This window comes from Lupinus angustifolius, chromosome LG07, assembly GCF_001865875.1.
Source record: "Lupinus angustifolius cultivar Tanjil chromosome LG07, LupAngTanjil_v1.0, whole genome shotgun sequence".
Classification (NCBI taxonomy): Eukaryota; Viridiplantae; Streptophyta; class Magnoliopsida; order Fabales; family Fabaceae; genus Lupinus; species Lupinus angustifolius.
In genome coordinates this window covers 4,588,355-4,660,443 of record NC_032015.1, presented here as the reverse complement: position 1 = coordinate 4,660,443, position 72,089 = coordinate 4,588,355, and the positions used below count along the sequence as shown (strand labels likewise).

Sequence of the window (72,089 nt, the reverse complement as noted above, 5' to 3'; positions counted from 1 at the left end):
TCCATTTCTGCTAGGAGAGCAATGTGCACCAGCTCACCTTCATCATTGATTTCTGAGTCTGGAAATACCTCATAGTCACTCAATCTTGGTGGAGGTTGCCTGACTCTGCTTGGTCTTCTTTCTGGTTGAACTTCTGTAACAATTGATGGCTGCTCAGAGACATCATTTAAATGAATCTGAGGTGATTTGTGTTGATCAGTTGTTGACTCTTCCCAGTTCCATCCTTGTGATTCATCCACCCTTACATCTCTGCTAATCATAATCTTCTGAGTTAGGGGATTGAAAAGTCTATATCCACCAGTTGAGTGATAGCCTAGTAGCACCAATCTCAAGCTTCTGTCATCTAGCTTCTGTCTTTGCACTTTAGGGATGTGCATATAAGCAATGGAGCCAAACACCCTAAGATGACCAACACTTGGCTTTAGACCAGACCAGGCTTCTTCAGGAGTGATCTCACCTAGCCTCTTAGCAGGACATCTGTTTAGAATATATGTTGCTGTTGTAATGGCTTCTCCCCAAAATCTCTTTGGCATCTGCTTTGTTTTTAACATGCTTCTAGCCATGTTCAAAATTGTTCTGTTCTTCCTTTCTGCAGTGCCATTGTGCTGTGGAGTATAGGCTGCAATTACCTCATGAATCAAGCCTTCTTTGCTGCAGAAGTTTCTCCATTCAGCTGACACATACTCACCCCCTCCATCAGTCCTTATGCACTTCACCTTCTGCTCACTTTGCTTTTCAACTTGTGCCTTGAACTCAATAAAAGTGGCAAGCACATCACTCTTATTCTTCAATGGATAGACCCAAGTTTTTCTTGTGAGATCATCTATGAAGGTAACAAAGTACCTATTCCCCCCTGATGAGTGTTCTTCAAAAGGTCCACATACATCTGAGTAAACCAAATCAAGTGGTTTAGATGATTTAGTTGGAATGTAACTCACAAAGGACTTCCTTGCTTGCTTACTTGCTAGACACACATCACATAGTTCACTTGGAATTCTGATTTGAGGTAGACCAGTCACACTATCAGCCTTGCATAGAAGATTAAGACCTTGGAAACTCAAATGTCCAAATCTTTGATGCCAAACCCAACTTTCATGTTCTGTTCTGGATAGCATACAGTCTTGAGCATCAACTTGAATCCCAATCTTGAAAGTTCTGTTTGTTGAGAGTGGAACTTTCAGGATTAGATTCTTATCTCCATCAAACACCTTCAATTTTCTATCTTCCATGAGCATAGTGTATCCTTTTTCAAGAAGTTGTCCAAGACTCAACAAGTTGCTTCTCATCTTGGGAACATATAGAACATTCTGAATGCAGGAGTGATTTCCATCCCTTCTCTGAATTGAGATATCACCTATCCCTTCAGCTTCAATGCAGCTGTGATCTGCAAACTTAACTTTGCTTTTTGATGTTTCATCCAGAGATACAAACCACTCCTTGTGGCCTGTCATGTGGTTGGAACACCCTGTGTCTAGATACCAACAATCATCCTTGATGATATCCTTTTCTGTTGTTACCATGAGGAGGACTTGATCTTCATCAGACTCATTTTCTTGGGCTAGTTTAGCCTCAACATCACCTCCTCCACTCACAAATTTGTTTCTGCACTCAGAAGCATAGTGGCCAAAAATCTTGCATCTGAAGCACTGAATTTTCTTCTTATCTGTCTTCTTTTTGTTTCTCTTCATGGCTTGATCATTCATACTGATTCTTTGTGAAGAACTAGAACCAGATTCTTGTCTAGAACCCTCATGACCCCTATCCTTCTCACCCTTCCACTTGCCTCTGAACTTCTTCTGAAAAGTGCCTTGGCTAGTGAACTTCTTATTGAATCTGGCTTGCAAGGCTTGTTCTGGATCTCTGTCTAGACTTCTCTCCTTGATTCTTTGCTCATGTGCTTCCAATGAGCTCTGCAATTCCTCAATCTTGATGTCCTCAAGATTCTTGGACTCCTCAATTGCCACAACAATGTGATCAAATTTCGGATTCAAGGTTCTCAACACCTTCTCAACAATCAATTGATCCTTCATGATTTCACCACATCCCTTCATTAGATTAGTAAGGGATCTGATTTTTGTGAAGTAATCAACAATGGTGTCCTCATCCTTCATTTGTAGAAGTTCATATTCTCTCCTCAATGTCTGCAATTTTACCTTCTTTACCTTCTCTGCTCCAGCATAGCATCTTCCAAGAATGTCCCAAGCTTCTTTTGATGTGCTAGACTGTGCAATTTTCTCAAAATTCGAATCATCTACACACTGATGAATCATTGCCAGAGCTTTGCAATCTCTCTTCATGCACTCTCTGTGAAGGGATCTCTGCACTTCAGTAGCTTCATCTTCCACTGCTTGGAAACCATCTTGCACAACATCAAGAACTTCTTGATATCCAAAAAGGACCTTCATCTGCACTTGCCATCTTTCATAGTTCTTGCCATTTAGAGTTGGTAGAACCATTGTAAATCCGCTATTGCTGGCCATTTGTGAGCTTCCTTCTTCCTTCTTACCACAGTTCCAAGATCAAGGAATTATGGCTCTAGATACCACTGTTACAGCAACAAAACCGTGTTGCAGAAGAAGAAATGGAATGAAAACAGAATAAAAGAAAGGTAGAGAAGAGATAGTGATTGAAGAGTAAAGATAATGCAAGAAGAGTTTGATTATTGATCAATGTGAATTGAATTACACAATACATCAACCAACTTTCCTTATATAGCAACTACCAACTAACTAACAACTATAAATGGAAAGTCTCTAAAAACAGAAAACTGAATAAATTACAAAATCTCTCCTAATTTTAACAGAAGTTCCTAAATATTCAGGGTCCATAGTCTGGTATCTTAGACATGATTTTTTGAAACTTGGAGATTCATAATTCTGTTAACAAGATTTTTATAATAAACAAAAATTAGGGAAATGATGTGGAAGGTAAATAGAAAGACAAAATCATAATCGAGGAAACTAATTGAACTTAACATCTAATCTTTCACAAATTCCAATCTTTTCATTTATTTAGCCCGATTTGAATACAAGGATAGCTCTCATATGAATAAGAATCCTAAACCTAACTTTCAGAATGCCTTCAATGAGTTTCCCTAGCAAAATATCTAGAGCACATGATACTCAAAATAAAATCTTCCAAAATATTGCAAATAGTAGTTAGAATGCTTCAAATACAGGAATGCCGGCTATGGAATGATTCAATATATTTTCTTCCTCATTAAATACTTACCATTTACCAACATTTAGTGGTATTTTTTTCAAGTCTAGATTAATCTAATAAAATTAGGGATTCACTAATGATTTAAATATGATTTTAGGTGAGTTGGGTTTCAAGTTAGCTAGGGTGAAAACAAATCTTCCCACTTATATATCGATAGTGGAATCCAAACTCGTATTCTTCTGTCATATAAATTAAACCATCATTCTTTTTGGTACGATGAGTTTTTTTGGGTACAATTAAACCATCCTTTGATAACATACTAGATAATATTTATGATCATGTGAGTGATATGTAAAAGGTGTTGTTGATTTTCAGCGATGATCCGTGTGGATTTGTAATGAAAATTTATGCATTTGGAGATAGGAATTAGTACCAGGATAGTAATTGAATTTAGTAATTAGTACAAGATAGTAATTAGTACAAGGATATAAGGCTCCACTAAATAATAGTTAGAAAAAACAAACACACATAATATAATATAATATAATATAATATAATATAATATAATATAATATAATATAATATAATATAATATAATATAATATAATATAATAATAATATAAATATAATATAAATAGCTTAAAAGATACAAAATAAGTTAATGGGATAATGAGGGTAGAGTACAGTGTGAATACATCATCCAATATTTACGTATTAACAAGGCTTACAGCAGAGTTCATATTTCAGCTTTTGGATTCAGACAAATTTCATATCTCACAGATCAGTTAATTAAAAAACATAGATAATCGATTAACAAGGTATGCAATGAATCTTTAGCAAGTACTTCAAAATTTTCAGACAAAACTATCCTAAATAAAAAAAGAAATGTTCAAAATTAACATATACAAAGAAAAAAGAAACTTGCAATCATTATTTACTCTTTTATTATGAAGAGCTTATTAGAAAATCATTTTTATCATAATATAATCCTAGAGCAGCAAGCTAGGAATATATTTGAAAGACCAAACATACTAACTATTCATTTAAAGATTACAGTCACATGCATATGCACAATTATCATGACATGGACCTTCAGCAGGATGGTTCTCATAGGCACACCCCTTAATACAAAGTTTGTAGCATCTATAGCTGTCCAATGTGCAGTTTTCATTTTCATTAGTTGAAATAACTTTACCATCCTTCACAGAAGAGAGTCCAGCTTTTCCATCCTTCACACTAGAGGCTCGAATTGCTTGTCCATTATCAACAGAAGCAAACATGATGATCACAACAATGAAGATAAGAACTACAACTTTGTTGGAAGCCATTGAGATTTTGACTAATATTTGGATTGAGTTTTTGGTTTAACATTGGGTTCATAATTTATAAGGAGGAGAAATATAAATCTTCTCCTTAAAAAATAAACTAATTTTGATTAAAAAACACATTAGAATTTTTAATAAAGTTGTTGTTTCTATATTGATGAGGGAAAAAAGTGACACGTGACAAAAGAAAATTTCTAATAGCATAAAAGTAACTCTTTCTCCTCAACTTTAGAATGTATTCATGGCATTAGTATTGACAGATAATATGCATTGTTATAATATTATTTACTACTTTAAAAAAAAATCCTATTTCCTAATTTGTTCATATGCTATAAGGAGCACTTAATGATTTTTCAATGATTCTCTCTTTCTATTATTTGTCTAATAATATGCACTCAACATTTAAAGGATTGGTGGTAGAAGAGATAATATGTTGGTGGGTATTAGTTTTATGGAACGAGATCATCTGCCCCAAAATCATTATATCATCAAAATCATTATAGTATATTATTTGTACATTCATTATGATTAAGCTCCTAAATCCGTCTAATGTGCATCTTGACAAAAAAAAATCCTAAATATCCATAATTGTTAAATTGGGCAAATGTTGTGGAAGACATAACTAGTCACCAAATTTAAGTTTTCTTTTGTTTATTGGATTTATTTATACATATTCAAAGAAAGAAAATATTAATGAATTATAGCATTTTTATTGCAGGGATGATTGATACACCAAATATTTGCTTATGATGTTGTGCCATGACCATGAACATACTTACCTCACCCAAGTCAGATGATGCGCCCTAACCATATGATGATGACTCGTGCCTGAGAGTTTTTGGTGTGCTTGATGCGCCTTGACTGAGAGATTTGGTGCTTACTCATGGGCTATGACCAAGAAACTTGGTAACTTGGTGTGTGCTCATGGGCCTTACATAGGCCACTTGTTGTATCATGAGCCAGCTGCACCATACACTCGAGACAGATATGGGCCAGCTGCACCATACATCATGCACATGATCAAGAATGATGTCTTTTGCAGTATTATAATATATTATATTAGTATTGACAGATAATATGCATTATAATATATTATTTACTACTTTAAAAAAAATCTCCTATTTCCCAATTTGTTTCTATGCTATAAGGAGCGCTTAAAGATTTTTCAATGATTCTCTCTTTCAATTATTTGTCTAATAATATGCACTAAACATTTTGAAGGATTGGTGGTAGATGAAATAGTATGCTGGTGGGCACTAGTTTTATAGAATGAGATCCTTTGTCCTAAAATCATTACGTCCCCAAAATCATTATAATATATTATTTGTATATTCATTATGATTAAGCATCTAAATACTCCATAATTGTTAAATTGGGCAGATGCTATGGAAGGCATAAGTGCATAACTAGTCACCAAATTTAAGTATTTATTGGTTTATTTGATTTATTTATATATATTCAGAGAAAGAGAATACTAATGAATTAGAGCACTTTTATTGTAGGGGTGATTGATACACAAAAGATTTGCTTATGATGTTGTGCCATGACCACATAACATATTTACCTTGCCTGTTGCGATCCAATTTTCGGCTAGAAGATCGATTATGTGACTTAGGAAGAGGCGAACTCGATTTTTACCTCTCCTAGTTGATTTGGAGTCGTCACTATGTTTTGTGAGGTTAAAACGTAGAAAACTCTCTTTTATGCCCAATTTGGTTAATTTGGTCTTTTGAACTTGAGTTCTGAACTTGGGTGTCGATTACGGATGGGAAAAAGTATTAGCATCTCGTCTGCCTGTATTAAAACGGTATTCTCGCTAATATCATGAACTTTTATACCCTTAATAATTATTTAATTAAAATTTAACTACCAAAAGAAAATTTTTGTGTGTGATAATAATTCATATTGCTCATACGTATCTCTATATACAATAGGAAAATCAAGACTACGTAATTCTCATTTGAAAATAATTAGTTGATTTGTTTGACTTTTTATCGATTTGAATGTATTGATAGATTTGTCGAAGTCGATTTTTATTGGTTAAAAATATTTATAACATATGATTGTTTTAATTCAATGGAACTAATGGCTTAGAGACGGTGTTGGTCGTGGACCTTCTTCACATTTTCAGCGAAGTTAGAGATGACTCGAAACATGATCTTATTATAAAAATTCCATATTTATTCGTGTGATATGATAGTTTTAGATTATTTTCATATAGAATTAATAGCTTAGAGATGATGTTGGTCATAGATCTTCTTCCCATTTTGAGAGAAGTTAGAGATGACTCGAACCATGACCATATTATGTTGAAGAACAAAGCTACCACATTTTACATATTTTACACATGTGTTTTATTAGTTTGTTTAGGTAAGTTTGCTACATATTCATGTACTATAAATAAGGTCTAATGTCTTGATCAAATAATGAGAAAATTCACAATATTGATTTTACGTTTTCACATTATTTTTGCAATATGGTATCAGAGCAATGTAATTATGTATTTCAATTCTCTTTTGTTTCCATCAACTTTCCTTCTACTTTCTTTGCTCATTCTCCTCACAAACAGAACCCTCTTTTCCAGCTTTTCATGTTGTGTTGTTTTCCTCATTTCTTCCACTACAACAAGTCGTGCTTCAAGAATTTGGCATATCTCAACAAGAATTGCAAGAAACTTGTCCCTCTCAGTAGTCAAGTTTAGTTGGTGAGATTAAAGAGCTCGTCAAGAAAACATGCAAAGAGACTCAAGCAAGTCATTGATTTTCAACCCTCTAAACAAAAAATGTAGCATCTGGTCACCCACAACCCTCTTTTTTTAGTAATAGAAATAATGGCGTTGACCAGGAAGAAGAAGAAGAAGTTTCCAGAAGCAATAGAGGTCATTGGTGTTTGGATGATGAATGTTGAGGAGTGTGAGTATCACAATTTCATGGTAGAGTAGAGAGTGAAAAATGTCACAAAAGATTCAAGATTCTTATATGAAGAGAAGTGTAAAGGAAAGGTATTGTTAGTTCTTGTAGCAAGAAGATGTACATGATGAGGAACATGATCATTCATGAACTTCGACGTTCTCAAAGGAAAGTCTCTATCATTCAACTAACATTCATAGTGTACTTCATTATGTTGCATCTATGCTAGAGATTACCAAATAAGCTACCATAACAAGAAGATGTGGTCATCAAAGATGGCAGAACAACAAAATGAGGGTGGATAGGAAGAAACTAAAATGCTTCAATTGTGACAAGATTGGACATTTTAGTAATGAATGTCAGGCACCCTCAAACCAGTATGAGAAAAAAGGCAAACATCACAGTGAAGTTTACCTAGCCAAGAAAAAAAGCACTGAAAGGATAGAAGATGAACCTGTGTTGTTGATGATGGTCACAAACAATGAATCAGGCAATGAGGACAAATGGTACATAGACTCGTGGTGCTCAAATCACATGATTGGAAATAGAAATTGGTTAGTGAACTTTGATGAACAAAAGAAATATAGTGTGAGATTTGCAGACAACAGATTGATCCAAGCAGAAGGGACAAGTGATGTGTTAATAAGTAGAAGAGATGGTAGGAATGCCTTGATTTCTGATGTGTTATATGTTCCAAACATAAAAAGCAACCTTCTTAGCATTGGACAACTGATAGAAAAAGGGTTTCTCAATCTAAATGTGTCAAGGATTAGTGAAGATATTTGATGCATCAAGCAAGCTGATACTAAAGGCACCTCTGGCTCAAAACAGAATATTTCAAGTTAGTCTTAAAAAAATTGAAACTCATTGCATATCTGCAACCTCCTTATCAGAAGAATCCTGGCTATGGCATCTGAGACTAGGGCACTTGAACTTCAGAGACTTAAGCTTGTTGAAATCAAAGGTTATGGTAATAGGATTACTAACAATTCAGGCTCCAAATAAAGTGTGTGATAACTACCAAATTAGCAAGCAAACTAGATCGTTGTTAAGTGTCAAAATGTAAATGAAATGTATATGATTTTTGGACACTATGTGTGGATTTATGATGTAATTGCATACAGTTTCCGATAATCTAGTAATCTTGTATTCTTTAGGAATTTAATTATGTGTTGTTGTTTGCAGGTTAAGAAATGATGAATAAAAGAGGAAAAAAAAAGAAGAATAAGTTTCTGAACAGCACAAGCCTCGCCCAAGTGAGTTAATGGTCGCTCAAGCCATAATTCAGAGGAAAATCATCAGAAAACACTAGTACCCCTCGCCTAAGCAAGGAACTGTCGCCCAGGCGCTATTTCAAGACCAAAAAGCTGATACTCATTGTTTCTCCCTCGCCCAAGTGAGGTGTTCAGGTGTGGAAAGTCATCTTCTCTCGCCCATGTGAGGTGTTCAGGCGTGGAAAGGCATCTTCTCTCGCTCAAGCGAGAATCTATAGCTTGAGCGAGAGAGTAGCAATTAGTGCCTGATATAGGCAGTTCTGGAAAAAAAAGGGAGTTATCGAAACACTTCTAAAGCAATTCTTGGACGAAAAATAGGGAGATTAGGATAGAACTCGTGGAAACGATCCTATTTCACATGATACCTTGTACAATTTCATGATTCAAGCATTGTAATAGCGAGAATGAGTGATTAGTTCTAGGTGAGGGATTCAAAATGTAATCTTCTAACATTTGTACTCCTGAATTCGATTCCATTGTAATAGTTATTTGATTTTGGGAAGTTCATCCAGTTATTAATGCATGAATTTAATTTGCTACTAATTTCTTGTTCTTAGGTTCAAGTTTAATTGGGAAATTAAACTTGATACCGAACCTGGATCATCTTCCTTCATACATCATTACTCTAGGAATGGAGAATGATGCATGAATTGCTTTTACATGAAACGTAATGCTAGTTAATTGGTTAAATGTTCAAGGAATTGGCATTTGAGTAATTATCTAAGGATTTTACACTCAAGAGATTGATGTGAATGATTTGAATGACATGTGCATCTGAATCAGTAACATCATAATTCACTTGGAATTGAATCCATGGATGTCATTAGGAAAAAACGATATATTTGGATCCCAATTTAATTTATTTATTTTTCGTTCAATTTACGAGTTTTCACAACTAAACACAAATCTTATAAAAACATATTTGTAAATATTGCTTAACTAATTCTTGTAAGAATTAGTGTAAATCCAATCTGCTTCCTAAGGACGATATCCCGGTACTTTACCAGATTTTATTACTTGGACAATGCGTTGTGCTTGCCGTTCCATAAATATCTAACAATCATCCTTCAGTGTCTACACTCCATCAAGAGCAAAAGAACACCTACATGTAGTGTACCCTCTGATGTGTGTGGTCCTTTTGACACACCTTCATTGGGAGTAAGTAAATATTTCATCACTTTTGTTGATGAACTCAACATGAAGTTGTGGATGTACCTAATAAAGGCTAAAAGTGAAGCACTTTCTGTATTCAAATAGTTCAAAGCCTTGGTTGAAAGGGAATCATGAAAGTGCATAAAGATTCTAAGGACAAATGGTGGTGGAGAGTTCAACTCAAGAGAATTTGAGGATTTTTGCAAAACTCAAGGCATTGTGCATGAGGTAACAACTCTCTACACACCTCAACACAATGGAATTGTATAAAGGAGAAATAGAACCATCTTGAACATGGTTAGGAGCATGATAAGAGGCAAGGAACTTCCACATGAATACTGGGGAGAAGCAGCAACCACTGCTGCATACATATTAAACAAGTGTCCAACCAAGAGACTTAATGGACAAGTACCTGAAGAGGCATGGTCATGAGCAAAACCATTTGGTAAACATTTGAGAATCTTTGGGTCCCTGTGCTATAGACATATACCAAATCAGCTAAGACAGAAACTTGACAATAAGGCTGAAACAATGATCCTACAAGGCTACAACCCCACAGGTTCCTACAAACTATACAACCCTGAGACAAATTAAGTGACTTTCAGCAGGGATATATACTTTGATGAGCTAAATTCATGGAAATGGCATATGGAAAATCCTACTCCCTTGGCAAGGCTACAAATTGACTAGGAACCTGATGATGATGCAGAGATGAATGAAAGGAGATTGGACACCAACTCAACATCTCAACCAAGTAGAAACATACCTAGAAGGACAAGAAATACTCCAAATTGGTTAGGAGACTATGAGTTGAATCCTGATGATGCTATAGATCAATAAGATGACATAGTCCAACATATGGCTCTATTTGCTGATGCAAAACCCATCAACCTAGAAGAAGCTATAGTTGATAGTACTTGGAGAGTAGTTATACAAGATGAGATCAGGTCCATAGAAAAGAATAACACTTGGGAACTGGTGGACTTACCATCAAACAAGAAGCCAATTAACGTCAAGTGGATTTTCAAGGTAAAACTAAAACCTGATGGCACTATAGCTAAACACAAAGCAAGGCTAGTTGGTAAAGGATTTATGCAGAAAGAAGGACTAGACTACTCATAGGTCTTTGCACCAGGTTGGAAACAATAAGACTCATTGTAGCTAATTGGAAGAACTGGAGTCTATGGAAATTGGATGTAAAATCTGTATTCCTAAATGATCCCTTAGAAGATGTGGTCTATGTCTCACAACCACCTGGTTTTGTCAGCAAAGGGAATAAAATGAAAGTACTTAGATTGAACAAGGCTCTATATGGATTAAAGCAGACCCCTAGAGCTTGGTACAAAATGATAGACAAGTTCATATCTGAGTCTGGCTTCTAGAAATGCATAGTGGAATATGGTATGTACATCAAGCTGATTGATCATAATAAGGATGCTCTATTCATCTATTTATACGTAGATAATTTACTTGTGACAGGGACCAGTTCAAAAGGAATTGAAGAATTGAAATGGAAAGAATTTGAAATGAAAAATCTAGGAAGATTGTCTTACTTCCTTGGTCTAGAATTTCAATCCACTAAAGAAGGTTTGCTCATGCACCAAAGGAAATACTTGCTTGAAGTCCTAAACAAATTCAAGATGACGGGATGCAACTCCATTGAAACACCAGTTGAGGCAAATCTAAAGCTGGGAAACTGTGATGAAGAAGTTGCTACTGATGAAACAACATTCAAACAAATTGTAGGAAGCCTAAGGTACCTATGTCACTCAAGATCTAAGGTTTTCTATGGTGTAGGGGAAATCAGCAGGTTCATGAGCAAACCAAATCAATCACACATGCTAGTAGCCAAGAGAATCTTGAGATACTTGAAAGGCACCTTAAATTGTGGCATAGTCTTTCCACATCAAGATGAGAAAACCAGATCACAACTCGTGGCATACACAGACTCAGATTGGTGTGGAGATATCCTAGACAGGAAAAGCACTATGGGATACATATTCCTGATGGGAGGTGCCCCAATCTCATGGTGTTCTAAGAAGCAAAGGGCGGTAGCATTGTCAACTTGTGAAGCCGAATACATAGTTCCATGTGCTACAACATGTCAAGCTTCATGGCTAACTTCACTTATGTTGGAACTCGACATCAAGAATGAGAATGGCATTGAATTATTGATAGACAACAAGTCAACAATAGACTTAGCTAAGAATTATGTTTCACACGACAAAAGCAAGCATATCGAAACAAGGTATCACTACCTAAGGCAAGAAGTTGAAGAAGGAAAAATAAAGCTAACTCATTGCAAAACTGAGTTACAAATCGCAGACATCATGACCAAAACTCTGAAGGCAGAAAGATTCAAAGAATTGAGGATGATGATGAGCATTCACAACCTAGGAAAATGAACAATAAAGATTAGAAGCTATGTAGTTAAAGTTGTACAATGTAATTGGGAACAATGTAGTTGTAAACTGGTTTTGAATAATGGGGATGTTAGTTTGTAATTCAAAAATCAGTTATGATAGTTATGTTAGTTTTTGAGAGGTTTACTATAAATAGTCTTGATTACCTACTTTAACTACATTGAAATTTTCTGAAAGAGAAACTCTTCTGACTACCTCCAACAACTCTTCTAATTCTTCTTCATTCTATACTCTTCACTAGCAGAGTTCATTTCTCCTTCTTCATATTCTTCTTCTTCTTCGATTTTAGTCCTTCTTAATAACAAATTTTACATATTTTTCAATTAACTAATTTTAAAAAAAAAGACACATAATCATGTTTCCCCTCATATTCTAGTGCTAGTGCTAGAAGGGAATCAAATTCCTCTAGTTTTCTATGTTATACTCGCCACCCCTTTTTTGTTTTGGTTTTTAAATGTTAAACTGAGTGTCACTTGATACTTGTTTTTGATTTTTTTGAGGTAGAGGAACCTCTTTATCTATATCTTTTCTCTCTCCTTAATTTGTATTGTATATTTTAACATAGATCAACATATACTACGATATTATAATTTAAGATTTAATATATATATTGATACTGTAAGAATTTTTTATATAGTCAACAGATCATTATCATTTATATATTAATTGACATTGACTTTTCTACAATATAATATAAATGAACAATAGATGTTATAATAATCGTATGAAATCTTTGTAGTGATAGTATGCAAATATTAAAGTCCATAAAAAGTCCTGTAATGGATTAAGATGAGGACATACGGCACAAAAAACATCAAACAATTTTGATTTTAAATTATTTTTAATAAAATAAATGTAAAAACGAAAAAAGGAAAATATATATTGTATAAGTATTAATTTCAGTATTGGTCTCTTCAGTCTAAAGATAAGCTAGACTGAGATTGAGTATAGAAGTCATGAAAGCATGAAAAAGGTTAAGATGGCATACTTGGTGCATGAACTTATGAACCCAATATTATTTTAAAGGAGTGATGCTAAACTCATCATTATAATACAAGCCCACACTTTAAAAGGAGATTATTACGGTAAACTTAATTTCAAGTAAAGTATTGAAACATATTTAAGAAACTTAATCAATAGTTGCACACTAAATTTGTATTGGTAAATCGTAACAATATATGAATATTAATATAGAAACAAAAAAATCTATAAAAACATTATAAACTTTATATTTTTTTGTGAGTAGTTACTATAAAGTATTTATGTTTTTCTAATTATTCTTAAACGTTGATTGTTTGTGAAAACGGTTATCGCATAAAGATAATATTAAATTATCAGTAATAAAAATAAAATTTATATATAGAGAGTGTAAAATTTATGCACAGACGGTGTAAAGATTTACATACATATACATGATCATTTACCATTCATTTGAATTACTTTTTTTGAAAAGTCAACCATAACTAAATATCAATGGTGGATGATACAATGATAATATATAAAATTTATACATTATTAGTACATACATGTTTTTCTTATATATATATATATATATGAATATTACTTCATTAACATGATAAGAGTGTAGGAAGTAAATAATGTGGGCATGGGACATTTCTATTTGTGCTGTGTTAAATATATATTTTTTTAAAGGAAATAGTGCAACAACACTAAAAATTTATTAGAAAAGGAGCAAGATACAATGAGAGAACTGCTATAAGTTTTTAAACCGAAAATTCAGCAAACTAATCTTGTTCCTATGAAAGTCAACCAGAAGGAATTCTGGAATGGAATTCCAACAAGCGTCCCCTTTAGAAGCTATCTAAAAGAAGTCAGTTTGTCAGTATAAGTATTACCTACTCTAAAAATGTGAGATATTCTAAAGTTTATGAGCCTGATTAGATACGGACAATAAGCTCAATTACGAATAAGCTTTCACGGGGACCATAGCACCACCCTTGAAGATATTAACTACCAAAGATGAATCACACTCCAACCAAATGTTCCTCCAACCCTTATAGTGAGCAATCTCAATAACCATGATGGTAGCAAGCATCTCTGCATAGAGAGAATCTTGGATACCAAAATAAGAAGAAAGGTAGCTCAATATATCACCTGAACTGTTCCTAAAGATTGTACCACCACCAGCATGGCTATGGGAACCATAAGCAGCCCCATCAGAATTAATTTTATCCAACCAGGAGGAGGAGGATGACTCCAAAGAACCGCCATAATCTTTGGAGCTTTGTTGTAGTTAATCTTCACATTAAAATGTTTAAGGGTGTTGAATTTAGACAAGGTGGAATTGGCACACATATTGATTGTGTTACCAGTGAGAGAAGTGGCCAACTTAATTCTTGAGATAACCGTCAGGTGGATGTTTTGATACCATCAAACCTAACCTTATTTCTGCAAAACCAAACTGTGGGATAATGTTACTGATACCAACAATAAAAAGCTTTTTAACTCGAGGGCTCCAATTGCTATTGCAAACAAGAAGAATAGAAGCTGTGGAATTTGTGTCAATAGGAGTTCTGAACATATAGCTAAGCTAACTCCAAAGAGAAGCATAAAAAGAACAGTGCAAAAATATGTGATATAAGAATTCATAATTGGTCATGCAAAGACTACACATAAAAGCCAGGGACATCCCCCTTCTTTGTAAATTCTCATATGGAGAGAGAGCCATCAGTAGAATGCTGCCAAACTAACTTATCTTGCTTGAAAGAATAATAAATAGTTAAGTTGGTAATGTCATTGGGGTGAAAAATAGTCATTCAGTCTAGAATAATCTATTGGAAGTCCTTGATGGAGTCTGCCAAAGAAGCAGATAAAGCAACTTAGATGTTAGAAGGAATGTTCAAAGAATCCACCAAAGGAGTTCCAGCCCAATTGTCCATCCAATAACTAATGAGGGTCCCATCTCCCACTAGCCAGACGAAATTGGAAATAGCATTTTGCTAATCAGTCCTAATTCATTGCAGGCCACGTAGAGGACTTCACATATCTAAAATTTGGTATGCAGCTTTATAGAACCTAGTCTTCAGAAGAAGCAAGCATGTTCCAAACCAAACAAATGAATCGCACAAGTTGGTTTATTCCAATCCAACAAAATCCACCATACATATTAGGACCATGTCCAGCAAACATTTTTATCTCCACCATTTGGTCAAGCATATGGTTTAAACTTTAAACACAATGAACGAAAAGTTATATTCACACGTTACACCCCAAGCATTTAACATTATATATATCACGAAATCTCCCAAATAATATGTCTTGTCTTCACATTTAGGTGTTAGGAAAGAAGTCTCAAGAGTAAATAATAAATTACCTAAGGTAGTTGGTTATGTTGTTAGTTAAAATAAGGTTTGGTAGTTATTAGTAGTTATAACTTTTAGGAAATTTCGCATTGTATATATATGGCCTTTGTATTCCTTGTAAACACAGAGGTATTTTCCATTGCAGTTTCGTTTCATGTCTTTCTGCTTGCAATGCATATATCAGTTCTTTCTCTGGTTGAAGTGCACATTGCTTGGTATGTGCTTTCATTCTTTTTCTATCTTTTGTTACTGCATAGTCTTCTATTTCTACCTTGCATTCTTGGATACCATCTTTCTAAGATTATTGTCGTCGTGGCCATGAAAACCACTTTCGTTTCATCTCTTTCTGCTTGCAGTGCTTATCAGTTCTTTCTCTGGTTGGAATGCACATTGCTTGGTATGTGCTTTCATTATTCATTTTTTATCTTTTGTTACTGCATAGTCTTCTATTTCTTCCTTGCATTCTTGAATGCCATCTTTCTAAGATTACTATTGTGGCCATGAAAACCACTTTTTGTGACAAACTACTTTGTACGCATTAGAGCACATACTTACAAATCCCAAAAAGCTGAAGAACCAGGTCTATAGATGGTGCATGTGTCTTTACAACTATATTCTTTGAACAGTAACATTCCAGAGTCACACAAGGAGGACCAGCACTTGTCAAATTTCTTTCAGCTTTTCTCTAATGTCATTGCTTTCTCATTTTACTAAGGTATGCCAACATATATACTATATCTCTCATACACGAATTTCAAAATGGAAAATACATCAGACACATGAAGTGGAATGCACTAGTTAGTAGTTCCATTCCACCACCCTAAATTTTGTTGGCAATAACACCTTAAGTTAGTTAGTCATATCTTTTCCCTCTCGTTAATTTGATAGTGATACAATAGTAGTTTTTGCTGATTAATTTCTATATATTAGCCAAATTATATTTATTGATATAGTTGTGTGCATAAATACTAAAAAGTGATTTATTTGTGTCTAATTTAGAAAATAGTATTTTTAGTTTAAAATAGTATATTTTTTAGTACATAATTTACAATAGTATTTTTATAAGCAGAAGAATTGAATTAACAAGAGCATGTTGTCATTCTTTTTAATTCAATAGAATTATAATCAGTCGCATAGTAATGAAAAATTTCATCAAATAAAATGTTGAAAGCTTAATACATGTGAAAATAAGATACAGGGAAATAAAGAAACAAAAAAAAAATAAACAATCAAGAAAACCAAGAAAACCAAGAAACAAGAAAATCAAGAAACAAGAAAAATCAAGAAACAAGAAAATCAAGAAACAAGAATCAATAAAATTAAGAAACAAGAAAATCAAGAATCAAGAAACAAGAACCAAGAAAATCAAGAACCAAGAAAATCAAGAACCAAGAAAATCAAGAACCAAGAAAATCAAGAACCAAGAAAATCAAGAACCAAGAAAATCAAGAACCAAGAAAATCAAGAACCAAGAAAATCAAGAACCAAGAAAATCAAGAACCAAGAAAATCAAGAACCAAGAAAATCAAGAACCAAGAACCAAGAAAATCAAGAATCAAGAATCAAGAATCAAGAATCAAGAATCAAGAATCAAGAATCAAGAATCAAGAATCAAGAATCAAGAATCAAGAAAATAGAAAATCAAGAAAATAGAAAATCAAGAATCTAGAAAATCAAGAAATAAGAAAATCAAGAATCAAGAATCAAGAAATAAGAAAATCAAGAGTAAGAAAATAAAGAAATTAAGAAACCAAAAGAGTAAATAAGGCAAGAAAAATTTTAGCGTGTGAAAATATTTTCATTGCAAGTGAAATTCAAAACTATGATGATTTTTACCTTTGGGATGTAAGGACGGACAAAACTGTGAAATCCATTATGTTGTAGCAATATATCATTGCTCCTCCTCACTTTAGAACCTATCATGATCATCGTCCATGATGAGTTACTCTAACTAAGGTGTTTAGAAATTATCTAGATACTTTTCTATCATCGATTGAACCACATGCATATGAATTCAGATTGCTTTTAGAAGCATCATATTATAACAGAGACGCTAAATAAATAGAAATAATATGAAAGAGAAAATGGTGAAAAGACATACAAGAAGTGGCGTGAAATGTTTATAACACTCAACATAATTTTTCATTTGCCTAAAAAAATAGGTTTATTTAGCACATCATACTTTAAACCCTAACGTTGTTTAAAGTCCTAAATAAACGGAATCACCCCCAATATGTAGATGACTAGCTGAAAGATTTAACGGATAAATTCTTTACAAAAAATACCAAAATAATTTCTTATCATATATATATTCATGTGTGTATTGAGATTTCTTCAATATTCAATAACAAACTTGATGTAAATTATATCATAAATATTTTTTTTGGTTATATTAAATCATAACTTCAATATATGTATTTTTTTATCGGTAGCAAAAGAAAATATTATTGAAAAACATAAAGGTTAAGAAGAGCAAATGGTACTTCAATTCACCAAAAGTCTAACAAATAAATGCATAGCAAAATATTTAAAACTCATTCAGAGTACGAATAAAACCTTCAAATCTTACTTTCAAAAGGCTTTGAGAACTTAAATAAATTAACTTTATCCCGGGGTTGCTAATTGTATGAATTCCAGGATAATGTATTTGTATTAAAGAGTTTAATATCTTGACCCAGATCCGCATATGGCATCATATATATAAAAACATCTAATTGTTCTGATTATAAATTACTTTTAATAAAATAAATATAAAAATATAAAAAATTGCATTGTATACTTTCCAATACTTGAGAAACTGAATTGGAATTTAAATTTAAAAGCCTGATTTCTCATATCATGAAGGCATACATGCCGCATAAACTTATGAACCCAATAATTTTTTAAAGGAGTGATGTTAAACTTATCATTATAATACAAACCCACACTTTAAAAGGAGATTATCACAGTAAACTTAATTCCAAGTAAAGTATTGAAACATGCTTAAGAAACTTAATCAATAGTTGCACACTAAATTTATATTGAGAAATGGTAGCAATGAATATCTATATAGATATATGGAAAATTCTATAAAAACATTATAAATTTTATATTTTTGTAAGTAATTACTATAAGTTATTTTTTTTCTTTTTCACTGCTCTTAAACATTGATTGTTTGTGAAAATAGTACCAGCATAAAGATAATATTATTTTATTCTTATATTCAACTGTATTAACTAATATTAGTTATGATAAGAGTGTTGGAAATAAATAATATGGGACTCTGATGTGTTAAATAAATAAGTCCCTCAAGTTGGTTTATTCAAATCCAACAAAGTCCACCATATATATTAGGACCATGTCCAACAAACATTTTTATCACCACCATTTGGCCAAGCGCATGGTTTAATTAAACACAATGAACGAAAAACTTATATTCACACGTTACTCCCATGACACTATATATATCACGAAATCTTCCAAATAAAAATGTCTTGTCTTCACATTTACAAGACTGAAATCTATTCCCTTTATTCATAGTAGTGCTTATCATGGAGTTACAGGGATCTCTATGCTTCGTATTGGTTTTCTTCACTCTTGTCTCAATCTCCCAAGCTCGCATATTCTACGTTGGTGGAAGCGCTGGATGGGTTCCTAACCCTGCTGAGAATTATAATCAATGGGCTGGTAGGAACAGGTTCCAAATAAATGATATTTTAGGTAACTTACTACTACTATCACCTGTTACTTTTAGTTTCCATTATTCACCCAAAAAAAACATTTTTTTAAATCTAATTGTTATTGTAACGTGTTTTATATTACTGTTATCAAAATAATGGGATTACATATATTACGTTATATAGTTTTCAAGTACAATAACGGATCAGACTCGGTGTTGGAGGTGACGAAAGTGGATTATGATGGATGCAACAAGAGCAACCCAATAAAGAAGTTTGATGATGGTGAAACGGAGTTTAAGTTTGACAAAACGGGACCGTTTTACTTCATAAGTGGAGAAGATGGGAACTGTGAAAAGGGTGAAAAGTTAATTGTTGTAGTCTTAGCTATTCGAGGAGGTGGAAAACAAACACAAACACCACCACCTTCCAGCAACACTCCGGCAACATCGCCGACTCCGGTGACCACAAATCCGACAAGTTCACCGGTTCCGTCAAGTGAACCTCCAGCAGATTTTCCGGCGGTTTCACATGGACCTCCATCTGTTTCTCCGGCAACATCACCGGGACTTTCCGGTGGACCTGTCGCACCGGGACCGGCCGGTTCAGGTTTTGGTCCTACCACACCGCCTTCTTCATCATCCACTGAACGTCCTCATGGCTCGCCGCCGTCGTCGTCGGAGTCAGCGAAAACTCCAGCGTCGTCGAATAAAGCGGCGCCACCGCCACCGGCAAATGGGGTAGCGTCTGGAACTCCTTCTAGTTTCTTGGTGTATGCGTTCACCGTTGTTGTTGGTGCTGCGTTGTTGCGTTGATGTTGCCACCGTTTTTTGTTTTGAAACTGATTCACATTAGTGATGGGGAGTTGTATGCATAAATGTGTGACTGTGTGACATCATGTTTATTTCTTTTCTTTTTTCTTTTGTGTATATTACTTGGGGTATAGTTTATTTTTGTGTGAAGTTTTTAGTTTTATTTTTCGTTTTTTAGCTATCATTATTATCAGTACAAGTTACTGTTATCATCTCATACGTTTCTAAAAAATATTGTTATGAGTGCAATTTTTCAACTGCATGTTTCTCTGGTTATATATTTTATAATTTATTATATTTCTCCCTAAATTAAAAATATATATTCATTCTTTTTCCTACATATATGAATAATATTTATCCTTATTAAGTCCTACCACCTTGTATCATTATTTATTTTCAAGGTTATAAGCATTGTGTAGAATTAAAGCTTCGTGCATCTGAGGGCTTAAGAACAAGGTATCAAAATTCAGCTAATAACATAACCATTGATCAGATTTGCGCACCACAAAAAGATTATACCTTCCCTGGTGTCATCTTGTTCAGAGTTGCATAAAAGTTAAAAACAACTTTTTAGTTTTTATTATATGTAGAAAGGTACCATGCGTTACACGATACTTCGTACTTGGCCATGCCGCGTGGATTGGACAATTCATAAAGTTTGAGGAATAGCTTTCACAGTCTGGGGAAAGTTGAGACCTTAACATATATTTTTAGAAAGAAAACATCACACATGTACTAAAGTAGTAGCATAGTGTTAAGATGAAGTGGACCACTATGACTATTATAAGTACGGGAGAGCAAACTTCAGTGCGGTTTCAATTAATATTTTATTTGGAATTCGGTCTTAGACTCCAACTTAAACTCGAATGTCAATTGAGTTAATTTTTTAACCTAAATGATAGCACAATTAAATATAATATATTTTCACTTATTTTAATAATATTATTTATGAATTGTAATTTAACATGATATATATATATATAATATTTATATTTATATTGTGAATCATTCATATTAAAATAGTTGAGCTTTTGTTAATTGGTTAGTTAATTTGGGTAGAGTAGTTAGTGTTTTATTCTTTTTATATAGATGATTTAATGTAACTTTATAATTCAATTCAATAACATTTTCTCATTCTTTCTTGTTCATCAATAATCTCTCTTATTCATGCCTACTACCATTTTAACATGGTATTAGAGCAATAATTATCTCTTTTTCATGGCTTCCGCTTATGCTTTTATCGTTCTAAGATTCAACAAAGAATAATCATCAATATCGTTTATTTCTTCAACATTGCAGTATTTGGTATTGCAATCCCTTTTGTTCTTAGCATTGGAATATCTTTAGTTCTCATAGCCACAATATCCAAAGGTGATGATCCAGTATCTTTCCTTGTTTTCATGGGTGCAATCACTACACTCTCAATCACCTATGTACCTCTATGGGTTTTGTTATATTTTTTATTAAACCCTCGCTTGTAGCTATGGCTAAACGTTCTCTTGAGGGTGAGCCAGTGAAGGTGATTTATATATGCATCACATTGACACTAGTCTTGGGTTATAGTTTCGCCACTAATATTATTGGTATTCATACTGTATTTGAATCTTTCCTTCCTTGAAGATGCTAAGTCTATGATTGGATCGAACATAGAGAAATCATGGTGGATTGTTCAAGAAATAGAGGACTTTTTTGATCTTGCTAAAGAAAACACTCATTTATTCAATAAATTCATTTTTCTTATTCTTTATCATTACCCTCCAATTATCTCTTCTCTTTTATACTCTATTTTTTTTTACCTCTCTCATTAAACACACAACATTATAGTGTGTATTTTTTTCATTGAAGCAACATATAAGGATCAAGATTAAGGTTCATCTCTTTTATCTCTTTCACCCATTATGATTGGTTTGCTTCTGTCAAATAGATGGTTAAGCATTAGATGAAATTGTTTCTGCCAAATGGTGGTTAAGCGTCAATATTGCTTCACGTTCAGATTTCAAGACTGGGAGACGTAGATTCGCTCACCAGCAAAAGGAAGTATTAGAGTATATCATCGTATTCAACACAATTATTTCAAGCTTGGAATGTTTGATACATTCTAGCTTGCGGGGAATGTTAAAACAATTGAGTTTTTGTTAGTCGGTTAGTTAATTTGGTTAGGATGGTTAGTGTTTTCTTCCTTTATATAGATGATTCAATGTAACTTTGTAATTCAATTCAATAACATTTTCTCATTCTTTCTTGTTCATCAAGAATTTCTCTTATCCATGCCTACTACTATTTTAACAATTCACTTATACATATTGATCGTGAAAAAATTAAATAATGAAAAACATATGAAATGATATACACATTGTTGTGACAAATTGACAATAAAACATCTGCACAGTTAAAAATGTGAAATTATTTAGTGGATAAATTATTGCAACCAAATGCAACTTTGGTCCTAAGAAATATCACTAATGTACACACTTGAACGTAAAAAAAGAGGTTTTGAGGATAATGGATTGGGTTGGGTCGGATAATACTTATCTCTTATCTAGTTCTAAATATTAACAAGTCCATTTTTGAAATCGAATATCTTCTTATATCCAATTGTATGCGAATTGAATTATGATCAAGACAAAAGAGATGAGTGAGTATGATAGGAGCTTCTCACCCCTAATTATAACAATCTCTGTACAAAATACTCCATCCATTTTATAATAGTGCATACTGCATAGATAATAAAAGCACTTTTCAAAATGACTGTTCATTTTTAAATTTCAATAGAGTATTAGATACTTATTTTTAATAATAACATTATGAGAAGAGAAAAATAAAATTTAAATGACAAAATATGAATTTATGTATTATTTTTTCTGAAATGTTAACAAAATTAATTACATTTCTTAATATAATATTCACGATGGAGCTCATTATAATTTTAATCATACTCTTGAGGGGAGTAATATAATAATAATAACATGAACCTAAAAAGTTATATAATGTCTGAAATATGAGATGATAATAGATATAATGAAATTAAACTTTAGAGTATGACAATATAATTCTCCCTTATTTTCATATTTGAAACTTGTAACTTTATGATTTTGACGAGTTGCAATTTTTAAGGGGGCGGGTTGCATATTTATTGAACAACCTTAATACAAAAAAATAACTAAACTCGTAAAATATGTGATCTTATAAAGAATTCAACCTAAATTAAATTAAGTGCCTTCATATCCTTAAGAACAGACAAAAGATGACTGAATAGCATTAAAGAATTGAGAGATGAGAGTGATTGATTTTTGGTATCTTAATGTGTGACAAAGTCTTTCAACTAATAAGAATGTGGCATTATGCACTTGACGTGTTGGTGTGATCTTATAACAATTCAACCTAAACTAAATTAAGTGCCTTCATATTATTAACAACAGACAAAAGATAATTGAATAACATTAAAGAATTGAGAGTTAAGAATCATTGACTTTTGTTATCTTAATATCACAGTCTTTCAACTAACATGAAAGTGGCATTTTGCACTTGACGTGTTGGTCGACTTTGAAGTTAGAATAAGACTGGTTGCTGTAACTCCAATAATTTGATTTGAGATCATATGTGTTATTTGTTGCTCCCATTTAGTGTCTCAGTTTAATAAAAAAAACAACATTTTATTAAAAGGAAATAATATAAAAATATAAACTAATATTTTTATATTATTAGTTGAATTTGATTAATTAGGATCATAGAAAGATGACTTTTTTTGTCATGTGATGTTTGTTCCAAGAATTAGCCTTTGTTCTTTCGTGGTTGATCGGATAGGTCAGACTGAAAGTTGGGCAAGAGTTCTTCTTGTGTTTGGATGAAAGTTGACTTGGACTTGCTAATTGAGGTATTTGTAAAACTTATTTGACGACCAAGTCAGTATGAGATAGAAAGGTGATACTCGGGAGCAATAAATGAGAAACAAGAGATAAGTATAGTTATAATTACAAGTGATAAGTGATGATAGGTGAGATAGATACTTCGTGTTGGGGAAACCACTATTTATACGGGCTCACATGTATGGCGTAGTTCTGGTGGATATTGTTGGCATGACCAGCTGTTCTGACCTGTTGGGAGCTGTTTTTCCCTTGTCAGACGAATTTGACAGATCTATACTATGTGTACAATTGAATTATTACTAGTGGTAGGGTTGGTAGACGTATTTCAGGTCTGTCATTATCGTGTTGGTAGGGCTAGGTGAGATTTATAGGATACGTGACAGTGCATTGTTGGTATTGTGCCAGACGAAAGTGGTCACAAACCCGACCTAGAAAGTCCGGTCAAGGAGCCTATAAAATCTTTCAAGTGGTCATGTCCAGGATTTAGTCGGTTGGGAGATAATATAATCCAGACAGACGAGTCATCAGGATGACCATGATGGAATAACACTAAATCTAAGTCAATATCACTCTAATATAGAACTTTAAGTATTTTTTTATTTTCTTCATCGTTATACTCCATATCAACATGTAGTTTAAATTTCTCAAATGACTCACATTCACATGCAACTATATGAATGTATTATTTTTTATTCTATAATATAATTGTGTTCCACGCATTTGTATAAATCTATACACTTATAATATAAATTCTTTTATATAATTAATGTATTATCTATTATTTTTGTATTATTATTATCTAAAAGTCAATAATAATTGAAAATAAATAACGAATAATAAAATAACAATGTAAAAAACTCTTACATTATAAATATACTGTTCATTTATATGTTTATTTTTAGTAAATTTATGTAATAGTTTGCTATTCTATTCTTTGACTATCTATATCAATCGTAGTCATTCATGTCCAATTGCTATCAGATAAGAGTAAGGATATAAAAATTGCCATTAATAATGTATTGATTTTATAAAAAGGCATATAAATGAAAATAATTTTGTTTTCCTAAAAAGACTATTGAATATAGGAAGTAACGAGACTTTTTCATTTCATATCTATTAATGTTTTAATTTTTTTATTTTTTCCAAATCTTTGATATATTAAAAACTCAATACTCATTTATACTTTAATCTTTTAGTTATATACTTAATTATTACCCTTTTCACTCCTTGCTTTTCTTTAATTCTAATTTATTTTTAATCTGAATTATACAGAGTTATTTTAGTAAAATACTGAAATGATACAAATATTTACACCATTTCATAGTTTAATAAATTATGTACCTTAAACATCAAGAAAAATAAGGAAAAACATAGTCAGGTTTTTAAGGGATATGTTCAATTGATATTAGATAAAAATCCAAATTTTCACATTTTCCTCGAAAGTCAAACAAGGAGGTACAGAACAGAGCGTAATGGGCCAATCATGTATATAGTTTTTGGATCAACCATAATTTTTGTTGCTTATACTCTAAACATATATAAAAAGCATGGGTCGGTAGCTTAGGAGGCAGGGGGTACCGAATTACTTCCCCCTCCTTTTATTTAATATACACTGCATTCATAGATACTTATTAAGAAAAATAGGTAAAAATAATTATTACTAGGAATAAAAATGAGTGATTAAGTGAAATGGGTGAAGCAAAATATTACTCCGAGTTGTAAGTGATTAATATTCACTCATTTTAACTTACTATTCGGAAGTCATGATGGATCAATACAAATTTTAACTGACCTATTGAGTAAATTGCATTAGGATTCTTTAAGTTCAATTTCAAGTGAAATTACACAAATTATTATTTTTTAAACTTATACAAATGACTCATAGTTATCTATATATGTTACACTTATTATTTCTACATGAGAGATAAGTATAATTTCTTAAATAAAAAATTAGGAGGAATGTAATTAATTAAACAAAATATGGTATATTATGAAGACAAGTCCAAATAATATAACAGTTAATGTCTATTTTATTATTTTGGTCAGTTGTAATATATTGTAAGAGTGATTTAAACACATTCTTATAAGTATCTATACATTTTTTAACGAACAAAAAACAATGAATACATTGACTTTTATAAATTCGTTCACTATTTTTGTTTAAGAAATTATATCTATATCTCATACAGGGTAATCGATGTAATATATATATATAATTAGCGGTGCTTTGTGTAGGTTTAAAAAATGGTGATTTATATATTTTCACTAAAACTCAAGAGATGTCAGAGTAATTTACTCTTATTTAATTTATACTTAGAAGTCGTAATAGACCAACCTGACTTCTAAATGACCCATTTTTTTATTTTTCACTCAGAAGTTGTGTTGGATGGATCAACATGCCTTTTTAGTGACCCAATGTTTTTTAATTCATCACTCACAAATTATATTGGACGAACATAACTTATAAATGATTTATTTGTTTTTTAATTTCTATTCAGAAGTCGTGATGGACTAATCTTCTGAGTGACCCAATTTTGTTTTAATCCCCACTTAAAAATCGTATTAAAAGTTGGACCACATAAAAGTCATGTTGATCCATTACGACTTTTGAGCGGAAGTCCTATTCTAAATTAATCAATTTACAAATGATAATTATAGTTGTTATATTGAAATGTGGTGATAAAATAATTATTCATGTACATGCAAGTAAATGTATAGTTCTTAAATTAGTCTTTACTCTTTTATACTTCCCTTCTATAAGTATAATGGTTATAACTAAAGTTCCACTTACTTTTTCTTCATTTTTAGACTTTCCTCTTGTCAATCGTACTTTATTCAGTGCCTCTCATTATTACTATCTATGAAAGGGGGCTAAAATGATCCATAGTTATAATCATGGTTTATAACTGCAATTTTAATGCGATGTTATACTTATACAAATGTCACTTCACTTTTACTTTGCTTTCAAGTTTTACTATTTCATTCACAAAAAACTTCAGAATATGAAATAAAGTGACTATAAACTAATTATTCTTTATTAGTAAACACAACTCAACTCCAGAATAAAAAACTACCAAACGCTGTCATATAAGTTTTCTTTTTAATGTCCATTAAATTTATGCACAGTATGAGAAACTTAGGCTTTATGCTTGTGGCTTGCCTAATAAATGGAAAATCCTTACTAATCAGATTGCTGCATGGTCTCTCAAAAGTACAGCTAGTTAGAAGAATTTTAATGATCACTACATACATATCCTCTTTGTTTAGATGTTGTAACCATTACAAATTAGGAAATAGGCACTCTCATTGTCCACAAATTCTCTGCATTTAAAAACTTGACAGAAGGAAAATACATCACTATGTGTGGGTTTGAGTTGCTTAGAAAACTATTAAAACTAAAATTTGCATAACCAATTAGAAGAGGGACCCACTCCTCAACATTCATTAAGTTGAATGTTGACCCTCTCACTTTCCTCTTGGATGCAGCTATCTTTGATGTCAGAAAAAAGATAAGATACAGCTATGACTCTTCATCATAAGCAATCATCCTCATTTCATAGCCTTCCATTTTTGCCTTATTCTATGACTCTTCATCTCTAAACACAACTCCTCTTTGGTTATTGCTGTTAAATTGGATTGACTCACATGATCATAGTCTAGGAGTTCCTCTCTTACTTGTTAATATTCCCTAACAGGATATGTTGTTTTTATAAAAGAAACCGTTCATAGGACATGAAAAGAAAGATTAAAAATTTATCTAAGAAGAAAGAGATAACAATACACTAAGGTATAATAAGAAGAGGGTTTTGCTATTTCATGTAAGGAAACAAATTTTACAATTTGAGCAAGCTATGTAACTATCGTTTGAAAATCAAATCAAACAAAACCCATTTATCATTGATCATTTTCTAAATCATAGCCTGATGAGTCATACAAAATCTCTTTTCTTCCTTAAGAAGATGAGTCAGAAACTCTAGGTGAAGATAAAGGGAACAAAGACAAGAGCTGTGGTTCAAACTCTCTTGGAGTTGAATGCAAGTAGAAACCCTTTTCAGCTATGGCTTTATCTTCCTCTGAAGAGCTCCTCAATGAAGATAATGAAGACTTGTCAAAAGGGTCATGATCATTCATTGGAGTAACAGGGCTAAGAAGAGAAAGTGAAGGGAAATCAAGCAAGCTTGGTGAGAGGATCTCAGACTTATTGTATGATAAATTGGGGACTAAGGTATTGATCATGAGGCTGTTTTTCAAGTTGCTGTTCCTTCTTTCATAGAGCTTGAAACCTTGTTGTTTCTTTGATGCAGTTTTGATAGGTGGGATGTTGAAGTTTCTGGATGTTGGTAATGGTGTTGGTTTTGTGGTTTCTTGTGAGCCAGTGAGCATTTGAACAACTTGCTTGAAAGAGGAAGTGTCAGCTTGGACAAAGGTTGTAGGGTAAGGGTTGTTTGAGTCAGATTTGGGGTTTGTTTTTGGGGTCAGAGGTTGTGTGGTTGGGATTTGGAGGCCAATGCTATGGTTACTGCTTATGAAACTGGTTTTTGGGGAGTTCATTGGAGATTGGTTTTTCTCTCTGTCATGAAGTTGAAGCCTTGAGCTGATTTCCATTGATGGGTTCAAGGGTCACATGTAGAGGTAGAGAGAAGAAAAGGTTGGGGTTGTTTTGGTTAAGATTGGAGGAATATATGGAAGAGTAAAAAACAATGCTTGACTCAAGAAAGGAAGTAGGGTTTGGTTTGCTTACTTTTTTTGTTCAGTTTTGGTTGTAACTCTCATCTTTATGTATACTTTTATTCTTTTCATATTATAAAATTCAGAATTTTTTCTTAAGAATCTAGACATGTGAAAGTCACATATTGGAGGTCAAATTAATATCAGTCAAGTTGGGAAGATTTATTTAAAACACATAGCTCTCCTCTCATTCATTGTCTAGATTAAATATCTATTTTCTCCCTCAAATGAAATTGATTATACTAATTTATTCCCAGAAATTCAAAAGATAAAAAAAGATCCGAAAAACATCAGTATGGTATGTACCGGAATAATTGTAACCTCTTATCAAAATGAAGATTCTTTATCCCATATTCTCTATGTTTCTCTGTCCCGAACAAATGAGAGGTTGCCAACAAATAAAAAGTGATACCTCATTTTAATTTTATTTTATAAAAGTGATATATTAATATCCGATTATTTATTGAAATTATGAACTATCAAATTGTTAGCAATTCAAAGCAATAGGTGAACAATCGAGCTCCATATCCTTTCTTGAACTTTCAACTACCCGAACATGACTAAAGAAAACCAATTACTCTCAACCATTAAAACAGATAAGTCAATCTTCTCACAGTCAAGTACAAACATTATACATGCTTTCACAAGGTAGAGAGAGGCATTCCTTAGATGAGGGTGACACTATTGTGGAAGGTACATAGAGGCTTATTTCACAATAATCAATACATTTCAGAAAGCATAGTATATATCTTGGGCCGTTGGGAAGCTAGTAAGTTCGATCAAAGAGCCCGAGCAATGTTTTTAAACTCATTCAAGCAAGAATGGAGTGTCTTTTGACGCTTCAGAAGTAACTCTCGTTCATTTTGGAGCACGTCTATGGCACCAGGAGCAACAAACATGTCCATGAATTTCTCATCGCTCACAGCAAATAAATCTAGCCCAAGAGCCACAACAAGCCGATCTCGACTGCACAAAGTATGCAGAACAAAGAAGGTATAATTAACAGAAAGATTATAGTTGCACAGTATGAATCATATATTAAATAAAGCATAGTAGGTACATAACTTAATTTCATAACTTGTGGAAGGATGTTCCAATATAAAAACGTATATATCATTTACTTTAAACTGAAAACTTATCTAAGTGCCACATTTACATATGGAAATTACAGGCATAACTGTTTTTTAAAAAGACAGAAGCTTACCAAGGGGTTAGAAATCCAGAATTTAATGTTGATGTGACGCCTCTCTCAACAAGAACTTCCCGCATACGTGCAAAATGCTGAGCAGCAGATAAACAGATTTCTGAGTAAGCTGAACCTGAACTATTCCCATTTCCAAACAAAATACCACTATTTTGCTGTCTAATATAGTCAGAAACTTTGCTATTTGCTGTCACTCTGGACGCTCTCTTTCTTGGTCCCATGTCATTGCAAATCCCAAGCTCCTTTTTGCCCCCCACATATACTGGTTCACCTGGCTGATCAGGTGATGGAGTCTCGGGGATAGTCATTTGGCTTTCTCGCAATGCATCTCTGGCTTCTGGAGCTTTACCTGGTGTGTTGTCCTCTATGTTCTTTTCTGGAGGAATATTTTCCTGATTCCTCATTATATCGTGGGAAGGTGAACTTGTATCACTCAACTCAAGAAAAAAGGAAGAGGCTGAAACCTGATTGAATTTGTTAAAAGAGGGAGCATTTAAGCCAGAAGATGGTTGAAAGTCGTTAAAATAGCATACTTGGGAGTATGGACTGGTAACTGAATCAAGGTGATGCCTAACTAGCAGCTTGCACTGTGTAGCAAGATCCTTTATGAAGCGATTGTAAGCACATCTTAAAGCAGCATGAAAACCTACATAGCCATCCATGTTCCCCGTTTTAATCCCATCTGCATTGAAAGTAAGCACTACTCAGCTTTCTACTCAGTTGTAAGAACTAAGAAATAAAGAAAATATAGGAGATGCAATTTCACAGAATTACCAGTCAGTTCTATCAGTGCCCTATGAGGAACTGTATGCTTTATCCAGAAATAGACAATTAATAGAATCTAATGACAATTGAAGAGAAGGGAGAAAACTCCAGGAAATCAAAATCAAATGAAATGAAACAAATCCCAAAAACATAACCTATAAAAAAGATTAAATGACGGAACAACTTTTTTTTTATTGTTTTGTATTTCTGTTCAGGAAGTGCAATAAAACATTCTATTTGCTTCAACAGCATGAAATGATGGTTGCTAAGGCAATCTGGTAGATCTTTAAGCTTAAGAAAAATCGAAGAAAGTTTCAACATTCAAGTTGTGAATATGAAGAACCTGATAACTAAGAGACAAAGAGCTTCACTTACATTCTGAGTCATGGCCATAACTTCTTTCGAGAGCCAAATCAAATAAGTTTACTAAAACAAACGCAAGCCGGTCACACGCAGTATCAAGAAGAGGAGCTAGCCATGATCTAGCAGCATCACGTGCAATCTCTGCAGCAGCCTCTGTTACTCCTCTTCCCCCACCTCGCCCAGCATGAGCAAGTAATATGTTTGCAACCTGTTAAAGTGATACCAGAGAATTTAAAGTTGGATAAAAAGCAATCAAATGCTCTGAAGTGAGTTTACTAAAAAGAAAATTACCTTCTCCCTTGAAACTGGGGGGCATTCAATGGAATATGCAGCACAGCGAAATTCATGCATCACCCGTTCAAATGCAGCTCCTCCATAAAGTCGAAGAGTGGCATTAGGGGGATTTACATCTGAAGTAACGCCAGGCCAAACCCCAATGCCACTTTGTGACCTCTCTTCTGTTGTTGTTTTCCCCCATTGCTCAGGTGAAGGATCTGCCGCACCATCAATCAATGAACCCTGGACCAATATAATAAGAAATAGCTATTAACTTGATATATTTGTCCATAAATCTTCAAAGCCGTTTCTTAAACATAAGTTTAAAATTGAAACCCATTTGTACAAGTGAATTGGAAAGAAGCTCAGTATACATGCTAAAAGTTGAAGGCAAGGAAGTTGATATTAGGTGAAAGGAGTAAGTAATATACATGATACTTCATCAATCAGGAGAATATAAATGAAACATTTAAAGCTTCAGCTAAATAAACAGTTAACCAAGGAAGAAAACATTTCATTACTCATCAGTGGTCACACAAAAAGTTTCGCTTTGAACTAAACTGACCTGTTAATATAGTTCATTTGTTTGTGACTAATATATTTTTGTCATAATGATTACCTACCACGTTGTTGCTGATAGAAGCTGCATACACCATTGCAAATTTCCTAAGATGGGAAATATCTGATGTGGACTGTATTTTTGAATTCACTCTAGCAAGTTCAGAAGTCACTTCAATGCAACGTTGCTCAAGCAATGCAAGAGTTGCTGGTGCAGCTTCTTTGTATTTCTTCTGAAGCTCAGATTCCAAATAATCTCTCAGACAGGCAAAACCAATATGAGACTTAAACTTCTCTTCGTCAAAACCTCCTTTGACACTCTCGCGGAGATGATGAATAACCTCCGAGTCTACCTGAGAAATCTGCCTCCGGAACTCATCATTTGAAATATTGCCCCTATCTTTTGGTAGAGCCACATAAAAAGGGCGAGTGTTATCTCCAAGGTAACCACTTGCACTCAAATACCGATCCACTTCCCACCGATCACTAAATTCCTGCATGCATTTGACAGCCGATAATTAAAATCAACCCATAAAATACATTATACCCTGAGTCATTATTTACTTCGACAACCTAAAGGCAACATCAACAACACTGATAGTTTCTGGCAAAAAAAATGTCATAACAAGATTAACGCTTAACAATGTGATTCAGCAAGCTCTCAACCATAGCAGATAAAAAATAGAAGCATATAACAAATTTTACTATTGTTATAAACCAACAGAATTCATACCTTGAGACGATTGTCAAATTTAGACACAACAATTACTGTTCGTCTAAATGCTGGATCAATTTCACGAATGGCATCCAGCCACAACGACGAGCACCACTCTACACTACTTTGCTGAAGGAACAATAGTATGCGATGAGGAGGACTAGCCAATGACTTCACCATTGAAAGAATTTCTTCAGGTGTATTCTCTGGTTCGCCCTTCTTGGCCTACCAAACACGTTTCACCGTCAGTCACCATGAATACAACTTACCCCACCTAGTGGGACTAAGGTTTGGTTGTTATAGGTGTCAAATCTTCAGTATCCACATCATATTATAATAAATTCAAAAGACATACCTTAAGAACAAAGCCTGGGGTATCAATAACAGTAAGATTAGGACAATGTGCATACTCAGCTCTCATTACAATGGGCTTAGGAGAAACGGATGTCTTGGTTTTCTTCAAAAGTGCCTCAGTTCGTGACTTTATAATATCTGCAATTGCAGATGCCAAAACCACGGAACTTCCGTACTCTTCCGAATCCTCTTCCTGTGGTTACAGTAATCACACTTCAGAGTCTTGTATCATCAACTAAATTGGCACACACACAGAAACAATCATCCCAAAACAAAAGAAGAGCAACAAAAGTTGTAAATTTTAAACTCTTGTTTTCAGAGCCGGACCATCCACCAATATAAGATATATGTTTGTAAGCACTGATCTTAAACTTGAAAAAAACAATGTTTCAAAAGTTAAGATGAGTTCTCTAAAACATAATAAGGTGCCAACATTTGCCAAACTACTGTGCCATTTCCATGTGGATATGGCTACTCTGAACTGGGTTTGTTTTAAAAGTGAACAAGTAAGGGTACTTTCACTCTTAGATTTGATAAAGTGTACAGAGATCTCATATCACCAAATGATACAAGGATAAATACATCATTCCTTACTCACTTTAGAGACAAATTCGTTTTAGAGAAGCTTTTTTTTCCTTTCCAACTCTAACCTATATCTACAGTAATGTAAAAGGGTGACAAAGAGTGTTAAAAAATGTCTACAAAGTTTCCTACATGAATGGTTTACAAAAGAGAAATCAATAATCAATGTATGTTTCACATATTTTACATTGTTGCATGTAATCTCACTTTGATTAAATCAACTATATCCAATTAAATTCAAACTCTGGAAGAGTAGAACTGTAATGAACCTGAAAGCGGCAACGAGGTTCGAGAGCGGAGGAATCATGAACCATTTGAAGAATGAGAGGCCTTCGAGTTCCCATCTCAACCTCACGAATGTTGAACCGGAAGCCGAGGAGCGCTTCCAAGAGTGAACTCTTTCCATCGGACTGTCCTCCGAGGACAACGATCTCAGGAATCGGAAGCTTCTCTCCAAATGCTACGGCGGCGGCCTGGAGGCGATTGTAGGCGTCGAAGCGAGACTTGTTGGAATCAGAGGAAGTTGAATCGAGATGGTTCCTTCTTCTGCTCTTAGATGATGATTTATCCGACGGGGTTTTTGTTGGAGTTGTTAGAAAATTGTTTTCAGTTACGGTGGTTGTGGTGGGAGACATGATGGTGGTGATGGCGGAAGAGTGAGGGGGAGAGAGGCAAGTTTGAATTTGAATTTGAATCAGCGTTGGATGAGAAGAATTTGCCTTATGATTTGGGCTTCATTTCTTCTTATTGCAGTGAATAGGGGTGTTTTTTTTTTTTTTTGCACCGTTTATTCTTTAGGGGTTAGGGCTTTAGAAACACGTTTTAACAAGTATTTTAAAATTTTAAAACATTTCCAAAAATATATTTTCTAAAAGAATTAACACTTACGAAAATATATTTTTTAATTAAACTCGTAGTAACAGTAAGCCACAAGTATGTTTTTACTTTTATTGAAGTCGTGTCCTAGGGAGACAACTCTCCTATTTTATGATGTAAACTCTTATTTTAATCGCAGATTTACTCTATTGGAAAATTAGTATGGGGATCAAGTGGAGAGTTGGGAGACAAGATTTATTTTGATGGATGTAAGTTTGGGGTGGTTGATGTGGCTCTGACTCCCTCTATAGTTGATTCTATACTCTTGAGACTACCTGAAACTTTAGTATCATAGAGGGGTTCTCTATGTGTGCATACAGAGGGAAAGTGTGTCCAATTTTGTTCCTGATCAATACAAAATTTTCCTTTTGGAGCTTAAGAAAAAGATTCAGCTTCAACAACAACAATTAAGAAAGTTTTTACATGTTGAAAGCGAGATATATCGTCATGTATGCTACAAAAATCTAGATGATGAGTCTCTTAGGCAAGTTAAAGTGTGTCTTGTGTTCATTGCAAATTTAAATCATTAGTTTTTTCTAAAATGGATGACTAAAATATGGAATAAATTGTTTAAACTTACTATTTCAATAAGTAAATCATCTCTCATAAAAAAGATAATCATAGAAAACATATTTGTAGCTAGTAATTAGTTTGATTAAAAAATAAATTCTGGCCAACCAACTCTATAAGTTTTCTTTGGGTCACGATTTCATATCATTTCAACCATACACGATTTCCTAAAAACTATACTAAAATAGTAATTAATTTATAAGGTGGAATGCACTAGTCAAAGTACACATGTATAATAGATTTGCCTCTACTGTTCCTACATTAATTATAATTAACTATCAACTAAAAATAATATATATAAATACCGTCAGCTGCTAAATATAGATTTAAACCTCATTCATTCTGAAAAACCCAATTCGGATTCCTATTCTTTCACACAAACCTCAGCCTGCTCAACATTCTCAAAACACATAACTCATTTCTTAATATTCGATTATGTTATAGAACTTAATATTTGATTATGTTATTTCTTAAACAATTATATACTGAGTAGGGATGACAATGGATAACTAGATTTACGGGTACCTGTAAAAATATATACAATGAATCGAGTTTGAGTCCATGTTTTTAGACTACGGCTATTGAGACCCTAGATTTTAAGATTCGTTATTCAATGGGTCTAGTCTGGATAATGAGGTACTCAAACCTACGAGTATCCGGATCCGCCATTCCTTTATATATATATTGTTAATTCAAAAATGTGATTGTTATGTTGTTAAATAGTAATTTTAGTGATGTTATATTGTTAACTAGTGATGTGATGTTGTTAATTTATATATATAATCCAACATTTTGTTGATTAAACATATTTTACTAAATCAATTTTATATCATAATATTGAAATAATAAATTTAAAATGTGATTAAAACTTTAAGTATTTTTTATACTTTTTCTTCTTCTTGATTACCTAAATAACATATAAGATTGTATGAATCAAACACACAATTACATAGATCATACGCAATTATTTGTAATGTTTTTTTTTTGAATTTGTGGGTACCCACATATCTGTTGGGTACCCAAGGACCAATGGGTAGCAGACCAGACGCGTATCAGCATGGGTCTGGAATGATTAGGTGTCAAAAAATGAAGCAACAGAGCGTGTCCGAGTAATGCACTACCCGAACTCATCCAAATTCATTGTCATCTTTAATACTGAGTCATTAATTAAAGGTTTTCCACATAATAATTACATAATAAATTCACGATAAGAAAATATAAAAAATGAGTTGGATGAAAGAGAGGAGTTCTTCTCTGTTTATTTTTAAAGTTCTCCCAATCTTAGAAATTTTTAAGATAAAATGTCAAAATAACAATATTATATAAAAAAGGAAGATAATTTTTGAGATAAAATGTCAAAATAACAATCTCAGAATATATTTAGTAATATTATATAATTATATATTATTGTAAATTTCTCATTGTTAATTACATTTTTAAATGAAAATAAAAAATATTATTACATTATGATTAGTTTATATCTAAAGTACATATTCTCAAACAAGGAAGATAATTTCTTTCCTTTTTCCCCTTGCGTTCCTCCCTTTCCTAACCCTTTGACTTCCAAACAAAAGCCTTAGACTTCGTTTGTGAATATGGTTTTGGAGGGGAATTAAAGGGAAAATATGACTTTGGAAAGTTTTCCTCTTGTTTGGAGTTGGATGACGGAGAGAGGAATGTTTTGAAGAATTTCTCAAATCCTCTAAAACCCTTCATGTGTCTATTTTTTCAAGTCTCATAATTTGAGGTTTTTGGAGATAAAATGTCAAAATACTTAAATATTTTTAGTAATATTATATAATTATATATTATTGTTCATTCTTAACTATATTTTTAAAGGATAAATAAATAAAAAATTCTTATATTATCATTAGTTTATTCTCACTCATTTGAATTTTATACTCCCAAAACAATAGAAAGAACTGTCTTCCTTCTCCCCCTTTCTAACTCTTTGATATCTCACTTTTCTTTTTTCATCATAATTCTCAAACAAAGTCATAGATTCCTAGATGAAATACATATGAAAAACGAGCAAGGATCCTCTATAGTAATGGAGAAACAAGTAGTTGGAAAAAACAAAAACAATATAATATAATATTTATATCTTTCTATATACAAAAACTTCTTTTGTCAATAATGAAAAGGATCTTAATTCGGGAAAAACAGTATATAAACACTTAGACCCAAAGGGATTGCTCAAAATTAGTGTCTCTTTCTTTCTTTATTCATTGTTTTTCATTTTTTCATTCAACCATAATCATATGTAAGTATGCATCATACAGTAAAATAATAAATAATTTATTTACATTTAAAAAAATTAATAATAAATACTTATAAAATAAATAGTGGTGGTTATTGAATGATTTTATTTTTTTGTCAATAATGAACAACAACAATTAATAAAATGATAAATATATTTTAATAAAATTAATTATTAATTATATATTTCCTATATAACAATTAATTTTTATCATATTTTTTATTGATTAATAAATGAAAAATAATTTGGTTCTCTCTATCACATTCTCTACTCACTTCAATTTAATAATTTAAAAATCAAATAGTAAATTATTATGACTCTATGAGTTTTAGTAAAATTACACGAATTATCTCTCAATTTTTTAAACCTATACAAATTATTCATAATTATATAAATACTGATTATCCATTTAGAAGTGTGATTTTTCAAAATAAAAAACAGTGACAACTGTAGTTAATTCAAACAAAATATATTATTTTATGAAGACAAATTCAAATAGTATAAGAGTAAATATCTATTCATTATTTTTGGTTCATTACAAACTATATTGTAACTGACAAAAATAATGAATAGACATTGACTCTTACACTATTTGAACTTATTTTTATATATACCATATTTTGTTTAATTTAATTACATTTATAGTCATTTTTTGTTTAAGAAATTACATTTATATCTTCTACAGGGGTATTCAGTGTAATGTATATATATAATTAGAGGTGATTTGTGTAGGTTTAAAAGTGATGATTGATTTATGCAATTTTACTAAAACCCATTGTCATATAATTTACTTAAAATTAAATAACAAAAATAGAATAAAGATTAATATGATGCTAACAAATAAAATATATAAATAGAAGAAAGATTAATACGATGACAATAATTAAAACATATAAATAGAATAAATATTGATATGATGGTAACAATTCATTTTATTTTTGTTATTTAATCCTTAAACTATTAAATTAAAGTGGATAAAGATTGTGATAAAAATAGTGAATTTATTTTCATGTGTTAATCATTAAAAAGAAGGATGAAAATGAATTATGAAATAAGAAAGATATATTTATTAATTACTTTTATTAAAAATATTTATTATTTTATTATTTATTATTTATTATTGATAAAATATAATTATTTAATTAAATATCATTCAAAAAGGTATTTGCTAAGAAGGAAAGTTAATAAATTCTTTATTAATTATTTATATGATGATAAAAATAAAATATTTATGTTAGAAAATAAAATTATTTAATTAAAATTTAAATGATTAAAATAAAGGATAAAAAGAAAATGCATAAGTGCATATGTCGTTAACACACCTTCTGATGAGGGGTGTTTAAATCGAGATCGATCCAAAGAAGAATTGAAAACCAATCCAAAAAACGAAACTGCACAAAACCAAAATTGTTTGGATTATGATCGACTCCTTTTTAGAAAATTGATTTGTTCGATTCTTGGTCCAATTTCAGAAACTAGACCGAATAAATACTAATTACATTTATACAAAAATCAAGATTATTTAATTCTAAATCGAATTAACCTTGCATTTGTTCATCTAAAATGTACATTTTCATACTTTCTTATTGTTATAAGTGTTATTACTTATTAGTTAATATTTTCCTATTGTTCAAATTATGTTGATGTGTTGTTAGTATTGCTTTGATGGTTGTGTTTTATTTTTATGTTGTTTTAATTTTGTTGTCGTTTTTATTTTTAGTTCATATGGATATATTAATGTTCAATTATATGTTTACATGTATGAGATTTAATACTAGAATTTTCGGAGTAGACTTATAAGTGATTTTATGTGAATTTGACGCTTTGAAAATGTACTACACTTGTTATTTTGAAACATACATGCTTTTTATGCGAATTTGATACTTTGAAAGTATGTTATGTCTGCATTAAAAATCGAATCAAGTTGGACCACATATAATTTTTTGGTCGAAATGGATTAAATTTCTTAATATAAATAAGCCAAACTGAATCAATCTGTGTGTTATATATGTTTTATGATTGTGTGACTTTTTGCATAAAAATTGATCCAAACCGACTGTGTACACTCATACTTATAACTACCTTTAAATGAACATCAAGAAATGAAATATGATGAATAAAGATGCTAGCACAAAATTTAAGTTATACATTTGCTTCTTTCTTTTGATTTTCCTTTGTGTTTTAATTGAAAACCTAGGGAGTTTATTTATATTTGCTCCAAAGGACCTTATCGATGAAGTTTGAGTAAAGAAAGTGACAAGCATCCTATCTCAAACCTCCATATTTTAATAACTAGCGGTATATCAATTCTTTCACATGGGTTCCTCCGTATTATTTACATTGAAGTCAAATTAGTACATTACAAAAGTATACAATAAAAATAAATCAATTTGAATATTTTGAAATAGAAAATGAAATGGCCTTTCTAGTTCTGGTTTGTGTGACATGAATTAGCATTCTAATTCTAGTGCATTAGAGTACTAATCCTTTAAATGACCCTTAAAGTTGCAAAATGCTATTTGTTATGCTTCCAATGCAAGTCATGTTACTTACGTTCTGGATTTTCAATTAACTAAAAATATTTGAAAGCCTCCACACTCTAGAGAATGAGACTTTAGTAGGGATGACAATGAATATTCAGTATTATTAATATATACAAAAAATACTTAGAACAAGTCGGGTATAGGTTTATATTTTTGGACCTCATGAGTAATTGAGATCCGAGAGTTTAAGACTCATTGTTGGATGGGTTTGGGTGTGACTAATGAGGTTGTCAGACCCATAAGTATCTAACTCTGCTATTCCTTCCTATATATATAATCTATAATGTTACATTATTAAATCAAAAATGTGATTGTTATGTTGTTAAAAGTGATGTTATATTATTAAGTAGTGATATGATGTTAGATCGTTAATTTATATATATAATCCAACATTTTGTTGAATGAGCAATTCCTATTAAATCAATTTTATATCATAGTGTTGAAATAGTCAATTTAAAATGTATTTAAAACTTTAAATATGTTTTATAATTTTTTATTTTTTAATTACCTAAATAACATATAAGAGTGTGGAAAATAAATACATAATTACATAAATTACTCACAATTATTTTTAATATTTTTTGAATTTGTGGGTACCCGCAAATCTACTAGGTACCCAAAGTCATGTGGGTAGCAAACCCAGCAAACATCAGCATGATTTGGGGGTATGAGTCAAAAAATGAAACAACGAGACGGATACATGAAATATACTATCTGAACTGATCCAGACCTATTGCCTCCTTTAGACTTCAGTAGGAAATTAAAAATCAATGGAGTGAATCTTATTCATGAAAAAAACTTATAATTTGATAGCAACCTTTAATGGGAAATTAAAAGCCAAGGTTTTGAAAATGCATACCCTACAATTAGAGAACCAACTTTTGAAAATGCATATGGTGTGATCATTAGATAAAAAAATTAACAGTCTAGATTTTAATAATTTTAATAAAATGATATTAAAAATGTCAAACTCTATTCCCCTTATATTCCAGTAATAGAGGATCTGGAGATGATCTCAATCATATATCAATTAATTTTTTTTTTTCATTATCAATGACATGGAATAAAATAGAAGTAATAATAAGAGACATTATATCTCTATTACAATTATTTAGTATGTAGGTTAAAAAATTCCAAGTTAATAATGATATCCCATCAAATATGTTTTATATCAGTGTTGTTAAAACCGTACCGGTTATCAAATTGGTCAGGGTATTGGTATAGTGGTATAGTGATTCAAGCAGTGGTTCAGTAATTAAATCGTATGCCGGTTAAACCGGACATACTACTTATATTTTTATATATATAAACCTATAACAAAAAAATTCCAAATAGGTAGATACTCAAATTTATAATCTATTTAAAATTCACATAAATAAACAACTTTAAGTCTTTAACAAATTCAAAAGTTTAAATTACAAAATATATATCAATCCAAAAGTATCACTTAACAACCGCAAAAATATAAATAAATGACATAAGTTCACAACTCACTCTACAAAACAAATAAATTTGGAGTTTTAACATTTAACACCAATGAGTCAAAGTTGTCTCATATGAATATTAAATTTTTATACCAAATCCTATCTTCAGACAGTACTCCAAGATTATATAAATGTATGTTAGGAACCAAAAAGTGTAATCTAAGTATGTTTTGGAAGTATGTGCCTTGAAGGGTTGAAGAATGGTTGGAAATGTGGGTCACATTGTAAAGGATTTTTAAGTTTTTAAGTTTTTTTTTAAAAAACAAATATGTGTATAAACCGGCCGGTTTTGTAAAATCAGTGTTGTGAAACCCGAGCCGGACGTCAAACCGGTAGAGGTCCCGTATTAGGTTTAACCGGTTTAAACGGTTAAACTGTCCGGTCTGACTGGGTGGTTTCGTACATAATTAATAATTTTTATTTATAAATATATAGTTATATATAAATGTAAAACTTTATATAATTAATAATTATGTATAATTATTTTTTTTGGACCGTAGTAAAACAAAATATTAGAATATTGTTCCATTTTTTTTATTTTCAAGTGAGCCGTCCGGTTTACTTCCCGGGTTAATCCGGTTTAACCGGGTTTAACATGGTCGGACCGGATTTTTTCCAGTTCAAAGTGGTCCAACTCTCATTCGGTTAAGACGGCAAACCAGAGCCGTTTTCAAGTCCGGTCAGCGGTCAGACTGGTCGGACCGTCCGGTCCGGTTCTAACAACATTGAGTAAAATACCAGCCGGTTCACCAGTTTTGACAGGTTTTTGACCGGTTTTGACCGGTTTGATACTTGGTCGGTTCAACACCTGTACCGTATCGATTAGGGGTCCAGTTCACCAGTTTTCCAATTGAACCGGCCGGTACGAAACGGTTTTTATAATTATGCTTTATATAGTAAGTCATATGAATATTTTTTTAAATAAGTTAAATGAGATATATTTTTGAAAATTATAAATTATTAAAAATATATTCTAATGGTGTGAATATAAAGAGGTTGCTTGAACGTATGTTTTTTATGTAAAAGTCTGTCAGACATGTCAAAAATAATACCTACATCTAAAGTCTAAACTGAGAATCTTTACCAAATGTTTGAAAGTGTGAGAACTCATAGTATAAATATAGCGATATACGACAAAATAACTCCTATTTAAGGAGATTGGAAACTTAATCAAGGCTGTTACTATAGGTAAAAATCAGTGTTATGAGAACTGGACCAGACTAGATGGTCTAATTACTGACTGAACTTGAAAACGGCTCTAATTTACAGTCTTAATCAAATTAGAGTTGGATCGCTTTGAACCGGAGAAAATCAAGTCCGATCATAAAATAAAAAACGATTTAAACTTTGGAGTAACTTTAGGAAACGTTTTTAGACGACAAAGAGATAAAGTTTAAATAGAGCAACACCAGCCTAATTAATGCATATAGGAACAGTTGAAGATAAAAAATAACTTACAACTTTAATCGTATTTAATGTATTTATTTATTTATTTTGATTGAAAATTGTTAGTATGTTAGTTGTTAATATTTTTGTTGGGTGAGACTTCACCCTCAACCTCTTACGCCCTACTATCAAATCACCTTATAATTCCTGTATTACATTCCATACGACCGCTTTCTTCACTATCAGACCACGTTATGACTCCCAAATTTAATGTATTTATAAATAGTAGAAAATAAAAAGTTAACTTACAACTTTAATCATATAACTATTAAATGTCAAAATTTTATAATGTAAAATCATCAGCCTATTCAATTTATATATAAAATATGTAGCTAGCAACTCTGTAATCTTTAATTCAAAGGTGATTATTTATTACTTTTTCTAAAATATAAATACAATCAATTCCCTTTTTTTTAGGAATTTCAAACACTTAGATAATACTCATAATAGTTATTATCTTGTACCAGTGTTATTTTATTATTTCTTATTTATTTATTAAAAAACCTCTTGAAAAACAAATATTTGTTGGGATATTTTATTATTACTGGAGTGGAAAAAATTAGATGTCTTTACAAATATCAATCATAAAAAAAAATTATATTTCATCAAGAATATTAACAACCATCACATAGAATTTTAACAATAACATTTTTATTCCTCTAACCAATTAACTAACTAATCCAAGTTTCAATTAACATGAAACCTGCACAAAAATTGAAAGCCTAAAGAGTTATAAGACATGATATATTCAGCTCTCACCACAGAAAGAGAGTTTGATCCATTCACCCAAGATGTGTCGAACAGAAAAAACTTAGGCTACACCAGTAAACCTACCCACGCATACACACAGAAAATTGGGATACAGCTCCTTATGGTTTATATATCTAAGCTAATAGAGTGCAATGCAAACACTGTCATGGCCATAATAAAACAAGCAAAAATTGTAAACCCTGCCCATAAATTGTTAGACTTTTTACGCTTAATAATCACTTTTGGAATCGCTTCTGGGCCTTTACTTCTACACCTGTAACTAGTCCTGCTATCCTTTTGAACCTTTTCCTTCACTGGAGCTGAGTCCTCGACGACGTTATAATTAACATTTTGTTTTTCTGTAGCCTCCACCATTTCATCTGTTTCCTTCTTTGCTTTCTTATCGCGTCCCTGAATACATCGAGAGCAGATTTCATATTTTTCAATATCTAATTTTGTATTCATCAAACACGTGACAAAAAAGTAAATAATGAGTTACATCAACAATCACCTTAAGCTTTTTCTCAGCTTCCCTTTGTGCTTTCTTAGCAGCCTTGGCTAAAGCTTTTTCAGCTAACTTCTTCTTCCTTTCCAAGGCCCGCTTCGCTTTCGCAATTTCCTCAATTCTTTTAATTTCTTTCAACTTTTCTGCATCGACTGTGGTCTCTTCGACAGAAGTCTCCTTATGTGAATTCTCAAATTCATATTCATCAGTATCTTCTAAATTCTTATTATCCAATTTGGATTTCGAATCTCCTCCTTTCTTTTTCGTTACTTTCTGAACCTTCTGAGCGAGCAGAGCTTCCTCGTTTCCCTGTTTCACACTGCTATTTGGTAATGTATTGTTTTCATCGGGTTTTGGTTCTTCCAGAAGTGGCTTTTCATCTGGGTTCCTCATCCGTCCATCCCTACTCAACTGTCGACTATCCAATGATTGCAAAAGCCTTTTCTCATAGTCATCTCTAAAAGTTCTGTCACTGTTCCAGTGTGACATAAATTTCTCTACCTGAAGCACAGAAAAATAAGTTCAAAAATAAGAATGCAATCACAACCCAGAAAATAAAAGCAGGAAAAAAGCTATCAGATGGTTAAAGTGCAATGCCGATATATCAGACAGTGCTTCTTCAAAAATTAAATACTAAGTAGACAACCTCTTTGTGCGAAAGTTCCTGAAGAGCATTAATATCTTTCTGTGCAGCAAGATCCTTTGCTTTGGTCATAATTCGACGACTTTCGTAGAATGAGGTGTTCTGAACAAATTAATAACAATTCAAACTCAGAAGGGTATAGCTTAGCATCTCCTATCAGGAATAAGAGATATAAAAATAAGATGTGTATCTCTGTATGCGTGTCACGAGAAATTAAAACATACCCCCTCATCACGCTTTCTTCTTAGCTGTTGAATGCTCTCGAAAGCTTTTTCCCTCTTCTGAGTAACAGTTACCTTTTCCTCCTCTAAAGACAGGATGTCCTTGTCTATGGCTTTCAGTGCATCATCAAGTTTATTGATTTTGGATCGAACTGCTTGCCTATCCTTTTTTACTCCATCCAATTCCCCACTAATAAGCTGCAATGGAAAATAATTGCTAAAGAACTTTATAAATGATAAACAATTACGATCACAGACAATTAACAAAACAAGGAGTTCCATAGACAAAATTAAAACAAAACTATCTTACCTTAACCTGATCTCGTATGGCTTCTTTCTTCCCAACAGAATCTTGTACTTTGGCCCTCAAGGCAGCATTAGCAATAATTTTGTCCCTTGTCCCCTCAAGCTGTTTGATTTCTCGAATGATTTGTTTTTCCTCGGTGAGCGGAATGCTCTCATGCTGTATGCGGTATCGCAAGCTATATATCTGCATCAAGCAAAGCATATTGGAAGTAGTGGGTGAATCAAGTAAAGATGTCAGGATTAACTAAATACAGAAAAGTGATGAAATTTGCATATAAAGAACTTGGAATCATAACATACAATATTATTAAGTTCCTCCTCAGATAAGCATAATCCACCCTGGCCAGCATTGTTTGAGGTGCGAAGCTTGCCCAGTGCCTGTTGCAGATGTTCAATCTCTTTTCTTTTCTCATCCAATATACTCTGGATTTGCTTATTATTCTCTTGTAGAGGCTTAATCTGGGAAATCAACTCTGCTCGTTCTGACTGCATATCGACCAAAAATGCAATTACATTAGATGATGCCTGCGGAGGAGCCAGGCATGTCACCTCGAAATATACGCTTTTAAGAAATAACAGTCCATTGTTGAGCAATATGCCCATCAATGTTTGCTTTTATATTCAATAAATTTTGAGATATGAAATGTTCTTGTAGACTAAAAGTGGAGAAGGTGACTCAATGCTAACAGTCTCCACTTCTTTCAAAAAAGCATAGGAGCATCTTGGAAAATCTGCTAAACCTTATCCCACTGGGTGGGTTCAAGTACATGAAACGACCTACTTCACCGGACTCTATAAGATTTTTTTTTCATCAGAAAAGCTATTCATAGCATAAGAAAATCACATTTAGCATATAAATGTTACTTTAATTGATCTCACAGAAAAGAACTAAAATCCATAATTCCCATTTTAAAAGATGTAGCTTCCTGACACTTAATGACTTTGTCTTCCCATTTCAACTACATTAAGACGAAATTATTCTTGGCTTACCCGCTTTGCCCTAATAGCATCGGTGAGCTGAATCCGAACTTGATTTTTCTCGTTCATCTCTTTATCAAGCTTATCCATTTCAGGTTTAATGTTTGGATCATTGTAACGCCGCAACCTGATAAAATAAAATGAATGTATCTTCTGAGGCGCAGGCCACTCTTCACCTATATCTTTTGAGCCACTGGAATCCGAAACACCATTCTCTTCTGCTGCAGAAGATTCATCTGCATGTGACCACAATATTGTGGAGTCTGAAACTCCCGAATCTTGTTCCAGTTTCACACATTCTTTTTCGTTCGAAATGGATTTGTCTTCTTCAGCACCGTTTTCCACAGGCCCTTGAATCATCTCAAATCCTTCAACCTCACCTGCCATCGCTTCAACTAGACAACAGCCTCACAAAAACCAATAAACCTAATTCCAAAGCAAAGTACTTCGTATGAAATTATGAATATAGGGATTATTCAAGAACTGATATAATTCAGGAGCTTCATCCACAGGCCTAATTAGCAGTTACATGAATGCCAAACCATGAATCAAGAAAAAAAATTAGGTTTTCTAACCATGATCAACAATTAACCCCCAGAGAAATCAAGGCCAGTGCTTAATGAATCATAAACATCTCATTTGGTCAATAAATACATGAATTCTATCATGTTCATCACAAACCGTAATTTTCAACAGTGCATATCAAATTGACAGAAGGATCTATGATTCATCTCAAACATACAACAGAAAAGAAAGAAAATTGTTTTTTTATGACAAAGAATAGACATTGTTCTATGAACAAACAGAACATGCAAATTCAAATTCCACAGAAATAAGACAATTACAATAGAAGAAAACTAAAGGGCTGGTGTAAAAAACTTGAATAGCCATACTCACGATTGGTACATGCAAAAAGACAAGAATTTTGTACAGAGTAACTTGAAAAAATAATAATTGCACAAGCATAAAAGGGAAAGATAGAAAAAACGCCAGTGTGTGAAAGAGAGAGATTGCAAAAGAAAAAGTACCCTTTTTGACAAAGGGAATTCAAAACGCAATTCCAAAATTAGGAAGAAAAAAACTTCAGAAAGAGAGAAAAATTGGAGGAAGAGAAGGAGAGATCGCTGTCAGTGCAAACAAGCTGAAGAGACAAGAAATACAAAGGTGGCTGGCTAGAGTTACACTGTGCTACTATTTATGAGCGACAATCTTAGATTTTGACCGAAACATTTACTTATTTCCTAAAAACAATAAAAGAATTAATTAATATGATCCATATTTATTGATTAAAAGGATAATCAGATCTTGAAATTATAAAATATAAAAATTTGAAAAATGTCATAAAACAATTATATATATTAAAAAGAGGGGATAAATAAGGATGACTTTTTCGGTTTGGAAATGGATAATAGTATTTTATTGGCATGACTATTATTTTGTTTCTATTAATAAAGTATTTTTATATAAATGATAAGATTGAATTTCTCATGTTTCTTTAAGGAGATCATCTATCTCTCCCTCAGGTTGGATCTCGTTAATCAATGTATGTGATCTCTTTAAAATATATATTTTTTGATCATATATATTAACGTAGATGATTGAATATGATAAATGATTAAGATCATTTAATTCAATTAATAAATTTATATGAATATTTGGTTTAGGTTCGTAAATATTAGACTTTAATATATGAGACCACTTCTTTAATTATTTATTTTCAATTTCATTTTTTTATATATGACAATAGGTTAAAATTTTAATTCGTTGTATATATTAAAAATTGATTAGTGATTATATATTGACAATAGATTCCACCTAGAAATAAAAAACATACAATGACAAAGACCAGATTAAAATAAATATAATTACACGTATAAGAATGAAGTTGAAAATGTTAAAAATTAGTCTCATATATAAAGATAAAAATAGTTGAAGTTTTTTGAAATCTTAGAAAGTCATTTAAGAATTCAATCCAGTGTTTGCCTTGATATATTAATGCTCTCTTTATATGTCAATCAAATTACAAATATAGAGCTAATGTGGTATGTGTCGAAAATGTTAAAGTGTTTTATAATTGACCATCATTAATAACAGCTGTTTTTTTTTTCTTTGAACAGTTTTACAAAGATGCATGTTTCTGCTTGTTATGTTACCAGCGTTAATGAACAATAATACAAATAAGATTAGAATCAGGAAGTGCCAAAGTGAAGAAGTGTCCCCACTGAAATATTCTCTGTTGTTCAGGTGTCACATCAAAGGCTCACTACTCAGTTACAACATGAACTCATGTTCCACGAAACCACAAATCTGCCATGCATCTTTTCTTTTTATAGGTCCTCTTACTATTATGTTGAAGGAGTGACAAAAAGGAAATAAATTTTATATAAAAATTATAGGAAAAATAAATATGGGTCTTAGAATTATATATAACTGATTTTGATTAAAAGTCAATTAATAATCATTTCGTTTAAAAAAATAATGTATTTTTTAATTTTAATTGTTTAAATAAGATTTATTATTCACTCTCACTTGAGTTATTATATATATATATATATATATATATATATATATATATTTTTTTTTTTGAAATTATAAAGTTTAAATATGAAATGAGAAAAATAATAATCAAAATAATACATTATATTGATGCCATTATAAACCTGAGTGTTGGCATACACTTCATACCACTGTTGTGATAACCAGATCGGACCGAAAAGATTGACGGTTTGATCACTGACCGGACTTGAAAACGATATTGGTTTGTAGTCTTAACCGAGTGAGGGGTTGGACCGCTTTGAACCAGAAAAATTTTGGTCCAATCATGCTAAATCCGTTTGAATAGCAATAACTTGGGAAGTGAATCGGGAGGTTCGCTTAAAATTTAAAAAAAATGAATACTACTCTGATGTTTTGTTTTACTCCGGTACAAAAAAAGAAAGAAAAAATGTTATTTCAATGTAATTATATATAATTATTAATTAGATAAAATTTTGTATTTATATATAACTATATATTTATATATAAAAATGATAAATTATATATGAAATCATCATATACGACCAGACGGTTTAACCGTTTAAACCGATTAAACTTAATATGAGACCTCTTCCAGTTTGATGTCCGACTTGGATTTCACAACATTGCTTCATACCTATCGACAACATTCTTATTTTATGGTATTAAATATTCAATTTTTATATATTTCATTTTAGAGAATTAGAATATTTTGTATTGGGGGTACTTTATGTTACAATTTTTTGTGTTTATTATAATATCCAATTTAAGGTAAGATAGATGATTATTGTATTAAAAATGGTCAACTATGATATAATTTTTTTATAATTAAAAAATTAATGGCAAAATAGGAAATTAAAAATTAGTCCATGATGGTGGTCAAAGTACACCATATTTTACTTTTGTATATAGTATATATATAGAAGTATAGATAAATATATATAGTATAAATGATAAAATGATATGATATAATGTAAAATACATTTAATCAGTATTTATATTAATATTATATCCATAATTAAATAAATAATAAAGATAAGACAATCTCAGCCCGTAAAGATCTTTTAAGATATAAGATATATTTGATATTTTTTATATTTACGTAGAGGGTAATATTTATACACTATTAATATAAACATTTATATACAATTAATACATAATTCATCATTTAGTTGTATTTTATTGAAAAATCACTCATGATTAAATATGAATGATACAATGATAATGTATCGAACTTATACACTACATATATTTTTTCTCATTTATGTATCCTCTATATATTGTCTATAATAAAACTCAAGATACTGATATACTTATACATACTATGAAGCACTGATACTGATACGTGTATCGGGTACGATACGTATCCGATATATCGATACGTATTTTTTCCAAAATACAGAATACGATACGTTCAGGGATACACATATAAAAAACACATAAAATATGATAAAATTATAAGTGTAAATCAAAATATCTAAAGTAAAAAAATATAATGGAAATTTAAAATCACTGTCCTCCATAACAAATCAATCTTATTCTATTTTAATGAAAACGGATCTATCCTAAAATCATTGCCCTCCCTACCAAATATATTTTATCTTATTTTTATGAAAATGAATATATGTTATCATGTTTTATTGGAAACGAATCTATTTTATCATGTTTTATGGGAAACAAATATATCTTATCCTATTTTATTGGAAACGAATCTATATATCCTATACTTTACTGAAAACGAATTCATATATCATACATTTTGTTGGAAACGAATCGGATACGTGTCTTAATATTTATTTATTTTATTTTATTTTATTTTATTTATTTTTGGATACTCTATGGATACGTATCTTTCGCGAATCCGAGTGTATCCGTATCGGATACATGTTTGTGAAGAAGATTTTGCTCCTGACCTTGACACGGTTTTGATGAAGACACCAACATCACCAAAAAGAAGAAAAGGAAGATGACTTATGAAGACAAATGAAGATAAAGCTTCAAGACATTAGATTAAGTCTTTGTAAGTACTTCTATCCTAAACTCTTAAGTATATACAAGTATAATTGCTCAAACTATTTTAGAAAATGTGAGACACTTTAGAAGACTTAAAACATTTTTAAAAAATAGTGTGTAACAGGTTACTTCATTGAGTAACAGGTTACATGTGTGAGAAAAGAAAAGAGTTATCCAACTGAAAAACTGATTTTTGAAAGCTGAGTAACCGATTACTCAAAGTGAGTAACCGATTACTCAAAATAATTTTTAAGCATCTGTTGGACAGAAAGTTTGAGTAACCGATTACTCAAATGAGTAACCAATTACTGAGAGTTGTTGGAAGTGTTTTTCAGATTTCAAAGTGAAAGGTGTTCACTCCAAACGAAATCTCTTCACTCCAAACAACTCATACACTTTCAGAAACCTTCAAAGGATACTTGTAAACTCTATATAAAGGCTCTAAACTCTCACACAAACAAATACACAACATACAAGAGAATACATACAACTTTCATACTATTTTCTCAAAAGCTCTCACACTTTTCTTAGAACTTATCTTTGAACTCTTTGCAACTTGTTCTTAAACTTTCAAGTTAATTTTAAAAAGTTGCTTCAAGCGTTTCAAAGACTTTTACAAAGAGCATTATATACTTCTATATATATATTCAGAGTTTGGATTGCAAGTTACATAAGTTTCATACTCGTAAAGGCTATCTGCCATAGTTGAATATTCTTCATTCTATCTGACATAGTTGAATATTCTTCATTCTTGTAAAAAATTCTTTCTTTCACGGGGTGTGAAAAGAAAGGGGAATAGATTCACTTGGAAATGTGTTTTCCAAGGGTATAAGAATTAGGGAGTGTGTATGGTACATAGAGATCTCGGGGTGTTTTTAGTAGAAAATCTCTTGTGTGGCAAGAGTATTGGACGTAGCCTTCGGGGGACAAGAAGGTGAACCAATATAAAACTCCTTGTGTATTCTCTTCTCCTTATCTCTTTCATTTTATTTCCTATTATTTTTTTGCATATTGTTCCGCTACACTTTGATTTTGTAGAAAAAACGACCATTATTTTAAGACAACTAATTTACCCCTCTCTTAGTTGCACTCTAATACTTACATGTCGGACATCGACACGTGAGGATGTTTGACAATCTGTCTTACATATATTCCAACATTTTGGATGAAGGTAAAGTTTATTATGTTTTAAACTCGTTACATACAGTGTATAATCGTTAAATAAGATAAATTCATTTCTTTCTTCTCATATAAATTCATTTTTCTTCTTCTTATTAGCAACACCAAAATTATTTGAAATTGAAATTATGGCTCAAATTGCTTTTGGAAAAAAGTTTGAGGCAATGCATCTGGGACTAATCCAGAGCTAGCACATTTGAGAAAGTCGAGGCAGTATATTTGGAAGAAAAACTAATTGATTAAAGACTATAATAACATTAAATTGTATTACCAAAGTCGTTGGCAATTTTAATAAAATTTGATTATAAGTAACATCAAATTTGTATATATATAGTTTTTATCGGAAACATCAATAGCGCTATTAAATATATTTAACATATCTAGCTAATGCTAATTATATTAGCTCTATTGATGTTTTCTATATTTTACATTGAAGAAGCAACATATTGTATGTCACATCAAATTTTTATAGCTGATATAATTTGATGTTTCCTCTCGGTTTAATCAAAATATAGCTTACCTACCAATAAGAATTAAGAAGCAGCAAATTCATGTTTTTTTTCCATTTAATTGTTTCCCGAAGATTTTTCTCGAAAAGTATAAATCTATTCTGAATAGTAATATAGTATCAACAAAATGATTTCACTCATATTGAAGCTCGCGACTTGCTATATAAAGCTTATAGTTAATGAAGTAAATAGCAAAATTGAACTATGTACAGGTAACTGTAGGTATTGGATAACAAGTATACGTGCATCACAGCATATGCTGATGCTAATATAACTATATTGTTAATTCATGATGAAAAGGCAACACATGGATGCAAGATTTTCAGCACCTTTAGGAATTAAATCAATTAAAATGCAGAAAGGCTCGGGGCATTCATTATATTTAGTTATGGGAACACATCCATTTAATAAAGTTCTACCTCAAAACCAACCGACAATGATAAAAATATTTATTTAAATTATTCACAATATAATGAAATGAAATATGTAATATGAAACTTATTTTCCAACATCACTTTGGAGTCCCTTCACTTGTTACAAGTATGTTATTTCTGGAGAATATCATAGCAAAAAACAGCCATTTTCAAATGTGATTATGACTGAAAATTATTCCCCAACTTTTTCTTAGCTCCCTTGAATTGGTGTGTTACACAAGTGTACTCAGTTACATTTAACCAATACTTATCCAAGCCAAGTTTCTTTTTAGAAAAAATCATCAAATGTAACCAATTACCAAACACCATAGACATGGATAAGATAACAGGATGGGGATTACCTGTCCCAACTTGGTATCCCCATTCTTGTCTCATTCCATTCATATATTGACATATGAAATTAACATATTATTTTAATAAAATAAAAATAAATTGAGATGTTAATTTTGATTTATTAGCAAACACTGATTGGTGTGAGACATGAGACAGGAACTTTTCTGGGACAGTAGATCCCGTTCCAAGATAACAACCCATCATGAACGTGAGAGCAGAATACTAGCCACCAAAACAAGCAACAAATATGTTATTGGTGTAGACATGAAAATTACAGTGTCTATAACTACATAATTAGCGATGAAACATGCAAAATAAACAATTAACAGTGAGAATAAGAAAATCAGTAGACTAGAAAGGTTGAAGTAATAAATTGTGTATTTTTACAATTGAAAATTTCAAATAAGACAAGCTCATGTGCAATTTTCCCTATATATCATGAGGAAGTTCATTCAACAAGTATTCAAGTAACAATAACAGCAATCATACCTTACCCTTTCCTACTAGACGAATGAATCAAATGAAGTTATTATCTTTTATCATAAATCATTGATATTTATATTATTCCAAATGGTTTTGCCTATATCTACCTTTAACAATTGAGTTACCTTGCATCTAATCTCCTCTTCTTCTTTGAGGTTCTAGAGGCCTATTAAAACATACCCGAATTACTTAAAAGATAAGTTTTACTATCTTTTCTATGATGGGTGTTACTCAAGTTTCTTTATCAACAAGACATTTATTCCTAATTCTATTATATTTGATGTTTTATACACATGCTACCTATATTTCTCATTGTTGCTAGTGAATGTAAAACTTTATCCATCGATCACAATACTATGGATCAACAATGTTCAATTCACAATGTCAAAACGAGTGGTCCCAACAGTCACCAAAACCATTCTCCTTGTTTTATCAGCTTCATCCCCATTCAGCCACAAGAGTTGACGATTTTGGGTTATGAAGGATAGAATTAAAATTAATAAATTTTATTTAAACAATGACTGATATATTTATTTTCAAAAATATATTCTCTAATGTTACCAGGGAACATGAAAGATATTAGAGGATTTTATTATTCAATTTGACTAATACTCAACTCACTTCACCAAAATAGATATTATCATGTCAATTTTTATATGATTAGAACAGTTGAAGGAAAATAAATATAAAGATTCTAAAAAAAATATTTTTCTTAGAATATGGGGAACAAAGTTTTTGAGCAATAATGTTTTTAGAATATAGGGGAACAAATAATAGTTGGGGGAGATTCCCTGTCAGCTGGAATAGAGGAGTTGGGTTTGTTAGAGAGAATTTGAGGGAAAATTGCATCAGCTATGAGCTCATCGGCAAAGTATTTAATTTGTGGTTGATATACAATATCAAGTAACCCAGTAACATTGAAAGTAAAAAATTATTCCTTTTTGAATTGCGTGGTTGTTCCTCCGAATAAGTATTGTTCACAAAAATTAAACCAAAAGTTTTTTGATCATCTTAAAGATCTAACATAACTTTGTAGTTTTAAGTGAATGTAAATTGATGATGAGGTGTATATTTGTAAGTATGCAATGAAAAATTATTCATTTTTATTGATTTCTGACCAACTGGTCAGTAAGACCCATTTGGAAAATATGACCTCAATTGTGCCACTATGGGAACTGATCCAAGCTAAAATACATTATCATATTTGTTTTTGATTAATTATGTTTGACTATTTTGGCTGAGTCGTTTGACTGTTTTTTTATTATGGGCGAACTTAATCATATTTCTTGATTTGCTTAATATTTCATAAAAAGAGTCTTATAAAATTAAAACAAACAAACAAATACATCAATTAATTATTTGATAATACTCTTTTTATGATACAAATGTGGCAAGAAGATATTAGCAAAAAAAATCGCAAGAAGGTATTACCAAAAAGGAAACGTGGCAACAAGGTTTGAACGTGTACTTTCATACAAAATATTCAAATCCCTCACACCAAACGCTGATTGCTAATCCCTAAAAACATTGTGTAATGAGCAAAGAAATATAAAGTCCACATTTGAAAATTATATGTTTAGCACATTTAAATATAACACGAAACTTGTAAGACTTCATCCTTTTAGTCCGGTGAAGCTAGGCCAAAAAAAAGTCTTTTCTATTTACTTTATTTTGTTAGTGTGAAGAATTGTTTGCGAGGAAAACTTGTATAAAGACATATATAACACGTTATATATAGAAATAAATGTATTTATATTTTTATGTTCTATTATTTATGACTAAATTTTAATTAAAATTAAATTTTAATAATTTGGCAATATTTTATTGGTTCTCTCCACATACATATGTATTAATATAAGTCTTTTTATTTACTATTAGAGTGTAAAATCTGTACACTGACAATGTAAAGATTTATACACATACACACTATCATCTCCCTTCATTTGGATTACTTTTTTTGAAAAGTCAACAATAATTTAACATATTGGTGGATGATACAATGACAATGTATAAATCTTGTACACTGTCAGTGCATACATCTTTTTCTCTTACTATTATAGTATGAATTTAATACGTATACAGTAACAATGTAAATGTTTTTTCACATTGTCAGTAAATCTCCACCATTGATATGTTAACTATCATTGACTTTCAAACAAAAATATTACAAATAAATGGTGGATGATATGCCGAGAGTGTAAAAAACTTTACACGATCAGTACATAAATTTTAAACTGTTATAATATGTATATGATATAATAGTTCAATTAGTGTTTGATTAACCAAACTGTACATTAGTCAAGTTTGATATAACATTAGCGGATAAAAATATATACACTATTTGTATATAAGTTTTATGTATTGTTATTGTACCATTTATCATTTCATATTTAATTATTTTTGACTCTTTACAAAACAATGCAAATAAATAATGAATAATGTAATAAATATACATAAATTGATAGACATTACATTCATAACATTTAAAAAAAATGTGTCAGTTTCTAGCTGATTATTATTATGTTTTAGAAATATAAAAAAAATAATAAATGTGTGTTTAGTCATTCATACAAATACTTTATTTAAAAAAATAAGTCATTTTCATTAAAAAATTAAATAGAAAACAGTTAATATAAATAATACAATTCAATTAAAAATCGGGTAATATAACCGATTCTTGCTGATATAATTGTTATTCTATATCAATTTTCACAACACTGCATCAACTCTAAAACGTTTTTAGGTTATTTACCTACCAGCTAACATGTTTACAAGACAACACTTATAATTTCTAAGGAAAACAGAAACCATGCAATAAGCCTCCGAGTAACTGAAATGCCTAAGCTTAAGTTTGAAGAGATAGTTGTGTTAGAGAGTAAGAAAGAAGTGACAGAGTTTCTAATTTTCAACCAAAACATATGTAACGACTTTCTCACTTTTGCTTACACGCTTATAACATTGAAATAATTAAACTTTAACAAACAAACGTCGTGCTTACAACAAAAGAAACCCCTTTATCATTTTTAATTCATAAATCTCTCTTTAAATCTAACTTATTTGTAGTTTATGTCTGCACCTTTGTCCTGATTCTCTGTTCTCTTGTCCTTCGCCAAACACAGGTTTGTGTCTTCTGCTTCTTTCTATTATTACTGTATAGATCATCCGTGTAATAATACATATAGTAATTAATTATTTGTTTCATGAATAGCCTTGTGTTCTTCACCACATGCAGTTTCTGCTGCCTTATATTTTTATTTTTCTGTGTTTATGCTGTTCATATGTTTCAACAACAAAAAACGATTTTCTAATATGGGCTTTGTCCATTTTGCCGTTTTTCTTTGATCATTTTTCATTCCAAGCGATTTTTTGATAGCATGTCTTCTAATAAACAATTTGAAAAAACAGTTTGGGATCAAAACTATAGGTCATTGTTGAGCAGACATGATCATTTTATCCTAGCTAGTTAGTTCAACGATTTCTTGTATGATCTAGATCCATGTTCTGTATCTGTGATGTTACAAACACTGTACTTTTTTACTTTATCAGTCGTTTTAATCTTTTGGCACTGTGTTGATTTTTTAATCCATATTTGTCTCTTTCTAATCGGAAAAGCATACTGATATGAGTCACACAATGCTTACATAAATAGATCAATTTTAGTAACTTTAAATATCAGTTTTTTTATTTACTAATTTTATTGGAACTCAACCTGTTTGGTTGATTTTGGTGAGTGCAATTTCTCTGCTTATGTGAAAACAATCAATATCTAATTTACTTCTTGGATTCAATACTTGATTTTTATTCTACAGATTCAACAGACAGCATTTAAAGGCAAAGTTTATTGAGAGAATTTATGAAGTGGGTACCAAATTTGTTTATTTCAGTGGCTGCTACATGGTGAATTGACTTTGTTATTTGATTGATTCATTGAATCTAGATTTATATAATTGAATAAGTGTGCATGATTAGTCTCAATGAAGGAATCCTTTCACATGGAGAAGAAATGGCTCTTTCCTCTCATTGTGATCTCTGCTATATCCATATTCTTTGTAGCCTACATGGGAATAGTCTCTTCAATTCACCAAAACTTTAATTCAATATTGTTCATTCTCCCTTCTCGTATCGCCACAAACCAAACTGTTCCAGAATTCGCGGAGACAAAGATTACTCCAGCTCCACCTCCACCTCTTGTTGGGGCTACAATTCCCCGGTTTGCTTATTTGATTTCTGGCTCAAAAGGGGATTTGGAAAAGCTATGGAGAACTCTTCATGCCCTTTATCACCCACTAAACCACTATGTTGTTCACTTGGACCTGGAATCGCCACTAGAGGAAAGGTTGGAGCTCGCATCTCGAATTGAGAAACAGCCTATCTTCACTAAGGTTGGAAATGTTTTCATGATTCAGAAAGCTAATATGGTCACTTACAGAGGACCCACGATGGTTGCAAATACTCTTCATGCTTGTGCTATCTTGCTTAAGAGAAGTAAAGACTGGGATTGGTTCATTAACCTTAGTGCTTCAGATTATCCACTTGTGACTCAGGATGGTGAGTCTATTATATTCTATTTGATTGCTTCAATTAGTTTTTGCTTCAAACTGTTTAGGATTACAAAATTTTGTCTCAATTGTTGTTAGACTAATATAGTGAATGATTGTGCAGATCTTCTATACACTTTTTCAGATTTAGATAGAAGCATTAACTTCATTGAGCACACAAGTTATTTAGGATGGAAGCTGTAAGTTTCTTTTTATTTAGCAATGAGTTATGCTAATCCTGATATATGCAACCTTGATTTATACATAATGATGAATTGAACCACACTTTGCAGTGACAAACGAGCAATGCCTTTAATTGTAGACCCTGGGTTATACATGTCAAACAAGTCTGATGTATTTTCTGTTGGTCCTAAGAGAACTTTACCAACAGCTTTTAAACTATTTACTGGTTAGTCTGTCCTTTCCTTTGCACTTTTATTTCATTTACCTTGCAATAATTTATCAGGTGATCACTGTAGGTTCATCTGTACTTATTTGGAGAACAGTCTAAGAAGATATGGCTGTCAAATATGTCGCAGACACTGCTTTTTATTCCTGTAGTCACTTTTTATGTTATACCTCAATGAGTTATATAGTTCATTTAACTATTTGGTACTTCAACAGTTCAACCGGCTCACTAAAAGTTTCAGTTTTACTAGTCCAATTTCAGAATTTCTAGTTTCACGCATGTCACATGATGCCATCTCGTTTATTATTATGATTATTATCTACTTTGTTGTCCAAAGTTTTCATTGAATCATGGCAGTAACACTATTCAGGTTCGGCATGGATGGTTTTGTCGCGTGCATTTGTAGAATATATTATTTGGGGATGGGATAACCTGCCAAGGACCCTGCTTATGTACTACACTAATTTTATCTCTTCCCCTGAAGACTACTTTCAGACTGTTGCATGTAATTCACCAGAGCTAGCTAAGACAGTTGTCAACAGTGACTTGCACTATATTTCATGGGACAACCCTCCTAAGCAGCACCCTCATGTCCTTGGTATCAATGACACAGAAAAAATGATTGCAAGCAGTGCTGCCTTCGCGAGGAAATTTAAGCAAGACGATCCGGTGTTGGACGTGATTGATAAAAATTTACTACGCAGGAAAAAGGGACTACTCACACCAGGTGGTTGGTGTTCTGGCAAACCCAGATGTTCTAAGGTTGGAAGCATTTACAAGATTAAACCTGGTTCGGGATCTCAAAGGCTTCGTCTACTCGTAGCTAGGCTAACTTTGAAGTCTAGATTTCGCCAGAATCAGTGTAAATAGATGATCCTATTGGAAACTTTAATAGTTGGAGTTGGAAGTCATACAAATTAAAAGATAGTAACTTTTAAGCCACATATGTTACTCCATCACCCCACACCTCCTTAATCGCAGTATCTTGTAAGGCATGCCAATCCAAAATATGAACTTAGGAACAAAGTTCCACCATACTCAGTACCAAAGATACTATGAGAGTCCTTTTTCAATTTATAAGTACAATTGATACAAGAGTTCAGAATATTTTGCAGTGCCAAGATCATACCTCCACTAGATTTTGTAGCTTTGTTTCTTTACTTCATTTTTCATGACATTTATTATATCATATAGACAACAAATATTTGGATCATTATATTTAAATTTTAGGAGTCGTCAGTAAAAAACTGCAAGGCAGTTATGTTGGTAATTTTTTTTAGTGGATTACTGAAGGTAAATACATCAATGCCTTCTTAAAATACCAAAACTGCTGCATTTGCAATAAATTGGAAGGCACAAACAGCCATCAGAACAAAACTTCAAAATAAAAAACAAACTATAAAAAGGGAACAAGCTACACGAATCCACGATATAGGCCGAGACTCTTTGCAAAATTTGAAACATGTCATTAAGATAAAATGCAAACAACTTTACCATCATGAAAAAACTCTAAACAACACACTTGGTTGGATTTGTTTTAGCATAATATCCTCTCCTCTGGCCTCCTCCATCAAAATTCTCATTGGTCGTTCAAGATCCTCCTCACAATCTTCACTCTATCATCATTATCTTGTGCATTGACTGTAATCACTTGTTTTTAGGAAATAAATATTGGATATCAAAACTCGTTCTGCTATGTATGATTTAAATACCTGTTATTGTTAACTAGTTATGAGATAAAACTTTAATGTGATGAAAGATGTAAGGAACAGAGAGGATAAGTTTGTGGGTGGATTTGAGTCACACCACTAACCAAAAAAAGGAGTTATAAGATTAATTGATAGTTAAGGTGAAGAAAGTTGAGGTTTGAGTCTTATCCACAATAAAGATACTTGCCCATAAAAAACATAATATTAGATTTAGACTCAAACTTCATTCATTAGTTGTTGGAGGTCAAAAAAATATCATTTAGTGGTCAAATGTAGCATTTCTCTGTGGGTGAAGAAATATATGAGTGAAATAATTAACGTGGACATTAAAAAAATCAAGTAAAATTGAAATTAAAAAATTTACATACCTTGAACCAAAATAGCACCTCTGTATTATTATCGAAGAATAAAGGAATTGATTGAGGGAATAGATGAATCTATTATTACCATCTAAGATTTGTATAAATCTTCAAAATAATGGAATCGGTAGGCTTTTAAAATAATAGCATTGATAAACACCTATTAAATTGAATCACCCCAAAATAGGTACCCTCATAAATTCGATACATTCCTTCATAGGATGTTCTTTTTAATTCGAAAATCATGGAATCTAAGAATATAAATGATAAAGTACCCTACTTGATTTTATCAAACATCTATTGTTAATTAGAATTCTTAAATAGAAAATATCACAGAGAACCTCACTAAGTCACTGTTGGACCAGACTATGACCGGAGAGCCTCCAACCATCGGGGAGTTCCATTGTTACATGGGTATGGGAAGTGTGAAGAGTCACAAGTGAGACAACACGTCTTGAACCAAAACCTTAAGACCATAGTTCCATTTCCTTCTTATAAACTCTTTCACTCCTCCCCGCATATCCAACGTGAGACTTCACACTTGAATAAACCCAAAAATCTCTCTCAAGTGTGGGTACCACACACTTTATTAAATAAAAGTAATAAATACAAATGATTAATAAAGCACTAATCATATAAAAAAATTACATTAAAAGTAATACATAATATATTGTAAATAATAATTTTAAGCTTATAAAAAACAATAATAAGAATAATGGTCATACTTTACTAATACATATTTTAAATATATAATTCTATTATAAATACTAGTATGTTGATCGACACTCTATATTTGTCCACCCATATTCTTAATTTTTTATATGAAATATATATACAAAGTTTTTGTATATTTTTGAACTTGTGCCTCTAATAATGATCAGTGTGTCATTCGATGTTTTAAATGTTAATAAAGTTGTTCTTCTTGAGGTGATAAAGAGATAATGTAGAAGTATGATTGTATAGTAGTGATGCATTGATAAAAAGAACATGTGAAAGTTTCTTGTATTCTAATAATGATAAGTTTCTTGTTGTTACTAAATAAAATTGAATGAAATTATACATGTTTAATTACCTAAATATCCTTTATATATATTTTGCATTTATATAATTATAAGGACAAAGTTAAAATATAAAAATTATGTCACTTCAATTACATAAACACCCCTTAGAAATATTTTACTTTTTATATAATAGTATAGATAGTAAAGATTTACTTCATTAAATATTGGTAGAATTATTAAGTTGATATACGTTAGGATGATATCTTAAGTTGATATAAAAAGCTTATGAAAATGAGAGAAAATTTCCTACAAGGGTAAAGATGATTGTCATACTCAGTGTCCTATGAGAGTAATTTCCTACTGATGTTCATACTCAGTGTCCTAATCCTAACACAGATTGTTACAGAGACTGTCTTTTGAATTGTTGGGCAGCAAAGAGGCCTAGGCTCAAGTGTGAAGATGATTGTCGATGTCTCTGCAATTAAAATAAGTAGTATGACTATATATGTAACGAATATTTAGTTGTCTTGCATCCTTCTTGCAAATATTATTAGATAAATGAATCTAAAGAATAATTGCAATTATATATTAAGGACATTTTTTTCTGTTTTAATAACTTTGTTCACTTCTTTGATTATATATGGTTACTGTAGGGGAAATAGTGTCTTATTGTTGATTTATGTTTTTGGTTTTCGTCATCCTTTGATGATTTCGTGAGGTTTTTTAATGTGATGATGGCTTTGTTTTGGTTTAAAGTTTAAGGCACTTAAGAGGATATGTTCTCAACCTACATTGGCAACATTTTTTTTTTACTAAATGTTGATATTATCTTAATCCTAATCTATTTCTTTTTTTTAATTTCTTTGATTACATGGCATACTTTTCATAGAGTTGAAGGGAATGTGTAGGTTTTGGGTTTTCTCCATTGTTTTACTGTCTTACATTTTTCCTAATATTTTTTCTTACATTCTATAAATTCTATGTTCCATCTAAAAATTATAGTTAATATTTTAAAAAAGTTACTGATATTGTTTATAACATTCATATTTAAAAACCTCTCAATTATCTATGAATTATATGTAACTCACATGAAAAAAAATGAAGGTGTATTATTTGTTTAATTGAATTTTTCGTTTTATATTAACTATTTTATTTTAGCTAATACATAAAAATTATTTTCATCAAAAAAGACAACCAAATAAAACTATGCAGTAAAATAAAAGATGAATTTTTTGTAGACAACATATAATTTATATTGAAAAATAAATAGCTGAAATTTTTATTCATAATTTAATTATTGATGAGTTAAAGTCTTTAACAAAGAACGACACTTTAAATGAATATATACATTTTTTTAACGTTTTTAATTGTTAATTATTATTATTTAGAATTAATGTTATTTTGAAACTTTAAAACAATTATTTATATTTCTTTATATTTTTTGCTATTCAATTAATTTTAATTATAAAAATATAATTAAACATTGTTACCCCTCTTAAATTTTAAATCTAGATTTATCACCGGTCACGATTATATATAGTCTAACATTTGTATTAATTTTTCAATTTAAACTATTATTTCCTATTTACTTTCTTTCCCCTTTTATCATACCAAACATCTTTCAAAACCAGCCATAACCTTACCTTAGAGTAGTGATTCTAAGTTGGGGAGATTAGGGAAGATGAATATAATGAGAAGAGATTTGATTGTTTTCATTCCATTGGTTCCATTTCCATCTTAGTAGATAGTATAAACTCTTAAAAATGCAACATTTTTTTATTAATTTCATTTCAGTCTATTACATCATCAAAACATGAAATTTGCCAAATTAATTTCATAAAAAATAAGTTACTATATTTATTTGATTAAAGTAGTTTCTTTTCTTATAAAGCTACTAGCTAAAAAAATTGATATTTGATACCTCAACAGAAGTAGCTTATCTAGTACATACGCAGACAGGGCATTAATGTGTAAAATTTATGTGCATCGGCAATAAATGTATATATACTTATAAATAACTTATAAAATTTGAGACAATTTCTTATTTGTTTAATCATGATAGTTAATTAGAACTTAGAAGTGGGAATTTCTGATGTATTTCTAGAACATGAAACAACAAAGATAACTGAAATGACATTTTTTGGGGGAACAAATGTGCTTCATCACAAGCAAATATTCTATTACCCATGACCTCGTTACAAAGCATAAGTTAATCAACCTTATTATTGTGTCGAGAATTACACTCTTAATTATCATCTTAGATTAAAATAAATCTGGACATAGCATTCAACATGCCAAACAATGAACTCCCCTTGCTTTTTATAACCCGTATCCTCAATTTTTTCAAAGATTATTAACCATGTTCCACCATGCCTTTAAAGCCATTGTTTTCTGGTGTCATGCAAGCTTATGGTCAATGCCCCTTGCTGTTGCAGTGAACATGGTTAAGTAAGGTTCATGCATTCATGGTCTAGGGATCAACAGATAGCAGAAATTTAATGCCAAGTAGACATTCATGAAACCATTTTAAGTAACAGACAAGGCAATTTAGATCACAAACCATGTAAATATTTACTAATCGCTTCGCTTATGATTTTTCTTGCTCTCCTTTAGCATCTAGAAATTAGATCACCCTTCATTTAAATTACTCTCTTTATTGTGGTTTATAGTGGTCTCTTCCATATGTGTTAAACCATCTAAGCCATCACTCTACCATATTTTCTATAAGAAGAGCTACCCCAACTTTCTCTTTGACGAATTCCATTTTTTATCATATCTTCTTCAATGTGTTCACTCATCCAACAAACTATTTTCATCTTTATATGACATGTCTTCTTATAGCTTTGCTGTAAAATTTCACTTTAAACTTTAGTGAAAGAGGTAATGTTCACTTTTGGGGAGCACATCTTTTATCCAACATCTCATGTCATTCAATGTGTCATGAGTTGTAAGTGGTTAGAAAAAAATATTAAAGTTAAAAAATTAATTTTAAGTATTTTTTTGACCAATCACAGCTCATGATACATAGAGCAACACAATGTTGTAGGATAGAAGACATGGTCCCCACTTTTGGTGTCCACTATATCTGCTTTTCAATGCTTTAAGGTCAGTATAGTCAGCAGATTACACACACGAAGCTTATTATGTCTGTCTTTTTGTGGCAGCTACAGCGAGACTGTTGCCATGGATGTTCCAGCTGCTGAGCATAAGGGGAACTGCAAGTAGCAGTGCTAGCTGCACTTCTGTGAACTGCACCCGTGGCCATTAAAGAATTTATTCACATTTAATTGCCATTTGTTTTGGCCATACAAACCTCCTAACAATGTAATTTTTTTACTAAATAAATGTGTGCGCTGTTGTAGACTTATCATACCACATGTTTGTAAGTGACATTCATGTCAAAGTTATATAACAGTCATGGCTGTGGTATTATGTGGTTAAATGGACTAAAATAAGTTTGCCACTCCATTTAATAGTATTTTTGCACTGTCATGACACCAGCATCTGCATCAGGATTCCAAGAATCACCAACTCAGTAAAATTTGAAAAGAAAATTGTGATACACAGGATTTGAAATCTATTGAACTCAAGGTGAATGGGACACAGGAAAGGAAGGCACTTAACTGATAAGAGTTAAGAGAAAGGGGACTAAGTGCACACATAAAAATAACTAATTAAGTACAAATGTTTTGAGGGTCTTTATTTGCCATTCACATACCTATGCTCCTTCACATCTTGCAGATGTTTGGCACTGCCTTAACTTAGAGACCACATGAATCTGTTGATGAAGCACAGCTTTCAAAATATTCAAAACATATTGCACATCCAACAAATTTCCGAGTTCTTAAAGTGCCCCTAAAGCTACCTAGACCATAGCTTTCTAGAAGGTATTTTAGGATAGTGAATGAGAGGTTCTACTATATAGACACTCTAAGTTCGTTATAATTGGGATAACTAATATACTAGATTTATGATGTTTACAGAGGGATACAAGATTTCATCCATACATCAAAGCCCGAATGGAGTCCAAAGTTGACTGATTCTTTCAAATTCGAGATTAGGTGTGAAAGGCCTAAGAAACATTTACTGAAGGATGACATTTATGCATCTTGCTGAAATGTTTCACTCCAACATACAACTTGGTCGATCGCTCTGATTCTGAATAAAGCACTATAAATATTGTTTCTTAATTTAATGCAATACACAATATCACCACAAAAGTATCAAGGAAAGGACAAGAGAACAGTGAGAACCATTGACAAATTCTGCAACTTTAAATCTCTAAAATAACTATGCTTGGACCTAAATAGAGGGACGGACAGGTAAAAGAGGAAGCAGAAACAGGGAAAGGGATTTATAGATTAACACAACTTATCTGCCAATCAAATTATTTGAGTACAAAAGCATTTTTACTACTACACTATGCGTGATAAACTAAGGTCTAAAACACAAGACTAACAGGAGTAGTAAATCCTGATTCAAAAAGTTACAAGTTAATAAATTATGAATAACATGTAGCAGCCAATTCCCTTACTTTTTATTCAGGATTTCGATAATCATCGTGATACTATTTTAAAATAAAAACTGGGTTTCAAAATCTTTATTGATTGAGTAAAAATATCTAAGGTATTATACCATTGTCTCCTTTTCTTTTTTCTTCGCTATCAATCTCAAACATTGAATCCCTCAGCACGGAGGCACTGTCGGTGAGCTTCGATCCATTTTGTACAAGCATCTTCACCATTCTCTACAATGCATTCATCTCGCAACTTTTTAGTATCTGGGCAAGCACAGCATATTTTCTTCTTTGGCTTTGACTCTGCACCAGTTGCCACAGTCACTGAACATTCACCTTGCTGTGACCCTTGTAAGGCCAAGGCAGGGGAACTACTTTGCAGTTGCACTCCACTCATCCTCTTAAGTCTTCTGCAGAACAATAATTATGAAAAAAATATGTATAACTCATATAGACTTGGAGCAACAGAGGATGTTGAGAATAAAATCAAATGAAATTTTATTTACAAACAAAATGTCAGTGGGACACAAGCAAGTATAATAAGGTTGTATAAAAGTGAGGCATCAATTCATAGGAATATTTCATAAAAGTGAGGTACAAATTCATTGTCATTTGAACCAAATATAATCTTAAACTTTATAACCACATTAAGAACTAGAAAATAAATCAACTCCTTCTGATACAGGTTTGATGTAATTCAATCCAATTTACCTTCCATCATTAAAGTCCTAACCTTTCAAACTCCTTTTGATACATGGCATAAAAAATTATGTATTTTGATTAATCAAAACCGAAATAGACCCAGTTACTGAATATAAATAGCTGCGTGAATCACTAGAATTTACCAATTGATAAACCAAAGCATTGAATAATTACAAAGAAAATAGTGTGGAAAGCCCCAGAGGCCAAAAATCTAATCTTTTTTGTAATTATCAATCAAGAACACAAATGGGGTTTTCCATAAACCGAATAAGAAAGCAGAAAGAGAGGGTATTGTAGCAAGTTTGAATAGGTCTGAAGAGTAATAGATAGGGAAAAGAGCTTACAGTCCTGTCGAGTATGCAGTGTGAGATTGGAGAAATCAGGCAATTGGCAATTTCTAAAGGACGGCGAATGAACCAGCAATAACGATCCCAGAACCTAGTTTTATAATTTTCAAATTACTAAGAAATTAATTTTTTTCATCCAAGTGTTCTTATAGGTATAGATATGGCCATTGATATAAATGTAAGTAGTTTAAGTAGATATTTAATGTTTGATTTTTGTGTAATATATTTTTTTTCATCAAATATTAAAATGACAAGTCTCATACCAATATGCTATTTTTTTAGTATAATTAATTGTATCTAATGATGGCAAAAAACTCGTACTTGTGGGTATCCACGGATAAAATCTGTACAGAAATGAGTATGAATCACAAACGATACTCGTAACTATTATAAACGGGTTTTTAAAAATATTCGTTGTACATATGGACGAATACGAATATTATGGTACACGTGCTTACGGGTATCCGTTATTTATATAATTAATATATTATATTTAATTAAAATAAAAAGTACATTATTCTAACATCATTACAATATATACATTTTTTCATTGTACGTTTTTTACATATTTTATTGAGTTTGGTGGTGAAACACCCTACAAATATTATTACATGTGTAGAAACACACATGTTTTGCAAAGAAAATATATACTTTTTGTTAAGGAAATGAGAACAAAAAATCACACAAATAGAAAACACCAGTAAATTTAGCATTTTTGTCAAATATTCAATCAAAATGTACAAAATAATTAAGTTTCACCTCATTTGAAACATAGTAGAAAGTAAAAAATTAAAAATTCATTTATAATATTGGAAACACGCGGGTACCTATTGTTCCTGCGGGTACCTAGAAATACCCGTCAGTACCCGCATACGGGTACGGGAGGGTGTGGGTAATGCTCTCCTATTTTGAAACGGGTAGCAAGTAGCTACTAACCGTGTCCGCTCGTGTCCGTTGTCATCCCTAACTGTATCTTTATAAAAAATAATGTATCTTAGAGTATATGGTACATATTTGTTGTCCCACAAGTTGTGTTAATATATGTACACATGTTGTGATTGACTAGAAAAATAGTTAATTATTAATTTTTAACTTAAATATATTTTTTAACCAATCACGAGCTAATGGTATATGCAGTGGCACAAACAGTATAACAACATATGTGTTCCCTAAAGTATATGATTGTCCTCCCAACAAGTGTTATTATTCATAATCGAACATTTAATCTTTAAATCTATATATTGATTTAATGAACTCATATAAAATTAGATAAACTCTTTGTCAACATATCAATGTATGTATTCATTCTGAATCTAAAAATTGTAAATAATAAATACATTATTCAGAATAATAATATAAAACGTCTCATACATTTTTCTTCATTCATAAAATTGATTGGCCATCATGTATCTAATGTCAAGATTCAATTAGTAATAACAATATTTGGGGAGAAGATAATCAAATATTCAGAAATTTAATCCACCCTCCAAAATTGACTACCGTCCAAAATTGACCACCGTCCAATATTTGGAATAAATCAATCATCTTTTGTACATTCCTTAACGGTTTCTTTTTTATATGCATAGATTCATTAATCATTAGATTGTGACATTTTTCCTCGTTTTCTAGCTTGAAAATGCCAAAGTATGAGTTGGAATCATCCTTCTATGTGTATATATAAGTGGAATCACATTCTTTATCGCGTGTCCTTGATTTTTTATGAATATTTTTAATTTGACCTTGACAATTATTTTCTATTTTTTTAAGTGAATTATTTTCGACTTAATTTTAGGTATTACTCACTATTACAAGTTATTAAAACCTTAGATTCCATAAAGTACTAACGTATTCTACTCAGAAACGGCAATATGGCATGCCAAATAGGACAAACTTGCATCGATATTTTATTTTTATCACAATACTTGCATCAATATATATATTTTTTATGACAATACTTGCATCAATATATATATTTTTTATGACAATACTTGCATCAATATATATATTTTTTATGACAATACTTGCATGAATATTCCGGATGCGGTACAGAAAAAAATTGCATGAGAACTTTACAATTGAAACTATAAGGAAATAAACTAGGACATCTTTTAAGAACCCAAAGAAGAAAATGAATTTATTTCAAATTTAAGCAATTAAGGAAGTTGTTGCCAACATAAAATACTTTCACTTTCACAAAATCTGTGCAACTCAGAAAGGGGAAGCTGCTTCATTCAACACCAAGATTTTTCATAACATATCACCTCAATATATCATTTCTGTATTATCAATGGTATTCATTCACTTTTTGCTCTTTTGTTAAAGAACTAATCAGGTGCATGATTGTCCCGACCTTTTGGTTGTTTGTTACTCCATATATCCGAAATGCCCATACAAGTTGTAGAGTTTGAAAATCTTGTATCCTTCCTTCTTATCAAAAATCACTTTTTTGTAGACCATATTTCCACAAGAATAAAAAATTACAACAACTAATCACATTTCTCTCTCCACGAGGACACAAGAAAGAAGACCAAAGAAATGGCCAAAGCAATGTTTCCAACAACATGCCTAGGCCAATCATGTGCAAGTGCCATTGAAAAGTAGAGCAGCACACACCCTTTGGCATTCTAGAACCTTATGTTGGTTTATTAATTATTGTTTTTCAATCTCTCAAACATGTTACATTGTTTTTGAAAAGTATGATTTGCCATGTTCATTCATAGCACCTCAAGGCAGTGATACCTACTGCCTAGGCATGTTCCAGTGCCATTTGGCATGCTCTGGAGAGAAAGGAACTATATCTAATTTTGGGAACAAATGTGACATTTTAGAATAACAAACTTATCTCTAATATAGGCAAATAGTTGAGGATTTCTATTCAGTTCTTTCTGAAGTATTAGTAGGAATGTAGAGTATATACTTTCAACAGTCTATAGTTGACATCTCACCATTGACCATTGTCTACATCATTTAGCTGCATTAATCAAGATATATACTCTGTACTATCATGTAGCGAAAACCATGCTACATGCATGCATTGCATTATTATTGCATGTGGTCTTTGTCCTTTGGAAGAACTTGGAGCATCAATTGTTAAATGCATATTCATCAACAAATTGTACATATCTAATAACAGCATACAAATAATCACTTAATCTTTACCATACAACAACATGGAAGTTGTTTCTTATTTGTTGGCTTGTTGCCACTCCAGGTTATTGTAAAGCATACATGGATGGTGCTCAAGTTGGATATGGATGTTAGAGAGTTTACCAAAAGTGGAGCTAAGGACTGTGAGAAATTCTTGTCTCCATCAACAACAGGGAACAAGCCACTGGGTCAATTGCCTGAGGCTGCTTCTACATTTTCTTCATAAACCCGATTTTGATATTTCATACAAAATATTTGAACAATTAATTTTCTGCAGTTACTAGCAGGTTTATGTTTAATATTTCATAGCTAAACTCTTGTTTTGGACTATCTTATTTTCATGAACAATGTCTACGCATATTTATTAATAGAAAAAAATATATGGACTTATATGTTATAGTTTTTATATATTAATGTACTAATTGTATATAAATAATTAAAGCAGATGATATTTAACACATTGTTCTCATGATATAAGACGCTATATAGGCCTTTAGAAGAATGACTTCCCAATGAAAAATAAACAAGCAGATTTTGGTAAATAAACCAAAACCAGCAGCAATCAGGTGCATAAATTATTTTCCTTTGCAATATTCATAATTTCATATAACTTCCCCTGAGAAGAATGTAAAGATCCAACTGAAATATATTTGTTTTAGAAATTAAATGATTCTGCAAGATAAAACTGTAGATAAAAGTGTTTGTAGATTTTCAATATTTTGTGTTGGCCAGCTCAAATACGATATTCATTATCCAATCAGTAAACTCGGCTAATTAATTTGTTAGATAAAATATGAATGGTTTCAACCCCTAAAAAATGCACCTTGACCCTCTCCCTAAAAAATATAAAAGAAAATATACTGATAGCTAGTTCTAGATGTCTATTTATGATTTTATTTATCTTTATTTATTAGTTAAAATGATAATTTTATTTAAAAACAATAAAAAAGTACAATCTTATAACATTTAAAAAAAATCAAATAAACTTATGAATTATGCATTGTTAGTGTAAATATTTATTCATAGTCAATTCATCATCTACGATTTATTTGAATTACATTTTTTAAAGAGTCAATGTAATTAAATATGAATGGTGATTACTGACAATATATAAAACTAATATAGAATGGTGCATACAAGTTTTTTCCTCTAAACTCATATATACAAGATGTTGGTGTACTAGTGTAAGGATCCACTAGATTCCCAGAAAGATCAAAATATCAATGTTCGATTCATGTGAGTAACATTTGTTTGGATGGACAGTCACACACCAAAAAAAAAGATTAGTTTATTATCCAAAAGATGAAAGAATAACATTGGTAGTACAAAAAAGAGTATTTGCCCAATGTAAATCCAAAAAATGTGTAACCATAACTTCTTTATTTTTTGGGTACTAGCAACGATATCTCCCACCTTATGAGTAAGAAACTAAGCCCTTTCAGAGTTCGTAGACGCTTCTCCCAACAAGTGTCACTCACATGAATCGAATACTCGACCTTTTGGTCATCCTACGGATCTAGTGAGACCTTACACTATTAGACCAACATATTGTTACTATACCATGTTTATTTAGAAGCACATATGTTGTCCTATAATTTGTGTCATCAATTATTAATGGCTTGAAGAAAATGTAGTTAAATTATAAATTTAATTATTAAGCATTTTATGGTCAATCTTAATTGATGGCATATAATGAGATAAATTGTAGAATAGAAGATTGTCATCTTCTTAATCCCAGATAGTTCTGCTTCTATTAACAATATAATAAAAAAAACTCTCTCATGCCACAGGTCACTTTCTCATTCCCTTATGGCACATGTCACATGTCACTTTCTCCTTCCCTCATGCCATGTGTTACTTTCTCCTT

The 72,089-nt window shown here is 31.6% G+C and overlaps 5 protein-coding genes and 1 long non-coding RNA gene across 11 annotated transcripts; 2 read left to right on the top strand and 4 right to left on the bottom strand.

Moving 5' to 3' along the window:
- On the top strand, positions 19,041-20,083 carry LOC109351920 (early nodulin-like protein 2). 2 transcript variants are annotated; one of them, XM_019593623.1, is made up of 4 exons: positions 19,042-19,267; positions 19,411-19,672; positions 19,706-19,740; positions 19,942-20,082. In XM_019593623.1, the coding sequence occupies exons 1-4, from the start codon at positions 19,099-19,101 to the stop codon at positions 20,037-20,039; spliced, it is 564 nt and encodes a 187-aa protein (XP_019449168.1). In that variant the 5' UTR covers positions 19,042-19,098; the 3' UTR covers positions 20,040-20,082. The 2 variants fall into 2 exon arrangements, with proteins under 2 accessions (XP_019449167.1, XP_019449168.1); XM_019593622.1 differs by having other exon boundaries at positions 19,041-19,267; positions 19,411-19,740; positions 19,942-20,083.
- LOC109351919 (VQ motif-containing protein 19-like) lies at positions 27,126-28,731 on the bottom strand. The gene is made up of 2 exons (XM_019593621.1): positions 27,822-28,731; positions 27,126-27,744 (listed from the first exon to the last, which is right to left on the bottom strand). The coding sequence occupies exon 1, from the start codon at positions 28,505-28,507 to the stop codon at positions 27,854-27,856; it is 654 nt and encodes a 217-aa protein (XP_019449166.1). The 5' UTR covers positions 28,508-28,731; the 3' UTR covers positions 27,126-27,744; positions 27,822-27,853.
- Positions 29,074-34,145, bottom strand: LOC109351915 (dynamin-related protein 5A-like). The gene is made up of 8 exons (XM_019593613.1): positions 33,717-34,145; positions 32,867-33,058; positions 32,530-32,736; positions 31,862-32,290; positions 31,254-31,481; positions 30,975-31,170; positions 29,835-30,516; positions 29,074-29,596 (listed from the first exon to the last, which is right to left on the bottom strand). Exons 1-8 carry the CDS (start codon positions 34,080-34,082, stop codon positions 29,410-29,412), a joined length of 2,487 nt encoding a protein of 828 aa, XP_019449158.1. The 5' UTR covers positions 34,083-34,145; the 3' UTR covers positions 29,074-29,409.
- Positions 43,261-47,180, bottom strand: LOC109351916 (proton pump-interactor 1-like). 3 transcript variants are annotated; one of them, XM_019593614.1, is made up of 8 exons: positions 47,030-47,180; positions 46,042-46,459; positions 45,352-45,537; positions 45,056-45,235; positions 44,749-44,943; positions 44,528-44,626; positions 43,888-44,382; positions 43,261-43,787 (listed from the first exon to the last, which is right to left on the bottom strand). In XM_019593614.1, exons 2-8 carry the CDS (start codon positions 46,414-46,416, stop codon positions 43,503-43,505), a joined length of 1,815 nt encoding a protein of 604 aa, XP_019449159.1. In that variant the 5' UTR covers positions 46,417-46,459; positions 47,030-47,180; the 3' UTR covers positions 43,261-43,502. The 3 variants fall into 3 exon arrangements, with proteins under 3 accessions (XP_019449159.1, XP_019449161.1, XP_019449160.1); XM_019593616.1 differs by having other exon boundaries at positions 46,042-46,455; positions 47,058-47,175; XM_019593615.1 differs by lacking the exon at positions 47,030-47,180 and adding an exon at positions 46,923-47,022 and having other exon boundaries at positions 46,042-46,455.
- LOC109351917 (beta-glucuronosyltransferase GlcAT14B-like) lies at positions 43,819-59,620 on the top strand. 3 transcript variants are annotated; one of them, XM_019593620.1, is made up of 5 exons: positions 43,819-43,833; positions 57,304-58,042; positions 58,157-58,232; positions 58,326-58,441; positions 58,812-59,620. In XM_019593620.1, the coding sequence occupies exons 2-5, from the start codon at positions 57,469-57,471 to the stop codon at positions 59,309-59,311; spliced, it is 1,266 nt and encodes a 421-aa protein (XP_019449165.1). In that variant the 5' UTR covers positions 43,819-43,833; positions 57,304-57,468; the 3' UTR covers positions 59,312-59,620. The 3 variants fall into 3 exon arrangements, with proteins under 3 accessions (XP_019449165.1, XP_019449164.1, XP_019449163.1); XM_019593619.1 differs by lacking the exon at positions 43,819-43,833 and adding an exon at positions 56,325-56,613 and having other exon boundaries at positions 57,313-58,042; XM_019593618.1 differs by lacking the exon at positions 43,819-43,833 and adding an exon at positions 56,325-56,613.
- On the bottom strand, positions 66,176-67,220 carry LOC109351918. The gene is made up of 2 exons (XR_002108304.1): positions 67,073-67,220; positions 66,176-66,436 (listed from the first exon to the last, which is right to left on the bottom strand). It is a non-coding gene; the product is annotated as an uncharacterized LOC109351918 (long non-coding RNA).

Bases quoted from the DNA above. Each gene is read 5' to 3' on its own strand.
- LOC109351920 (XM_019593622.1), top strand. From the start codon at position 19,099: ATGGAGTTACAGGGATCTCTATGCTTCGTATTGGTTTTCTTCACTCTT. The intron at 19,268-19,410 runs GTAACTTACTAC...TACGTTATATAG, and splicing joins CCAAATAAATGATATTTTAG to TTTTCAAGTACAATAACGGA. The intron at 19,741-19,941 runs TTCCGGCGGTTT...CGAATAAAGCGG, and splicing joins AAGTGAACCTCCAGCAGATT to CGCCACCGCCACCGGCAAAT.
- LOC109351919 (XM_019593621.1), bottom strand. From the start codon at position 28,507: ATGGAAATCAGCTCAAGGCTTCAACTTCATGACAGAGAGAAAAACCAA.
- LOC109351915 (XM_019593613.1), bottom strand. From the start codon at position 34,082: ATGTCTCCCACCACAACCACCGTAACTGAAAACAATTTTCTAACAACT. The intron at 32,291-32,529 runs GTATGAATTCTG...AAATGCATGCAG, and splicing joins AATTTGACAATCGTCTCAAG to GAATTTAGTGATCGGTGGGA. The intron at 29,597-29,834 runs GTAAGCTTCTGT...TACTTTGTGCAG, and splicing joins TCTGGATTTCTAACCCCTTG to TCGAGATCGGCTTGTTGTGG.
- LOC109351916 (XM_019593614.1), bottom strand. From the start codon at position 46,416: ATGGCAGGTGAGGTTGAAGGATTTGAGATGATTCAAGGGCCTGTGGAA. The intron at 45,236-45,351 runs GTATGTTATGAT...TGCTTGATGCAG, and splicing joins AGGAGGAACTTAATAATATT to ATATATAGCTTGCGATACCG. The intron at 44,627-44,748 runs GTATGTTTTAAT...TAATTTGTTCAG, and splicing joins GAAGAAAGCGTGATGAGGGG to AACACCTCATTCTACGAAAG.
- LOC109351917 (XM_019593620.1), top strand. From the start codon at position 57,469: ATGAAGGAATCCTTTCACATGGAGAAGAAATGGCTCTTTCCTCTCATT. The intron at 58,043-58,156 runs GTGAGTCTATTA...ATGATTGTGCAG, and splicing joins TCCACTTGTGACTCAGGATG to ATCTTCTATACACTTTTTCA. The intron at 58,233-58,325 runs GTAAGTTTCTTT...CACACTTTGCAG, and splicing joins AGTTATTTAGGATGGAAGCT to TGACAAACGAGCAATGCCTT.